Source organism: Equus asinus, chromosome 11, assembly GCF_041296235.1.
Source record: "Equus asinus isolate D_3611 breed Donkey chromosome 11, EquAss-T2T_v2, whole genome shotgun sequence".
Taxonomy (NCBI): Eukaryota; Metazoa; Chordata; class Mammalia; order Perissodactyla; family Equidae; genus Equus; species Equus asinus.
Window position 1 is genome coordinate 34,459,173 of NC_091800.1, and position 72,089 is coordinate 34,531,261.

Genomic DNA, 72,089 nt, shown 5'->3' on the forward strand with positions numbered 1-72,089 from the left:
ACAGTTCATTGCAAAGTGTGAAGTTCATCACTATGATCTCAGGATCATCTAAGAAAAGAAGTCAAAAACAGACCAAATTATTTAGTTCTGAGTCACTATGCACCCCTTCCTAAACTTAATGATTCTTCTTTAATTTGTTTTATATATTGGCTTCTGCGTAAGATGTGGGTTGCTTTTTTGGAAAATAGTGTTCTGCTGCTAGTAACATACAAAAACTACTATTAACACTTCTTTCTCATTTAATTGTTCTGCAAAGAGACCACCTAAGATTATATACAGGTAACCAGAGATGTCAAAGATGGGAAACAGAGGCTGTAGTTTGATTCTAGTGTTTTCATCCGGACCACCTAGTCTTTAATTAGAGAACACTCCTAGAGGTGAGAACTGTCAACTTCAAAAGCAAATTCACCTATTTTATTCTCAAAACGAGTTTATTCAGGAATAAGCCAAAAGAAGTGTAAGTCACGATGTACATGCTATGGCGAACCATAGGCAAATCTGGAGAGACAGAGGAAGGGGCTTTATTTTATAAAGAAAAAGGGGGAGTAGGGAGGGGCTGTTCTAAACAGAAGTCCATTGTGGGTAAGTAACAGTTCGGGGCGGCAAAGTCTTCTCATTGACTGATTGAGGCATTTCTCATTGTCTGGGCTGTTGCCAGGTGAGAGAGAAATCTTCCTTCAGTAGTAAAGTAGTTTTACTTCCTGTCGAAGATGCAAACATATGTCTTTTCCTGTTGAGAGTATTTGATGGTGTATGATAAAGCATGAGAACTCCCCCTATAGGCTCTCCTGACTCTGATTTAGTTAAGGTTTCTTTTATTAATTTCCACAGAACTCAGCATATATACAGCATTCATTAGTTTGGCAGATCTAAACTACTACTACCACCAGACCAAGGTCATTTTATGGTGTGATTCAATTTAACTTGGAGACATCTTAATAAATCCATTGCACTATAGATATCCTACAAAACTTACTTGTCTACAATCTGTCTGTAAGGAAGTAAGCGTGTAAACTCGGAGTCCTTGGCTCCTGGGATCTTCGGCAGCAGAGCATAGGAAGAGGCAGCATAATAAACTGCTGGTGTGTGTGAAGGCTGGCCATGGAGTGGGATTCCCAGATCTGTTACCATCACTTCTTGCTAGGTGACCTTGGATGAGTTACTTAACCTCTTTTTGCTTCAATTTCTTTGTCCATAAGATGGATATGAGAAATAGATCAGTTAATGTCTGCAAAGTACTTAGAATAATTCCTGGCACTAATAAACACTATAAAAGTCTTTGTAAAATAAGTAAGATTACTCCTTTAATGAAACAACGCTGCTCTTAAGAATGGAAGTACAAGAAACAACAACACAAAAAACACGACTACATAGCAATTTTATTTGGTGTTTCCGAGGCTACTAAGGAAAGATTCTTAATGGATCTATCTGAGCTTTTGTGCATAACAGTGAATTACTCTGCCTCTACAGTCAATAAAGTTCAATAGTATATCTTCCTTCGCAACTAAGCATCACACTACAGTTAGCCTGTCTTTGACACTTCCTGCACTGGGCTCCTGTGAGGTAATCTATTTGGGGCCTTCCCAGAAGATTCATTAAGTTGTTTTGAATGTGTCGGCTTTCCTCATGGGAAAGGCAAGGAATACCAAACACACAACACCTGTGCTCTCAGGTTAGCGCCAGTTCCGTTTCTTTAGCCAACTCAAGGTTTAGTTTATTATTTATAACATTCTGAATGTGTTGGGACCTAATTATTTCTGAAAGTTACTGCATCCTCCACTCCATGGCATGTCAGTTGCAGCTGGCTGGAATCTTATCTATTCTTAGGTTCGAATTTGAAGCAGGATATTCTCTGTGGAGAGCCCGTGCCTCCTGAATATTCTCCCCTTCAGTAATCTATCAAAGTGCTAATATGAGCATTTAGGTCATGATTTATGATGCCCTCGATCTTCTCAAAATTTGATTAATTTTGGTCATCTTTTTCTAGGACGGAAAACAATAACGTATTTAATACCACTTAATATGGTTAAATTGCAAAAAGGTTGAGTTAATATATGCACAGTAATCATTTATTTTGAAGCAAATGGTATAATAGTAAAATAATAATCAGAGTAGTGTTTATAAGTCAAAAAAGAATATACCTACTCAGATATGTTTCTATCCAGTTGAAATATATCATCAAGATTTTCTCAGCACCTGCTATCTAAGGCAATGTTTTAAAAAATATGTTGAAAGGACAATCCAACAACAGAAACATCCATCAGCCTTTTAGGAATGCATAACCTGGCCCAGTGCAGACCCATTGACTCAGAATCTCTAGAGGTGAGGGCTAGAAATGAGAATTTTAACAAATAACATAGGTGACTGTAATGTTTGAGAATCTCTAATTCTCAAGCTTGAAATTGTTCATTTTTCCAGCGTCTCTAGTTCTTCAGCTATTTCAGGCAACTGCTGGCCAGGCAGGGTGTCACTGGCAGATAGAACAGAACTGCTTCAATCCACATGAGTGCATTAATTTATCAAACCTACTACCTACCAGTCACACTGTTAGCTTCTTTGCTGGGATCTAAGAATGCCATAGGGAGCAAAGGTGCAGATTTTGCCTAGGGCTTGACTCGAAACACCCAAACGGCTGCCAGAGGAACCAATAATGCAAGGACTGTTTCTTGGCAGCTTAGCACAGCATATCCCAGAGAGTACTGATGGCCTGGATTCAATCTTAGAACTAAGAAGAAGATCTCTTCATATTTATCTTGCTCCCTTACTTTCCTTGGATGAATGGGTCTAGTTTGTCACACCTATGCCTTGGGAAACTCTGGTGACCTGAACTACTGACCTTCCACCCGTTCCACTGTCTAACTGATTGAGAAGCAATGCTGTCTCTCTGACTCCTCTTCCTTTGTGTTCTCTGCTGGTTTAATTTTCTTTTCCCATCCTCTCTGTGCACTACTTCTTGAGGTGTTGTTCTCAACTCCCCTCTCCCTCTACAGCCTCTGTCAAGGAGACTCAATCTCTTTCTGTAGCTCCAACCAACAACTCCATGTTGGTGATGCTCAAATGTTTATCTTATCTCTAATCACTTTAGAAAACCTAGACCCACTTTTCATTACTATTAACGTTTTCACTTTCACGTCCAATTGTAGACTCAAATGCTGCAAATCTGCAGAGGAATACATATCCTTACTCTCAGAAAAAGAAAATCTGCTCACAAATTTGGCTTCTTCATCAATGGTGTCTCCACCCTCCTATTTCCACAGTTTAGAAGTATTAATCAACTTTGACTTCTTTATTCCCAAATTAATCACTGAATTGATTTACTACTACTTATAACAATTTTTTATAGAAATCGCAAGAACCTCAGAATCTTTTAGAGAAAGTGCTTAACTGTAAAGGAGATAATACATTGTAGTGATTATAAGGAAGACTTTGAAACAAGAGAAACTTTGGTGTCAGTTCTGCAACACTTTATGCTGCAAAAATATAGGTATATCACTTAACCTTTCTAAACCTCTGTTTTTCTTAACAATATTAATTTACTTATTCTTTCAACAAGTATTGTTGCAAACCTTGTAATTTGCATTACTGTAGTAGAATCTTGGTTTACTATGTTGGACATGGGGAATATAGATGAGTGTGATGAAAAACAAGGTAATATATTTAAAACACTTGGCATAAAGTAAATGTTCTGAAAATATTAATTACTTCTGTTTTCCCTAGAGTCTGTTTTCTGGCCCTTGACTAACATCTCATGTTTCAATGAGGCACTGTGGGTTTTTTTCTTTCCTCATTAATGCTGCCATATGTAACTCACTCACTCATTGGTTTCCCTCCACCCAGATGGACTATAGCGTAGGGTAGAGTTGTGCCATGCTCTGATTCTTGCTTTTTTCAGGGAAGAGCTGTCAACCTCTTCATTTTATTTTTTTCCTTAATATACATTAAAAAATCTTATTTAGTGGAGTAATGTGGTCAAATTTACAAGAAGATTTTTGTGATCATTATTTTTTCAATGAGTGGTGAGAGAAGCAGGCTACTAGGTTTCCTTCGTGGCTGACTGGTCTAATATTGGTGACAGCAACCGAGATTGAAATAGGAGGAAGAGATGGAAAAGGAGACATGACTATACATTTATTTGGAAATGCTAACTGAGGTTCTTGTGGAACTTTTAGGTGAAGAGTTTAGCAGAAGTTCAGATAAACAAATATGAAGCTTGGGAGAGAAGCCTGGGGTGGAAATAAAGTTTTGGGATATATCAACTTGAAGTTGATATGCAAAATTATGGTAGTAGATTAGTTAATTTGTTTTAAAATATTATATATTATGAATTTATTGTGACTAGGCATTTGTGCTTTGAGCTAAGGATAACAGATTGAATAAAACTCATATTGTCCCTGCTATAAGGGAGCTAACATTCTATCAAAGACTAAAAATCAAGTAAATAAATATAAATTGGGAAATGTGATAAATCATGTGTGTGTTGTAATGAAAAGAAATGCTTGATTCCCTTTAAATTGGATAAACTGACTCAAATCTAGTATAGTAGAGTGGGAGAGGGTGGGGCCAGATCACACAGAGCCTTGTAGATCACCAGAGAAATTTGGATCTCAGGCAAAACACTATGAGAATCAGTGAATAGTTTTTGTCTTAAGACATAATGACACATTAAAGAGTAACATGTTACTCATGTTATTATATGGAAAAGGGATAGGCGAAGAGCAAGAATGTTGCCTCAACCTCATTCCTGAGCTCGAGAACCACTTTTCCTGCAGATGGCTTACGGTGAACTCACTAACCATGGGGTAGATGTATTGTATAGAAAGAAATTGAGCTCAAATAATTTAAATTACTTAACAGGCCAATGACTGAGCTGGCATAATAATCCAGGACTTCTGATCTTTATTTCGGTGTTTTTAACGCAGTATGGATTACCTTCTCTTCTCTGAAAAATGTCCTGATTGCTGCACATTTCAATATTTTGTCTATTTTTCAACACCAACAAAACTTTTCTTCACCAGAATACTATGGTTCAGTTTTCCAACACAATGAGCAGCTGCCAAGGGATGTTCTTTCTGAGCTCAGATCCTGTGTAACAAAAGTTATTGACAAAGATAAGATTTGAACTTCAGCAGCAAAGTCAGAGCCTTTTAGCAAGAAGATTTCAAAATATGATTTTCAAAATTCACAATCATGAGTATTAATGACCCAGAGGTTGCAAGTGTGATTAGTTATATGAACATTGATGGATATTGACCATTAACTGGAGCACATCATTTCAGGATACAATAAACTGAGGTACAAAATCATGAGCAATTTAAGTCAAAAGCATTTATAGCAACATAAACAATAACAATAATATCTTCAAAGAAATGTAATATTTGTAGCAAATATAAATGGAATCTTTATTATGCTCTAGCACTTTAAACACTTTATATGGGTCTCTCTCAAATAGGTATTATTATCATCTCCATTTTATACATTAAAAAAAAAACCTGCAACACAGATGATCAAGTAATTTGCTAAAATGTCACATCGCTTGAAAGCTGCAGGTCTAGGATTCAAGCCATAATTGCCTGTGTTCCCTCTATCTTTGTGTATTTAAAACAATACTGTGAAGTAGAACACTACAAATGTTGTTTGTCTTTATATTGATGTTTTAATTATCATGTTATTAAAATTCAGAACCACAGGATTTAAATAACTTGAGCTTAAATTTTTCAGTTTAACCATCAGAACAAATTGTTTTATCTTTATGTGTGCAAAGATTTATAAGACATAAAGTGCGATTGTTGGCTGAGAACATAGGACACTATTTTTTATCTTCAAATACAGTTACAGCTGTTGTTCAGTTTTAAGTACTAAATAATCCCTTATCTTAGAAAACCGCTCTGGGTGTTCAAGGACACAAAATTATGATGTCCATATTGTCTACAACTTTTGATTGATTTCCTGCCATTATATTGTTGGCTTAGTTTATAATTGGTTGCGTGAGTTAGTAAGTATGCCAGCTTGATTTGGTCAAGGGGGAAACAGAATTCTGATAAAACTAGTAAGAAAAAAATCAAATAAATAGTATAATAAAGTTTTCCCATCGAAAGGATATAAGAATCCTAAAGTACTATAATAACTTAAATAGATACATTACCCATGCACTGGAAATACTTTTATTTATAACTTTATTTAAATAAGTAAAGCAGATTATCAAAAAGCTGTAGTAAGACCCCAAAGGGAAAATATTCCGTGCACTGCCATGTTACTAAATCTGTGTGAATTCTCTAAAATGTGAGATAATATGCTTTAAATGTTGGTTTGTACACATATTTTAAACATGCTTCATTATATTAATAAATATTTTTTAAGGTGGAAGGTTTTTCTTTTACAGTGTCTAAAAGGAAAAAAGGAACTTTTTTATAATTTATTTTTTATTTAACTACAGCTAAGTCTATCAATTCCATTTCATTTGAGAAGGTAATTTCTGACATTTAAGGAATGTTTCTTCTAGGTCATTGGTTTACATATATTAACTCATTTAATGCCCACAATACCTTTATGAAATAGGTGTTATTAATAATTCATTATATAATGAGGAAACTGAGAAATGAAGAACCAAGGCAAATTTTCCAACTTTATACATTTAGCAAGTAGATGACTTCAAATTTGAATCTATCTATCTATCTATCTATATATCTGTATATATATGTATATATATCCATCCATCCTCAAGAGCTAATGGAAACTTCCTTTCATGAGGCTAATACTTAAATTATACAGGGAGAATCCTATTTAAATGATAAGCACATATTTGTATGTAACAATGCTTTTTTTACAGTCTAGAATATGTACCACAAAGTATTTTCTTTTCCAACTTTGAAAGAATTCCAGTAAATTGAAAATTCTGCAAGATAGATACATTCTTCAGTTCTTATCTCCCCAGAGGCTGATTTTGTTAATAAAGCTCAATACACACCAATCTGTTTGTCACAGTTATCTCTAGGGAGTAGGATTGTACTGGGTGACAAAAGTGAGGGAGAGCTTTACATTAATGTTTTTATTTGTACCATTAACTTATTTATAACAAAGCATTTTGAGTTTTGTAATTAAAACAAAAGAAAGATAAAAAATTCTAGGCAGAGTCTATGAAGAGTGCCACAGGTGGCAGTTTTATTTTATAGATGAGAAAATGGATACTCAGAGAGGGTTGGTAAAATAATCAGGATCATCTAACTCCAAAGTCCATGCTCTTCCCATTAAACTCAAAGAATTAAACCCAGAAAACCAAGCAAGCAAGCTCTATAGACTTAGAAATTCAGCCTTCGGCTCCATCACGTGCATAACTTGCGTCAGAACCCACGATCCCACCAGAATTCCTAGCAAAAGTTTTTATAAGGCAGGTACTCTGTCATACTTTTTTCTATCCTAACACAATGTCTGGCCCATAGTTAGAATTCATTAGTTACTGAATTTGAATGAATTAAGCAGAATATTTTTATTTATCTTCAAGGCAACGATTCTTTTCCATGGACCTGTGTTTACAGATCTCTTGATTCCATCTCGCATTCTTAGATTGAGAATTAGACTTTTCCTTAACGAGGAATAGGACCATCAGTAACCTGGTATGCCAAATTTAGTTGAATTAGGTACATGTTTGTAGTGATGGACTGTAATTAGCTTTTGGGTGGTGAACATAATGTAAGCTATACAGAATTCAAAATAGATTAAGACGTACACCTGAAATTTATATAATGTTATAAAACAATGTTATGGCAATGAAAATAAATAAATAAAAATAAAATAAAAACCAACGTTTAAATTGAAAAAAAAAACCCGCAGTTGAACAAGTAATTTTAATAAACATTCAGACCACTTTTGAAATTGGTGAGAATGAGCCCTCCTATTCTCCTGTGGCATCTGGGATTCTTCTTATGAATTTCCACAGAAGTCAAATGTCTCAGAGTATTATTTTCTTCTGCCTATTTTTCTCTCTTCCCACCTCTCCTTTAGCTACCCACTTATCTCCATTGCTCAGCTATAAGGCTCAATATAAGAATAAAATTTTTAATAAAGGAATGAGGATTACCACAAGGCATAAAATATTCTAATTTCCTGTCTCTGTACTCATAATCTGGGCATTGACAGTAACTGCATGTATCTCGGGCTTAAGGTATATGGCATATTAATTCTCTCAATGTGACTCAGCATCAGAACAATGTTTCATTTTTAAATAACTGTATATGGAAGGGAAGAAAATGTAATTTAAATAAACAGGAAAACCCACAATCTGTTAATAATGATCTTTAAGAAATACTTTAGCAGCCATGGCAATTCCTACTCTAAAACTAAGTCTAAAACCTAGCAGTTTCATACATTGTGTAAGAAAGTTTAAGTTATACTATTTTTAAAGCTACCTAAGCATTCTAGTTTTCCTATAATTATCTTCCTCTTTCAATATCCATTATCTTTGTATGCCTAGGGTTTATGCTTAAAGAATCAAGCTATAGCCATAAAAATAGAAATGCATTTTTAGTAACTATTGCCATTATACTAAAAATACATTTGGATCGATAAGATTTCACAATTTCAGGACTCTTTCCCAATACCAATGTCTTGAATTTCCTACAATTGAGCAAGAGAATAGTTTTGCATTGCTTTTCTAATTAAAGTGCAGAAAGTTTATAGCTGTGGACATCTCTGCAAAGTGAGTAAATGTGTACCCCTGTCTTGACATTTCCTCCAACATTGATTTGAAAACACTAAATGTATTTTATTTTGTAGAGCCAGAGCACAAAAATCTACCTAGTAATTGTTTTCCATTGATATTCCCTTGGTGAGTTTGCATTTGTAGGATAAGAATTGGCATTTATAATTCAGAGTGAGTCAAATTATAGAATTTGTAAACTGAAGCTCTTTATTTTTATTAGTATAACCTTGCAAAGTGATTGGATGGTTTCGGACAGCCTATTCATTTATCTCATTTCAAAATTGATTAATGAAATAACGGCTTTGCCTATAGACTAGAAACGGAGAAATTTCTTGAGCAATTTCATTTAAAATACATTTCTTAGAAAAGTTATTTTGACATTTAGAAACAAGTCACCACTAGGAAATCAACTTTACATTAAATATTTTAACAGAGGACAGTCTAAATGCAAGGGTTAAGATTCGGTCAGCAGGAGAGCCCCTCAGATTTGTGGTGAACTTAGGAACTTCTGATTTCACATAGGTGTTGAAAACATGAATAATGCCCTTACTATTGATTATATGCCAGGAGGAAAAAAGTCAGGGTAGTGCTTCTGTGGGAATGAGATGAAGCAGTGGCATAGGTCAAACTGTGGATAAATGAAATATCAGTTCAGCAGTTATAGGCTCTTCCTTCCCAAGGTTTGGAGTACAGACCAACCCTGAGGGATACTGAAAACAGGGAAATTCACACTGCATCCTGCTGTCACCTCTTTCTATAAATTATAGTTGATAGATAAAATGAGGCCAAAAGGAACGTGAAGGTCACTCATCTTTAAAGAAACGAGAAGTTATAAAAGGCCAAGCCAAAATGGTGTATGGAAGTTTGGCAAAGGATAATCGCACAAACTTTGCTTTGATGTCCTGGTTGTTGATGGTGTGTGGTGGTTGGGATTCTCACTCCCTTTTTTTCCCCCCATTCTATGATAGTCAAATAGGGGGGGCCCCAAAAGATGGGATTGGAATAATTACTCCATTTAAGAAATAAACACAAAATGTACAGAGCACAAGATTCTGCGGTGGGAACTGGTAGACTTCTCTCCCAGGAAGTTTTATGCACTCCACTGACTGTAATAACATCTACATATAGTTGGTGACTCTCACCCTTAATCTTCAGCCTTGACATTTAAGATTAGACAAAACGCTCTGAACATACTCTGAAGAAACTGCATTACTTACCATCTTCTCTTTCCCTTTTCTGTGTGTCTCTGATATTGACATCACCATCTATTTGTTTGTGTAAGTGAGGAGAATCGATTGTTCTTCACTTTGTGCTATTATCTCCCTATCGTCTTCTACAACCATTGGAACAAAGGCCTATTTATGATAAATCTCTAACTTTTCTTCCTTTTCTTTTTGACCACTATTGTTAAACTCTATGTTCTCACTGTCTCCATCACAAAGCATTGCAGTCACCTCCAAACCCATGTAGGAAGTAAGAGCCAGCAAAAAGGATGATGAGATTATGTCTCGCATAAAGATAATTCTTTAGAATGATAACCCTTTGTTCAGAGTGAAGAGAAGAGGAGACTTGAGGCAAGGAAATGAAGCAATAACTACTTTCACCTGTGAGAGAATCCCCTTCGCAACTTGAAATTCCTTTAGGTCAATCAATGGAAGTGTTTTTCATTTATTTGTTTAGTTTGATGAGTTACTAAGAATGATTTTATGTCTTGTAACTTCAACTTAAGGTTATTTAAAATAGAGGATATTTCAGAATCTGATCACTGTTTACACCAGGGTCTCTTCGAGGGCATATAGATATCTTTCCTGGCTTCACTGGACTGAAAGCTGATAAGGACATCCCCCAGCCCATAATAATATAATAACAATGATTATAAGAGCTACTTACTTAGAGTATTCTCTGTATATCACCCCCTCTGCTAAGGAGCTCTACAGAGACTGTCACAATCAATCTTCACAGTAATCCTATGAGGCAGCGACTATTACTATCCTCATTGTATAGATGAGTAAACTGATTTTCAGAGAAGAGCATTGGACCATCTACCACTAGTACATTTTAGAGTCCATATTTGAATGCAGGCTTATTGCAAAGATAACTTCTATAGTAGACACAAACTCTGGAACCACCTACCTGAGTTCTATTCCCTCAGAATCTGTAGGACTTGGGCTAATTTTATTAAGCTTTTTGTGCATCAATTTTCTCATCTGTAACATGAAGATAATAATAATATCTCCCTTATAGGATTGATATGAGGTTTAGATGAGTCAGTAGATGTTTAGCATTAAGAATAAGGCCTAGCACGTAGTGAAAGCTATGTACATGTTAAGTTTTTTCTCTTTACTCCCTCTGCTCATCCATCCTATATTAATACGACATTGGGTAGAATTAAATACATTTAGCTTTTAGAAACTCTGTCTACTATTTGCCTGAATCAGGGGAGCAGGCAGAGTAAAGGAGTAAAGGAATAGGCCCTATCATTTCCCAGGTTAGATGAACTTGGGCCAAAATCACAAGATTTTCAAAGTAATTCTTTGTAGTTCACTGATTTAAAGACCCCCCCTTGAATGGTCTAAAGGATCCTCAGGGCAGGAATGGGAGCCCAAGATTAGAAAAACTGCCTTTGTAGGTCTGACACCAATAAGTATTACCAGAGTATCTCCAGCTGATCACACCTGGCTCTCCGAGCACACATAGGTAGAATGGAGGTTCTGACCTCTTGAGACCAATGCTTTTTGCGTGTAATTACGTGTTTTGAAGCAAAATGAAAGTGCCATCCAAAAGCTACAGCAAAGGAAAATTGACAAATTCATTAATTGAAGCCTTCTCTGGTATAATAGACAATATGCTCATTGAAGCACAATCTTCATATTGTTTCTGGTTTGAGCACATGAATATTTTTACTCTCTGTGTCCAAATTCAGATTTTATTTGTTTATAAAAAAAGAAATATTACACATAATATGCACTATTATTTCAAATGCAAATAAAGGTAAATCTTAGTTAAAACCAACAAATGATTTAACTAGTTAAAGGGAGTAAAAACTGGCCCTAATTAAGGAATTTTTTTCATTATCCTTTCCCATGGTCTTTAGCTATGACAGTTACAGAAGAACCAATAAAGCAGTGGAAGATAATCCAATTATCTCTGCACATTTAATTTTTTTTAAGTATTTGATACATCTGTAAACCTGAGTATACAAAAAGCATTTCATTTGTAGTATTGGAAAATTTTAAAGGGATAATGAAAACACTTGACAGTGAAAAGAATTTCCACCTGGGAGCCAGGAGACCTGAATTTTCTTCTTCTAGTAACTAGTCTCGAAGGCCACAAAGCCTTTCCAGACCTCATTTTCCTCACCAGGAAATGGAGACTCTGCCTGGACAGCCCTTCCTCTGGTTTACTACTAGTTCATCAAGTTTTAGTTTATCACTTTCCTAGTTTAAATCCTATTGTTAAATTTCTAATTTCACCTGTAATTTCCTTTGAGGTAATTCACATCACTTCGTTTAATTACGTAACTTTTTATTTACTGTCTATTCCACTAACAGACTGTAAGCTCCATATGAAGGTAAGAACTATGTCTCTCTTCTATACCATTGTTTCACATAGTAGGTTCTCAATTAATATAAGGGTCATAATCAAGGGTAGCAAACCCAAATGCCTTCAGGCAGAATGTAAGACAGCATAGAGTTTAGGAACTAGGTAAACTGGGGGCAGTCTGCCCCATATAAAGTTATTAAAATTTTAAAAACACTATTCATGCCAAACAAAACCCTTGTAAGGCCATGATTTTGTGACTTCGAGCTTCTAAGAGTAGGTCATTCAAACACCCAAGTGGCATTAAAACAAAAGAAAACAAAACAAACAAGAGAAGCTTATGAGATGTGTTCCATCAGGCAAATTAGTAAAATTTTTCTGTAATGTGTTTCTTATTGCTCTTTGTTGCATAATCAGCTCTTTTTTTCAGTAATCTCAATGGCTTCTCAATGGCTCCTCCATGGAACCATTCTTGAAGAATTTGACCTTATACTACTATCTCAAATTATTCTTATATCCCCTTTAGTAATTGTACATAAATGATCCCTAAATTAGATAAGGTTAATAAGTTAAAAAAAATGCATTGTGAAAATAATTATTAAAAATTATCACCTCCTTACAAAATAACCTATTCTGGGAATAGATATCTCTGGGAATCTCTTTTAATAATGAACACTTCTTATGTACATATTTAAATATGCAGTTATGTTGACAACTTGTTTTGCATGGAACTTTTAAGATGTCTATCTCCTTTCAAAGTGCGATGCAGCTGTATAGATAAAAATTGTGCTTCTCAAAGCGATGGAACTGTGCTTTTTATGTCTTAAGTTTCATATTACAGACAAATGTACTCACTGTACACCGTGGACACTCAATAAATATTATTGGACAAAATTGCAATACTTTTAACCTCACTCTCAAATCCCCTTCAATAAGAAAATTTAAATAACATGAAATGTAAATTAAAGCTATGAGCAGAAAACTAAAACTGGAAAATATTTATCAAAAGGAAAAGAAAGCTAGACAAAAAGAAATTAGTCATTCAATGCCCTTGACTGTGTAAATCCTTCATTTCTCATTACAAAACTGGAGACAGCATACAAAAATATAAGTAAAAGTCTGAACCTGTACATATTCGTCTCGACGCTAAAGATATTCTTTAACCCAATATTATATTCGTTAGATATAATGTTCATTTCTACCATGCATAATTAAGATGATTATGAAAATAGAAATACATTGACCTAGAAAAAATGGTTTTTTTCCACAATCTTGATTCGATCGTGGAGAACTAAATACATCATTAGTACCTGTTCCCCAGATCTATTAGAAAAAGTATGCAACCAGTACTAATCTTGTCACTGAACAAATGTAATATAGCTTAATCTTATGCTGAATTTAGGTTTTTTTCATAATTTATGTTACCTAGTTTTCATTAAAAAAAATCCCATCACTTGCAAAAAAGACATAAAGAAATTCTGCCAATCATCATCCAAAGTAAAGAAAATACTTTTTGTGAGAGAGAATATCCTTAAAGATCAGAATTAAATATAAAATAGAATATCTAATTAAGACAAACAACTAGTTTCAAAATGTATGTTAAAAAATGAGGCCAAAATAACTGTGTAAGCAATTTCTTAGATTATTTCTAATACTGAAGGATAACTCTGAGACATAACAGAAATTTCAAGACTACCTAAACATATAAGTATTTAAGTTTTTCTAAAAATAGTCTTATCTTAATGTAGATTTAAGTTTTACCTAATCTACATTTATTAGGTAAAAATACCATGAAGAAAGTAATGCCACAAATATGAATTCTTTGTCCCTGTCTTGTACATTCAATAACAATGGCAATTGTTTACATTATAAACTTCCTAATTTTTCCAGGAATAGATTTTTAGCTAGTACTTTTCAAGGATACTGATCTTAATCTATTGAATAGTTAAGTACTAAAGAAAATTCTTTTGAAAAAGAACTTTGAAAAATTATTTTTTAAAGAAGAATTATGAACTTAAAACAGCTCTAAAATATAGTCTAATTAAAAAAAAATCTATACAATGAACTGTTCCATAGTGTATTAAGGAAATATTTTTATTTCTAGATTAGATACATACCTTTAATCATTATTCAGTGATTTTCGATAGGAGCTATACATTTAAAGATTTCCTAAATCATCCTACCGTAACTAGATGATAACAATGAAGGAGACAAAGATACAAATCGAGACAAAGAAGAAGGAGAAGATGATAGTGATAAGACACCAAAGAGGAAAGAAACAGTGGAGAAGAAATAGTGGAAGAAAGAGAAGGAGTAGGAAAGAAAGTAGACAATAACTACAAGAAGCAAGACTTTATTATTATGTAGTGAAATATTATTAAGAAAAACAGGTTCTTCCTCTTCTTTCATTTATTTACATCCTCAGTCATGTATTCACTACACCCTTTTCTTTACTGCGCAATGAGAATAGTACCACCAATTATCTCATAGAAATGTTTCTGTTTATCTATCAATCATCAATCTATGTATGTTTCTTTCTAGCATTGTGTTTCCCAGAGAAGAAATTATCTAAAATCAATCCCTATGTCATTCTTGAGTAAATTCTAACAATAAATCTTATTTATAACTTTGTTGGCATAACCTGGGCTAGTGAGACCGTAACTATAAAAGGAGGAAAAGTTTCTCTGTGACGTCTCAGCTCCTCGTTTTCCATATCTTTCTACCCTAAGCTGTTCCCAGTGAACTCAATGTGTAAGATCTCCCAGGCAGTGCTGTAGTTTAATTGCGTTTCTCCTCATTAAAAAACAAGCTTTCATTTCAGTTGACTGTAATTAAATAATCCCAAAATAATTCAATTAAGGGGCAAAAAGCTATCACTGTTAATCTGCTGCTCTTCTAGATGATTTTGCATTTTAAAAGAGACTTTGTTTTAACTACAATAATTTTTATGAAAATTTGTAATATGGGCATTGTATAAGATTTATGCTTACAGAGTGCAGCCCTTCTGGAAATTTACAAATCATCTAACATATCCGAGCTAATCTACTGACAAATAAGTTCAGGCCTATGGGCCAAATATTACTTTTCCTTTAATGGCTAGAAAAAATTGCTTTTTACTCCTGCTTGCTTGCTTATTCTCACCATTAGAGCTAGAATGTTCATTCACCTCTCTTCAACTCATTTTTTTTTTTTTTGCTTTTGTGGTTTTTTTTTTTTTTTGAGGAAGATTAGCCCTGAGCTAACATCTGCTGCCAATCCTCCTCTTTTTGCTGAGGAAGACTGGCCCTGAGCTCACATCTGTGCCCATCTTCCTCTACTTTATACATGGGGCGCCTACCACAGCATGGCTTGCCAAGCAGTGCCATGTCCACATCCTGGGTCTGAAGCAGCAAACCACGGGCCACTGAAGCAGAACGTGCGCACTTAACCACTGTGCCAATGGGCCAGTCCTTCAACTCATTTCTCGTATCAAGTTTATGTTTGTTTATTTTTCATTTCTAAGTGATTTATGCCTTTTCTGGAAGACGCCATATCTGTTTGCTCACTGCTGAATCTAATACAATAGCTGAAAGACACTAGGCACTCAGTAAATGCCTCATGAATGAGTGGACAGTGTGTGGATAGACCTGAGTGTTGAAGGAATGCCAGAGCTAAGCCAGCTTTGTGGATAATATCCTTCCTTTCGTCAATACAATTACGCTTTGGTGTGGGCAGAAGAATGACGCAATTTGAGGGTTTGCATAGTGAACCAAACAAAATTAGTCAATTGATATTCACGTCCTATGAGATTAACAGAAGAAATGTGTCTAAAAATGCATAAATAACCAATATAAAAAGAAATGTAAAACATATGGATTGATTCTCTACATTTTAGTGACTAAGTTAATATTTGCTGCTTTGATGCAAATAAAAATTAGTCTTTGGGAACTCTGGAGATAAGCACTACAATGACATGTTAATAGTTTATCATTTTCATTCAGAAGTGGCATGTACCAGCCTTTGACATCCCATGATAGAACGCTTTTATTTTTTCCAGTGACTTGATTTTCTCCTTCAGGTATTTTTTTCCCCCTCATGTCATTGCCGACTCATCTATTTCCATACACAAAGTAACTAGCCAATGTGTGCTACTACATTTCCAATCTCACAGAATCCTAGGCAGTATTATTGCAATTCCTTTCTCTACCTCAGACATTGTGAAAGGCATTAGTTGTAAAGTATTGTTGAGTTGACAGGTCTGGAGTTGCTGCTGACACTGTAGAAAAAGACTTCCCAAAAGGTTAAAACCTACATTTTATCAAAGAAAACAGCAATGAAAGATTTGAACTATTGTGTCTTGAATTATGGCTGGCTGAGATACTCTACTGAATCACTTAATCCTTTTAATACCCACCTATTTTAGCTTTTATATAAGCATCTGCTCATACAAAGCCTGCATCAAACCCCAAATCCACGAGCTATTAGAACTGCTTGTAAGACTGATGGACTGTGCTGTGAGCTGTGAAAAGATTCAGAAAATGAGGGAATCAGTACCACTGGAGCCCAGGAGGTGTAAGCACTTAGTTACCCAGGCTCTGAGCCTTCTTGCTTCTACCTTATTGGATTTCGTCTAATACCAGACTGTTTCTAACACCTAAGAACAAAATGGTGTCAAGAAAGCAGATATGTTGATGTAATTATTTTTCTTAAGCTGCTAGACCTATTGATTGAGACTATCATAGGAAAAATACTATAGTGGCTGTTGTGCCACATGACTTTGAAATCAATTACAGTTGAGTTCATGTCTCATGTGACAAATGTAATGGAAAAAGATTGATCTGTTTAGTGCAAGGTAAGTACTTACTATGAAGATTTGATTTTGTTGTGCTCTGAGTAGGATAAATGAGGAAGAATAGAGGCAAGTCATTCTGGTATTGCTTTCCCTCTCAAGCCCTGGGCAGCAATGAAAATTTTCCACAACTCCCTCCCACTCCCATTCTCATTACAGGGATGAAAAACTGAAAGGAGTGAAGAGGATTGAGTCACTGAAACAAGAAACTTTCTTCCTACTGAATAGAAGGAGAAAAAATAATCTAAAGGGCAATGCAAAAATAGCCATTAAAGCAAATTCAATATTTTTTATTTATTAAAAAACTATGCAGCTCAAATTTGGACATTTGGTTCAACCACACACACACATGCACATACACAAATTAAACAAAAATCCCATCACTAATGTATCTTGCTAAAATTCAAAGGATATTATAGGGAATGAATTAGGTTGAGAAGAGATGATTAAATACCCAGTACTTCATGCTTCCCTGTGTATAGGTTTTCACAAATTTAAATTTGGGAATATGAAAACAAACAGTGGCAGGTGAAGTCAGCAACTCAGGTCTATGTAAATAAATTCTGCAGATAATCCATTTTAGAAGTAAAGGACTGAGTCTCAGTATAACAATGTACCTCTGATGTTGTATAATTTACACCTCTGCCATCTAAAGTGTTAGTACTTAATCAGTGAATGTCACCTAAAATTTAGAAATAGGGGCCAGCCCCATGGTCAAATGGTTAAGAGTTCTGCATGCTCTGCTTTGCCAGCACCCTGAGTTCATGGGTTCACGTCCTGGCACAGATCTACTCCACTCATCATCCATGCTGTGGTGGCATCCCACATACAAAACAAGGGGAGATTGGCACGGATGTTAGCTCAGGGCAAATCTTCCTCACAAAATAAATAAATAAAACAATTCATTAATTGAAAATAAAATTTAGAAATAATACCATATCCTGTATGAGACTGTGACCTAAATATTTTATTTTCCTTTCTTGTTATCTTTTAACGATTGACCATGGTGAGCTTTACCTTGTTGTGTTCCTGTTAATGCTTCTCATGGTACTCCACTGCTTAAATCTTCAGAACATTTCAAGAGAACATGAGTGATCCTTTTGTCCTTTTTGCTTGTCCCTATGTTTCACTCTAACAAGTTTTATGTAAGCGGGAATTCCCACACTATATTACCTTGTCTAGAGAACAGTTTGTCTCTGCTAAAACTCTCAAACTTGTATTTGTAGAGAACCATGTTCAGATAACGTTGTATAAGCAAGATAAAAATGTGCAGAACAGACATGTGAGCAGTGTGCTGGCCACCATATTTTCTTCTAACTCATAGAGTGGTAAAAACCCTTGATTAAAAGAAGCTGAATAAAAACATCAAGTCTAAATGCCTGTGGGCACCTCAGCACTCACTCCTTCATGAATAAGCCAAGGAGACATTCCCTACCGATATATGAGACAGGGCATCAAGCTTCACGTGTAAAATGAAAATCTTGCCACTTGGAAAGCATTGTATACTGGATAATGCAAATACAATTTGGATAATCATTAGGAATCCATGAGCCGTAAAAAGTCAAATAGCCACAAATGATTCATTCTGAAATAAAAGTAGACATTGCTCTATAAGAAAAAATATAGACCCATTAGGTGAAAGTGAGTAGTGGTAACCAGTTAACCTAAGATGAATACAGGTTTCCCTGAAAATGAGATGTGACAATGTCTGAGCTTTCCTCTGGTGCTCCAGAAAAGATAAAAATGAAATAATCTTCCTTCACCTTAAGTGCTGCATACTCACAGTAGACAGGATAATAGAAGTGCCATTGAGACTTATTGTTCTCAATAAAGATAATGGGAGACTGGACGGCCATTTAAGCATGAAAGTGATAGATAAAAAAGAATTTTTTTTAAGTGCAAAAGGTTTTTTTCTAAATTTAAAATCCTTTTATGAAAATTATTTTAAATAGAAAAGTACTCCATGTTCTAATGACAGCACAAAAAATAAATACAACTGGGAAAGGTTTGTGAGTGAGCTCCCGGAAGGATGCAGTAGTAGGTGCTGGTTTCATATTTCGAAGTGTGTTGACTGGTCATGCGCTGCGGTCCTTTATTTTGACTCCCCAAGCTCACAGAAAGAACAAAGATACACTGCTTTCTCCTCCCTTCTAGTTGTTTACATTTCCAAATTATCCCCCTAAATCTGCAATTTATAAGTACTGATTGAACTGATCCATTAAAACCAAATATCTTTTTACCGGGTGACACATTTTTAGTGTGAACAATACTACATTAGTTGAAAGATTTATCCTATCTACAGTGAAAGAAATTTAATAATTAAAGACAACATGTGTGTGTGTGCCTGTGTGAGAGAGAGACAGAGAAAATGTGTCTTTATATATTCTGGGGAAATTTCTGCAAAGGTTTCGTGTTAGCATGAGAGCATTCCCAATGCTGGCAGCTTTCTGAGCTAGTGGTCCAGACTGATGTATAGATGATTAAAGTCAGCTCAGGTTTCCAGTGAAAACAGATATTATCAAATGCTAAGACAGACCTTCCTCTCTTTGTGTTTTTATAGCTTTTGCGATCAAACAGAAGACAGTTTTTTCTTACATTTGAATTTTTAAAATCTCTAAAAATCATGATTCTCTTATATAAAGATATCACAAATTCCTCTAAAAATTGTCCAAGTGGATCTGTAACACATCAAGGGGATGATGCCGTGGGTAAGACATCTGGAAGGATGCTTAGTTGCTAGAAGAGGGGCTTTCTTGGGTTTGTTATGGTAGTTCATCCCATGAGGATCTTAAAGCAGGATAGGTAATTTCCATCTGGACTAGTTGGGATGTCGTTTCTTTCAAGTACGAGAAGCAGCCCATAATTCAAGCTCCAGACCCAGAGGGCTATTAACCCAGCACTGCTTGATAATAATGATGATGATATCTTATACAGTATGGTGTTTACAGTTTTCAGAATGCTTTCGGAAAAAAAGCGTTCATATCTGATCTCTGCAAAATCCCTTTGTTCACAACTTTTTTCTACAGCATCCTAATCCACTCAGCCACTCAAATAAGTATCCCTGTGTCCTTGTTGATGCTTCCCTTTTTTCAATTCCCCACATTTTTCGAAATGTCTCTGGAATCTTTTACTTTCTTTCCATTTCCACTATCATTACCTTTGTTCGGCTCTGATCTCCCTCACAGAGAATTTTATGAAACTGTGACTGCTCTTGCGGACCCAAATCTCTACCTCTGTGTGTCGGCACTGCAGCCACTAGTGTTAACATTCTAAATGTAATTCTCATCACAACTGTGTCTGAGGAAGTCATGGGAGAGGACCCCTGACAGCTGGTAGGGAAGTCCACACTCTTTACTAACATAATCCAAGCCTCTCACAGTCTGGACTCAGCCTTTCTGGCCTCCTTTATCCCTTCATCTCTACCCTCCAGTCACACAGAGGCATTGCTGACTGATCTCCATCATACTATGTTTCTGCTGCTTTGCCAGTGTTCTTCCTTCTGTCTAGAACAACCGTCTCTGTTCTGGTCCTGATGAAAACGGCCTTTGGTCTGGGACGGTTTGGATAGGACTGGAGAGAGTGGCAGGGTTCAGTCCTAAAGAGGCTCTTAAAGCATGTTAGGAAAATCGGACTGCATGTTAAGGGAATCGGGAAGCTGGAAGGATTTTAGGGAGGTACGTGATATGTTTTCATTTTAGATGAGGATCACGCTGCAGAGAAAACGGTCAGGAGAGGAGCAAGGCGTGGCATCAAAAATGCTTGCATTAGGAGAGGGGGTGAGCTGAGGCCTGCAGTGGGGCAGCAGGAATGGAGAGAAGTGTGGGTGAATTGGAGGTTTTAAGGAAGTAGATTTGGCAAGATTTGGAAATTGACTTGACTGGGGGAGTCAGAAGGGAGCAATCTAGTTAGATAGCAGGGTTTCTATTCTTCTCCTGGCATGGTGAGTTTCTTGAAGGCAGGTATTATCTATCTTTGAATCTGGAAATCTGATTTTTAGAAGTGACTTGTAAGTAGAAGTTTCTATTTTTATTCAAGTTTAAGGGAGTAACTTAAGGTCAGAGTTACTGCTTGACTTATTCAAGATCACACAGCTAATATGTCAGAGCTGGGGCCATGCCATCCCAAATAGTCTGACAGCTATTTTAAGCTATTTTCAGCAGAGAAAACAGGGATTTTTTTTTAAAGCTTTAAGTGGGCTCTTTCTACAGCTAGAATTTTACCCCCAAAAAAGGAGATGGAGTGGGATCATGTGTGAAATGACTGTAGCTGGCTGGGCCTGTCCACGGGCCACACAGTTCTCATCAGGCTCTTGATGACCATGGATGCAGTTCACCACGTGGTGGCACAGCCTGGGAGGCCAGCACTCTCCTCTTCCCGTGGCCTCGGTCTCCCTATCTGGGAGTCGAAGGTGGTGGTCCTCACTCAGGCAGGCTCGCTGAGCTGTGGGGAGGCTGAGGACTGTCCTCCCCACTGGCCAAAGGCATGGGTCAGCTCAATGCACAAGGGTACTCCCGGGGCCAAGTAGATCCAGAGACCTGAGATTTCCTGTGAAAAAACAGGTGGGAGAGTGTTTTTGCCTGAGACCATAAAGAGGTAATTCAAATAAAAGATCAAAAATGCAAACAGGACAGAGAAGTCTACAATGAAAAACGCTGGAGATGCGTGGAGAACCAGAGTTCTGCCCTCACGGACCTGACCTGCAGCAACCAAGGAAATGACTAAATAAGATAATTCAGAGTACAAGAATAATATGAAAGACCAGACAGCTTGAGGAAGATGAAGTTTGGCTGCGTCTCCTTTCTCCCTCTGGCAGCCTTAGGCTTGTTTTGTCAGAAACCAAGTCAAGATGATTGAGTCACACTGGGGTCCTCAGTTAGCCAGTAACTGGGGATCCTGTAGCTTCTCCATCCACATGGCTCACAAGGCCTGGGGAGATGCTGCTGGTGTAGGGGATCGGGTTCAGATTCAGGCGTTGCTTCAGGAAGGAGAGATGTTTGGTCAGGGAATGTTTGCTGACTTGACACTGGGAAGAATTCACAGTGTTCTGAAAAGTTAGCTATTGAGGAGGTCATGGAGCTAGAAAATAAAGCTGTACCGACCAATGTGAAGCAAAGGTGCCTGACCGCTGTTTTAAATCCAAGGTGGTTACCAGAACCAATACCCCTGGAAGGAGGAAAAGGTTGTATTCTAAGTAGATATCCCAGAGGAAATAATCCCTTTGGGACAGGAGACGATAAGTATGGGCTCCTGAGAGTAAGACGGCAGAGAAAGACAGTAAGTGTCTTTCCCAATCATACTAGATATATAAATCATATATTACTAAACTGCCACTGTATTTCATAATACCATCCACTAAGTATTTAAAATTTAAAACATTTTTCCCCATTCAGATTAAGGAAACGAGAGTGGGGATAAGACTGTCTTTATTAGATGTGCCTCTAGGCTCATGAAAATGTTTCAAGTATTTTGACCTTTACCAAAAAAGGAAAAGCCACCACTTTTTTTAAAAAAAAGAAGAGAGAGAGAAGGAAGGAACAAACGAATGAATCAACGGACGGACAAGCGAATGAACGAACAGACGAGTGAATAGGATAATCGTGGGGCAAGAGGCTGCTGAGTAACAGAGTGCCATAACGTATGTAAATTTTTAACTCATTCTTTAAACTATTATTCCTCCAAAAATATGTATGAATCAGTTGACTTCCCTGATTTATATAGTCTAAATCTGTCTTTTTCATAAAACTTTGGGATATTTATTAGCCATTTATAAATGAGAAGTATCCTTCAGCTTTCTTTCTCATCCCACATCATGTTTTACTAAGAAATTTTATATACCCTCAACTCTTAAATTTCCTCATTTAAAGACATTTTCTTACTTGTTCTCCTTTTTAATATCGTGATGATAATAATTATAAGATTGTCTTCTGACTGACTGATGAGAGAATACTAAAAATGCTGGAATGTTTTTGTCTAAATGCTTTTTATTTTTCCATGTGCCAATGGTAACACATAATTAAATGCCCAATGATGTTCACTTAGTATAATTAGAAGTGAATATAACCTGAGTTTCTGCTTAACATGAGATTCCTGACATGCACCTCTTTCCTTAGATAGATGAGTCTTGAATCATGCATTATCTCAGAGAAATGTGGATTGTGTGAGACAGTGAGCTCAGCATCACTGAGGCAGTGGGACAGTCCAAATCAAGAGGAGCAGGGGGAAGACATTCAGACATGTGGTGAGAGTTAAGCTATTCATATCAGATTAACTCAGCAGAAGAGAGGCAGCTTGACTTGGCAGTGGGGTGGAACAGAGGCAGGGAGTTGGCAAAGAGGCACAACATAGATATGGGCAAGAAGGGAGCAGATAATAGCTCAGACTTAGGGTTCAGGGCTAGAATCAGTGCTGCTGGATTATTCAATAGACAGATGAAGCCCAAGTTTAGGTGGGAAAAAAGGGCACATACTCTGAATTTTATTGGACTTCCTTACACTTCCTTTGCTGTTGAGTGTTGTTTTTATTTTGAATTATATATGCAGAGGGCACCAAGATCTTTTCACTACTCACGTTCTCTAACAGTTTTAACCTGTCTGTAGTTAGAACTTCAGCACGTTTCCAGAGCAGGCTGTTGGAAGGTCAATAATGCAGAGTTACTGAAAAAGAGCTAATTAAATTACCCCAGCAAAGGTCAGGAGTTAGCTTATTTGAGCTGAAGACAGAGATTAGACATTCCGGTTATGGAAATTCGAGGACTAGGGGGCAAATATAACCTTGCAAGACTTAAAGAAGACTATACACATCAACGTCAAGAACTATGAAGGGTCTGAGAATTTACTGTACTTGCAGTCTAACTATTGAGCCTACCGCAGGTTCGTGGATGCTGGCAAAGACGAGAAGACTCCCAAGTCAGAGACAAAGGATTTCATTACTCACAGTAATAGCAACAGTGAACTCATGCCAGTTCACTGAGCCCCATAAAACAGCACTAAGAGGGCCAGGTGATACCTGTTCCCACAGTAAATTGGGCTATAGGAGGGAAACCATGAATTTAGGGAACCCAAAAACCGTTTAATGTGCAGTAAGCATGCCAACTGTTCTTCTGGAGGGAAACACTCTGTCTTCCGAGGCTGTTCACCACACAAATAATCAGAAACACAGTCTGGAGCATAGGTTCTCAATGCCTTTGCTCACAAGATATGAAGAAATGTTGGAGACCCATCCCATGGAGAATTGATTCATAGCCATCAACTAATTCAAGCCTTTTTTTTTTTTCACTGTTTAGGAAACTGAGGCTCTGAAAAGTTGTGATACTTCAGGGAAACACAATCAATTAACATAAGATTTTAGATTGTATCTAGATGCTCAGGTCTCCAATCAAGTTAATAGCAAACCCCACTATATAATGTTAAAGTTTCTCCCACAGAATTCCTGTGTCAGGTGCGTAATATACATATTTTAAACTAATTGAAAAGTAGTGATGATTGGGACTCACTGGTTCCTTCTGGTTCCAGGCTTACAGTATCAGTAATGCCATTGTCTAGAGTATTTTGTGAAAGATTATTCAGATTGGACCACTTCTTCCCTAATAGCTTCAGAGACTTATACAGATTTCTCCTCCGTAGAAGCACATAGTTATTTATACAGTGACTGTAATTTGTGTTGTAACATTAGGAACATTACTTGGTGATACTACACCACCCAAGAGGATGCCTTAGAGAAAGAGCTTCTGACGTCAACAACACTGAATCTGTCAGGAATTCAAAGGTGAGCGACCTTTTGAATCATACAAAGAATTTAAGGATGTTTTGGTAACTTAAATCTCAAAGTCAAACATTTTACCTATAAAAGTAGGATACCCATATCTCCCTCAAAGTGTTATTGTGAGAATTAAATACAATGGATATGACAGTGCTCTATTTACAAAAATTCACCAGAGATTGTGCTCTACTGAAAATTGTGAGCAGTTGTAACCTCATAAAAGCCATCCTTAATGACAATCTTGAGAACAGTAAGCCAATCAATGTGACAAAGTTGACATGTTTTTCATAAGATAGAACTTCTGATTGTATGAATTGCAAAGAAAAATTCTCAACTCAACCAACAGATGCAAAAAAAACAAAACCAAGGTCATAGGAAGCCAATTTTTTAAAAGTTGTGTTGTTCACACCCATACTAATTTTTAAGGAAAACAAGTGGCTTCCAAAATAAATAAGCTTTTATTTTTGTAAAATATAAGTCATATTTTATTAACTTGTCACAAATTTGCATTTTTCTCAAAAATGTTGAATTTATAATGACTAAAGGTGTTTTCTTCCTTTCGCTAAAATTGCTATTTTTTAATTTCTACCATTGATATAATATTTTCCAACTCTGTTATTGTTCAGTCAGTCACTGTACAAATGGAGTGTATTTAGAAAACCATTATATTTGTATGAACCATGTTAAATGTCTTCAAAGGTCATGACTTGTATTTAATTGATAAATCAGCATAAAATTGGAAAACTTTACTAGAATTTAGAGTCAGATTGTGTCTATGACATTGCAAGAATGTTTTATTATCCTTTCTAAAGCCCATATTTCTCCTATTATTTTTAATGATCCTTTTATTCTTCCAATTAGCCAGATTTTTGGCCTCATCTGTGACTGTTCATCCCACTCTCTCTTCTCCCCTCATGTTACAGGGGTCACAACCTTTCCAGCATTCAGCCAACATCATTTACTAAGGTGGAAACTGAGGCCCTGGGATTTATGACCCATTAGGGTTACAGAAAGAGATGCTATCATATTTGAGGCCCCTTACTTCCCACCAAAGTGTTCTGGTATCCATGTCTCTAAACCAGGCTGCCCATCTCCTTTTTCTGTCATCTCTGGTCTGTTATATGTGTCGCTACTCCATCCTAAAGCACCTATATGGTCATGGTCAAACATCATGAAAGAATTCCTGCTATTTACAAAATAAATCCAAATATGTTGGCATAGAATTCAAATTCTCCTATGCCCTGGTCTCAGTACACCTTTGCAATTCTTATTCCCTCTTTTCTGTAATATATCTCCATGCTTTCATGCAACCTGACAACTTGACATTACTTGTACTTTCCAACTCTGAGATGCTATTCCTTTCACATGAAATGCCCCTCTACTTCATATCAAGCTGTCAAAATTCTACCGATGCTTTAGAATCAGCTCAGAGTTTTATTTGAATCTTCAATTATGTTCTCTTATTTCCTTGAAGCTTCCCATAACATTTTTGTATCTCTCATTGTAATGAATAACTTCCGCCTTTAATTGTATTACATGTGTTCTTGTTATATTCTATCATCCAGTGATGCAAAAAAAAGCAAAATTAGAGTCCTGCTTATTTTAATTTTCCATTGATTCATACTTTGTATGATATCTAGAAGAAGTTTCTTCATTAAGTCTTCAGCAGCGTTTCTCTGCCCTGAAATTAGTCCTCCCAGGTCATCTGTTAGATTGCTCCTTTTCTTCACCTTTCTTTGTGTCTATTGCACATTGAAGCAGGAATAAGAACAGCTCAGGAACCATTCTATAAGAAATGCTGCTTATCCACCCTGAATGTCTGAAGAATGCATCCTTACAAAGAAAGCATAAATAATAAAATAACAGAATCAATTGTGGGACATAGAGTCAAAACTAAAAAGATCAAAACTGTAAATGAGATATAGGTCAAGCACAGCGTCAGTATCAGAAGTTGATACATACGCTCTAAGACTCCACTAAGGAAATTCAGAAAAACTCAGCCTTGAGTGCTCTAGTTAGAGCACTCTAACTAGAAAGCCCAGGTAAGTGCTGGGTGACAGAAAGATCACGGTCTGTGTCTTGAGGGAACTTGACAGAGATCCCTAAACACCCCAGTCTTATCCTGTCTGCTCAGAGTTTATCATCTGCATGCACAGAATCATCTTAAAATCAATCTGAGTATCTGAAATATTAACTTAAGTATAAGTATGTACATTGATTACAAATAATTTACTGCTTTTGCCAAGTGTAGATTTGATGGTATTTTCCAATCTCTTCTTCCAAGGATGTTGGGAAAAGTGACAACGTGTAACAGGGTAATCGCTGATCTAGTTCTCACCAAGGTTTTTTCTGTCCTTCGATATGCGTGATATGCTGATCCTAGTCTATGCCTCACATCGGTCTACAGTTCACACTAATTCATACCAAATCTGGTGTGAGAGCAGAGGATTCACACATTTTGTAGCATCTAATGTAAGTCAGTTTTGAATGAAGCTTTTCATTAATCTATGTTCTGTAAAGGTTGCTTCTACTTCTGTTTGCTTGTGCAAAAATCTATGAAAATACAAGAAACGATTCCATTGAGCTAACAAGTAATGTGTGTATGTATGTAGAAATTTTGTGTTTTGAGTAGTTTTGTATATTGCCCAGAACTGTTGTCAGAAAACAACTTATGTTCTGGATGCTACCTGGGAAAGTATTCCTCACTTGACAAGAGCCCTTTATCCCATGGTTACATCATGTGACTCATGAGTCAATATAACCCCCTGGGATGCAGCTGTGGATTACATTGCTTGTATGTTGCCTCTTGTTCTTTTGTTGTCTGTTCCATCATTATAATTTGAGAGCATGTACAACTAACTGTTCTGTGTGTAATACCAGCCCCTCAAATATCCATGTCTATATAAGAATGATCTTTTCTTTTGTAACAGCTAAATTCAACTTTCTCTCAAATGGGGGCAATAAATTTGGACAGCAAAGGTTAAAAGAATTCACTGAATAATGTTTTCCATCACTTTGAAAAATGTCACCCATGTTCAGAATGCAGGAAGGAACAATGAAGAATGGAGACGTGGTCAGCAATGAGAAACTGAGTCATAGCTTCATGTCTTTCGCTTTATTATTTCCTACAGTATTTTACACCCTCCTGCTCTGAATTGTCTCAGTTTTTCAAATCCTCTTTGTCAATGGCACGTCTCTTAGGTAAGTCTTTGCCCTTTTCTTTATTTGTTTGACCTACTACATTTCCCATATTAAGCTCCTGACAAATAGGCTACAGAATATGAATCAAGAAAATGAAGGATTTCTACCAACCTAGTTAATTATTGATGTTATTTAACCATGTGCTTCCTTAAGTCTGTTTGTAGGAGTCATAAACAGAACCTCTGTATTAAATATATTTTCACATTTCAAATGATTCTTGGCATTTATGTCATTCATGTTGTTTTTCTAAACGTTTATGCCATTTAATCAGTCAGAGAAGAAGTGGTAGGTGGTTAATGACTTATTTACAGGAAAAGTGAGACAAATAAGAAGTAATGAAAGGCACTTAACTGACATTACTAAAGAGAACCTGACAAAACTTAACTAACTACTCAAATAGTTTTAATAATCATCAACTTCATACAATGTTACAATTTATTATTCGATAAATATGATTAATTTTGTACTCTACCATGTTTTAAAACTTTCTAGTGGAAACTTTTACCAAGGAATTTGAAGGTTTATTTCATCTCTCTCCAGTATTTTTTCAAATATATTTTGTGCAATAAATCTGACATCCTTGGTAGCAGTTGGCTAGGATGGCCATATAATTTATCATCCAAACCAGGACACTCTTGAGAGTGTGAGGGGATGCCATCAATATTATTCTGGGATTACTAGTGTAGAACCAAACCGCCCTGGGAAAATCACAATTTTGGGACCTCCTAAGGTGTGCCAACTAATTAGAGGTAGAAAAAGATCAAATTTCTCTGACCTTTGAGGTCTTATGGAAGAAAGCAACAGAAAGGAAGAGAATAGAGTCTGGTGACCAGTAATTTGATTAAAATGTTAACTCTTCTGAATAGTAGCTGGGTGACATTGGTCAAGTTAGCTCTATTTCCATTCCCATTTTGAACTATGGTATCTTGTGCATGTTGCATTGTATTGGAATCATTTAATACACTAGATTGCAATCCCCAGAGCACCGCTGTCCAATATGTTAGCTACTAGCTACGTGTGGGTTTTGTTCACATGTGACTTTCAAAATGTAAATTTGAAATCATTAATATTAAATAAGATTCAGTTCCTCAGTCTCACTAGCTGCATTTAAGTGTTTAATAGCCACATGTAGCTCATGGCTACGACATCAGAGAGTGTAGATTAAAGATTTCTGTCATTGCAAAAAGTTCTATTGCCAACACAGTGAGGGGCAGAATCATTGTTATTTCTTGCCTAGACTTTTTCAAATCTTCCTAAATCATCAATGTGCATTCACTTCGGCATTCTTGGATTCATTCTCCATTCAGCAGCCAGAAGATTCTCTCAAAAGGCAAATCTTGTCAGTTCACTCACTTGTTAACATCATTTAATGGTGTCCTTTTGTCTCTACCACTCCCAGTGAGGTCTACCTCCACCATTCCTCACAAGTCTTATTGAACCAGGCTCCTTTCTCCTTCCTGTTTTCAGCCCCTGTGACTTGTTCTGTCCTTTGCATTTGTCATGCTTCCTCCCTCCATGCGTCCTTTGCCTATGTTGTTTTCACTGTCTTGAATGCTCTCTCTGGTATTCACCACATACATCTTCCTACACATCAGCTCAAATGTCACCTCCTAGGTGAGTCTCCTAAACCTCTCTGATAGATTAAATCTCCTCTGATAACTTTTAAATATCAAATAATAATAATCCATGAGTGAGTGTTTATTCATCTTTATATTTGAATTCCCTCTACAGTGACTTCCATAGAGTAGGCACCTTTGGAGCAAAGGAATGACCTGAGGCCTCGAGTAGGCTCTACCAGTGTTACTATAAAAAGCTGCAGCACTTGATTTAGAAAGACAAAATCAATCAGATTACTGAGATTGATCTCCAGTGGTCATCAATTTTCCTCTACTGCCTCATGTTGTTTCTGTTTTATTTGAACTAGAATTCATTAATAGGAGAATTATTTATGTAAATGTGAACTAGAAATTTGAGTTCCTACTTCAAGAATTTTAATAATTAATATAACAACTAGTTTTGAATTCACACTACTTGCTGTAGGGAAGTCGTTGTGAAATGTCCATCTTCTGAGAGTTTAAATACAGTTCTGGTCCCAGGAGACCAAGTCTTTTCAGGTTATTTGATCTGCTACCAAAAGAGAACATTTCTCTGTTCCCTCCTCAGGGCTTCTGTCAGGCCAGCAATTAAATATGTTGACATTTTGACTTTAGAGTTAATGTTTAAAAGAAATTATAAATTAAATTTAAATGATTAATGGTGTTCAGCTTCGTAATTATATATTTTATTGACTGGTGAGTTTTAAAATATTTTTCAACAGGATTTTGATGATCAGCTTAATGACTCATCAATGTGTTTTTTATATCAAATAGTACTGGCCATCAAGTTGGAATCTTCAAAGAGTAAAAATCGAATAAAGAATGAAAATAATGTGGCAAATACTTTGTTAGAAATATGTATCCATACCTTCTTTAGAATGAAGACATATTAAACTGTAAAAATTGAGGTTAATCTAGCTAAAACAACTGACTACTGCTTAGATATAATTGAACCACTAAAAGTTTCCATTGGGCATTGCGTTTTGCCTCCTAAATGCTTATTAACATTTCAATAATAAAACCTTCCATTCTGAAATAACTATGCAGAATCCCTAAATACATGTACATGGTAATGAGACTTCTTTATTATAAATACGTTGCCGTCTGTCTTTCATTTTCTCTTTTGCGGCCCTCCTACCTCCTTATTAATACTTTTAAGTTTGATGTGCATAAGTAAGGAAAAGCTCTCTTTTGTTTCTCTCTTTAGTGTCATTGGCAGCTAGTGTCGCCTTAAGAGTTCTTCTGGGCCTTCCAAGATGCATAATAATGATAATGATAATGGCTTCCATTTACTGAGAACTTACTAAGCACTTTTTTATACACTTTCACAAAAACATGAGGCATATATCATTGTCTGTCGCTTAGAGGAGGCAACTGAGCCTTATAGAGACGAAGCAGTCTAGAATGGTCACATTTATGGCAAGGGGCAAAGGCAAGATTGGGATCTAGGTAATCTTTTTTTTTTTTTTTTTTTAAGATTTTATTTGTATCCCTTTTTCTCCCCAAAGCTCCCCGGTACATAGTTGTATATTCTTTGTTGTGGGTCCTTCTAGTTGTGGCATGTGGGACGCTGCCTCAGCGTGGCTTGATGAGCAGTGCCATGTCCGCACCCAGGACTCGAACCAACGAAACACTGGGCCGCCTGCAGTGGAGCGCGCGAACTTAACCACTCGCCACGGGGCCGGCCCCGGGATCTAGGTAATCTTGATTCTGGTTTCACACTCTCAAATATTAAGCTATACTGCCTGATTGCCTATACTATCTAGTCTCACCCTATTCTGGTGAGAGAAATTCAACTTCTACATTGTGTTTGTTTTTATTTATGCTTAAGATATTTTATTATACAACCGTTATTAAAATTTGGTAGAGCTATACTCCTGTGAGGTGCTAAGTGATGGGGAAAGTTCTCTGCTTTATGATCTCTATGATATGGCAATGAACCTCGCTTCAGTATAGAGGATGGTTAACAGCACAGTGGGGTCAGATGCCCTAGGTTTGAATCTTAGGTCTACTTCTTGCTGCCAAAACCCTGGGGAGAATGTTCTGCCTTGATTCTTCCATTTATTAAATGGGGATAATAATTGTACTTTCTTTATAGGATTGTAGTGAAGATTAAATGTACAGTTCTTTGAAGAGTGCCTGGCACATGCTTATCTCCATAAATGCCACCAGCCATTAGTATTACTATTAGTGGTTTCATAAAAATTTGATAGCTGTTCCTCAGAAAGAAAACAAGAACTAGACTGATATCCAAACTATGTGAATAGTTTGGAAATAAGAATAAGAATGACAACATAGAATTTTTCTTGGACCCATACTAAATGACAAGCAATATGTTGGCATTTAAATATGAGAAAACCAAGACTTAGAATAAGTAATTTTTAGTAACTGACTATGAAGCCAGTCTGTTTCCTGGACTCTTAAGGGTTTGAGGACAGTGAACTCCATGGGAGAGATGAGGAGTACCATCAAATATTTTAAATACACAGCTTCCCAATTCCTCCCAACTCCACAGTTTGAGTCAGTTGTTTCAGGGTAAGGCCTGGCTATCCATATTTTAACAAACTCCTTACATGATTTTAATTGTATCCAAGCTTGGGAGCCCTTAGGCCTATGAAATACTTCAAGGGAGATCAGTTAACAGAGGGAATGAGGTTGCAGGAAGAGTGAGACAAGCAGAATCCTGGAGCCATAATGACCTCATAAAGAGACAAACTGGGAAAATCAGAAACACAAAGCTTGGAAAGTAGATCAGACATCTCTGGGGCTAAGATAAAAGATCTACCTCCCACGAGAGGGGGCAAGGAGTAAGCTGGTAAGGCTCTGGTAGGTCTTCAGAGCAGGAGTGCTGCCCATGGAGTGCTGCTAGCCATGGAGTCTTCTAGACATGGAGTTGTAAGGGATCAGAATAGGCCACTCCAAAGTGTGTCTTTTGGGCAGGAGGATTACTTTGGGCTAGTTACTTTTAAAAACTACAGACACAGGAGAAGCTCTGAAAAGAATTTACGCTTTGTAAGAGACATTTACATTTGTAAGGGAACTCTCCATCTGTAAAGGTGTCTGCCTCTCTGTACCAGGAAGAAGGGGGGATGACCTTATCTCTAGAAACTCTTATCAGTGTGGAAGGCAAGGACTGAAATCTGCATACTAACCTTACTCTTGTTTATTGTGCTTTTCTGGTAATCTCCCGTAACTGATTCATCCACCCCCAATATCCTCCTTTGTCTTTAGCCAAAGATGGTATTTAAGATGAGAGCCTCTGCCATTTTGACCAGTTGCTCAGTTTTCCTGAGTGTCTCCCATGTATACATGTTATAAAGCTTTGTTTGATTTTCTCCTGTTATTCTGTCTCATATCAATTTAATTCATAGCCCAGCCAGAAGGACATAGAGGGTAGAGGATTTGTCTTCCTCCCCTAGAGAGTCAAAACTCTCATATTGGAAAATGTCATTTCCCCAATCAGCATGGTTACTTCAGAAAGAAAAAATATATATAAGGGCCCCCCAACTTAAGTAATTTGCTTGGCAACCTCCTTAAACCAGTTTAAGCTATGTATAGCGGCAAGAGACAGAACACCAATTTTGTACTCACCAAGAGCATTCCAAGAAAAGCTGACTTAGGAGATCCATGGCAAATTGTTAAGAACAAATAAATGGCAATGAAAAATACCCCCACCCCCAAAATAAAACAGGCCTATGAAAGCTTCTCACATTTTCCTCTGATCAACAACCTCTCAAAATTTCCTCTTTGTCTTGTTAGATTGATAGAATTCTGGAGTTAATAGAATCTCACAAATAAGTAATAGAATCTCACTTATAAGTAACTCTATTTTCTTTTTATTTTTGAGGAAGATTAGCCCTGAGCTAACTACTGCCAATCCCCTCTTTTTGCTGAGGAAGACTGACCCTGAGCTAACATCCATGCCCATCTTCCTCTACTTTTTATACATGGGACGCTTGCCACAGCATGGCTTTGCTAAGAGGTGCCATGTCCACACCTGGGATCCAAACCTGGGAACCCCGGGCCGTCAAAGCAGAATGTGCGAACTTAAGGGCTGTGCCACTGGGCCAGCCCCAGTAACAGTAATTTCTAAAGTAAGGATGGTGGCCCAACAGTATGAAGTATCTTTGATCCTATAACTATATCTATGAATGTTTAGTTAAAACAAAGGTGTTCTTCCTGAGGCTCACAGCCCATATTTCTGTCTTCTTTGTCTGTATTTTTCTTCAGGAAGAAGACAAAGAGCAACCGTCAAACCCTTCTTCTTTATAGTCCATGAAGCCGATTATCTTTCACTAATTCATCTTTGTGTTTAGATGCATCCTTGAGTATTTGTCTTTCCACAGGTGCCCAAGGAAATAGTTCTTACCTCTTAACTTGTGACCCTAAATCAACAATGTTTTCTGTGTTTCCAACAGCCTCTCACCTCTGTGCCTGATTTGTGCTTTGAGAAGAGCTCCTTTGTTTTAGACAAAGTGCTGCTTCCTCTTTTTCTGCTCAGCCTTTGTTAATGTCTGCATCTGACATAAAAATGCCTGTCTTTGCCGAATGCATTAAACATGATATTTTTCCCTTTGACCCACTTTGTTCTTTCACCACTCCTTGAAACCATCTCCACACATCCAATCTGATGCTTAAGGGCTCTCAAGATTCATAACGACATCTTGTGCTTGGGCGCCCTACTTATTTACAGCATACTTTCAGGACTTCCATACAAAGTAGGCAAATAGCTCACTCCAGAACCACTTCTCATAACTTAGCTTCACCTTTATGTACCCCTGTCTATACTCAGTAGAAATCTATCTTTTTCCCATTTGGCCTTTCTCCTGGCTGTGGGTCTCCAAGCAAAATATGTAGCTTGGCTCAGCCACCACCATTTGAGTTGTAAAAATTCATACATGTGCTAGTTAGTCTCTCTCTGTTGGCCTTTGCCAAAGAAGTACTTTGTAGAAAGTACATTTTCTAATAGATAGGTGCCAAGTGTTTTTTACTTAAAGTTAAAAAAATTGTCTTCTGATTGCATTTCCTCAGCAAATCATATGCTGCTCTATTTCTAAAGTTTTCTGAAAGATAAGTGAAAGAGTCATTTTTAACGTATAAGGCACTTTATGAAAGTTAGTAATCAAGAAGAATCTATAAATTATTTCAGTTGATTATGATTTAAGTCATTTTGAGGTAAGCAGAGATTCTTGTGACAGAGGATATAGGGAAATTATATTAAGGAGGCGATTAAGTAGTTTGTCCATAACCACATAATTAGCAATTTGTGGAGCAAAAATTAGTAGCCAGGTGTTCTGACTCCTGACCAAAAAGACCAGTCACATAGCAAGGGGAAAAGGTGCCCAGGCGCAATGTAATATGCTGGTATCATTTCTTCCACATTCTGCTAATATTGGGAAAGATGAGCATCTTTGAGGTATACCCGCTGTACCCACACCCAAATCTCACCATGCCCTTGCACTTGCCCCTAATGTAGGTGATGACAGGATAAAAACTAATATTTAAGCTGGGCTTTGAAGCATAAATAAGAGTTCACTAGATATTAACAGAAAGAAGGAAAGAATATTCCAGGCAGAAGTAACAAGAACTACCGAAGCACCCCTAGGGAAGACATTATGAAGCATTATTCTGATATTTCCAAATCCAAAATCCATACATAGAGTAGGATTCTGCATTAAAGTGGAAACAATTGCTAACTTCTGAAAATTCACATGGCATAATATTGTAGCAGTGGAGGAATCCATCTGTGATCCTCTTATGAATTATTGGGAATGTGAATACCTGGAACTGTGGATAACTAATTTTTAAGTACTGACTTTAGCCTTTTGTCTGGGAAATATCAAAGTCAGTCATTCATTTTAGAATATACTAAAGCTCCCAATTTTAGAGGGCTTTATAAATTTTGAAGAAGTGGACATAAATAAAGTCACTGGATTCTTACCATAATCCTATCAGCGATATTACTATTATTATTTACTTTGAGGGTTGGACGGGAAGGATTTGAAAATTTGAGATATCAAGTGATTTGCTTAAGATCACATAAGTTATTTATCTCAGGGCCAGGCCTAGAAAATAGGTATTTAGACTCCTTGTCCAGTGTTCTGAACTATAAGCCAGCTTGTGACATTTCTTGGATGTAAAAATTTTGGTGGTAAATGATAAACAAAAGATAATCAGAAAAAGAAACCAGCTCTGGCAGAATTGTTGAAAGGTCACTGTTTGTTTATATTTGCCCAAGATTGTTTATTTTCAGGCATACTAACAGTTATGGGCAGTCTTCCATTGCTGTTTCTGTTGGTATCTCTCTGCTTCACCTTCTGGATTCCTAATCACACCACACCTGTCTTTCAGAGCCTTGGACCTCCTGCTATTTTCCTCAACCTGCTTTCCTCCCCACTGAATGCTGTGTGATGACACAGACCACACAGCACATTTATTTCTGCCTCACTGAAATGCACATCCTCATTTCTCTTCTTGGACCATGATTCTGTGTATTCTCTGAGGACTCACCTTGACAGGGTGACCATACATCCTGATTTGTTTGAGAAAATCAGGAATAATTCCTGTTGTCTTAGCATAGTTAGAAGTGGTGCCCCCTTTCACTTTCAAATGTGTTGCAGTTTCCCAAAATGCATGCGGTCACCCTATCCCAGATAATCGGATAAATTAATTTGTGCTCTTGAGATAGACTAGGGACAGTATCAAACCATTTTCTAGTCAAGGCTCTTTCAATAGCCCACAGGTAAGTGTGTTGGCTATATTTTAAAACTGAAACTGAAAAAAACTAAATTTCTGTATGTTTCAACACAGGATTTTAACGTATCCTAAAACAGATATTGATAATGTCTTTCCTACTTATATCTAGATAAGAATATCCTTTAAAAGCTAGAAACTCCCACACTTTCAAATAAAAAAGTCCATTTTCAGTTGAATCGCTTTCTTTACTTGGCTTCTGAGAAGAAGTACTTGTTTTCCATTTACTTTACCTACTGAACATTCTCAGTTTTCTTTGCTGGATATTCCTCTTATTTCTATTAAACTATTGGATTGGGTGCCCTTCACAGCAGTCCTTGGAGTTTTTTCTCTGTCTACATGGACTTCTAACATGATCTCATTCTGTCCTGTGGTTTTATGGCAACTCTATGCAAATAACTTCTGAATTTCACATTTTTAGACCCCATTGCCTACAACATCTGAATTTTCATTCATACATTTATTTATTTTTTTCTCTCATGCAGCAAACATTTTTTTCAGCTGCTAATAATTGCAAGACACTGCTCTGTGTGCTATTCCAGTGAGGAAGACAGAGTCCTTGTGCTCACGGAGCTAGGGAAATAATGGGGGTCTCAAGTATGTGCAAAATAAGAACCCTTGATTCCCCAAACACACACCCACATATGCATGTATGCATGTGCACACATGTGCCCAAACACGAACCCACATCTCCCCAAGAGTCCCCTGTTTCAAGATACAGCGCCACAATACACCCAGTTGCTCAAACCAAAAACACTGGAATCATTGCTGACTCCTCTCCTTTTCTTATACTCCAAATCCTGTCAGCTGTACACTTAAATTATATTCTGAATCTCAACACTTCTCATAACATTCATCTTTGCCACTCAAGACCAAGACCCTACCATCAATGACTTGGAATTTTGCAGTAGCCTCCTTATTGCTCTCCTTGCCTCCATGGACACTTTTTATAATTTATTCTGCTCATAGAAACCATAATTATTTTATTAAACATGAGCCAGAGCTTTTCACCGCTCAAATCCCTCCAATGGTTTTCCATAAAACATAGAATAAATGTTACTCCTTTCCATGCCTATAGCACCCATAGCCATGACCTCTATAATCTTTGCTACCATGCATGCCCTTTCTGACTTCTCTCCAGCTGCACTGCCCTCCTGACTTTCCTTGAATATATCAAACCCACTCCCACCTTGCAGCCAATACACTTGTTCCTTCTTGGCCTGACACGCTCATCCCCCAGTATTTGCAAGGCTCATGGCTCTCTTAATTCAGATCACTGCAGAAATCAGCTTTGCAGAGGGGCCTTTGCTGATTACCTGGCCTAAAACAGCTTCTCAGTCCCCTACCGCCTCTCTGTCTACTCCCATATCCTGTTTAACCTTTGTTCCTAAACTATCATAAATATTATATGTCTATATTTTTTGTATTGATTTCCAACACTCCACTAGAATGTTGCCACCACAATGGAAGAAACTATAGACTCACTGCTTTATCCCAAGCCCTGGAAGAGTGTAGGCCATGCAGCAAGAGTATCAACTAAGATCTGATGAATGCATTAATTCAAGCGATCTTAATAATCTCTGCCTTACAGAACTTTACATAGCAGTGGCTCTGACATGAAATAAAACCCCAAGTTTGATGATAGACAAACATGCAGAAATAATTTCAGTGGCTTTCTGTGCTTTCTTTCTTGTCTTATTAAATGATAGAGAAGGCCAGTTTTGTGATGTGGAAGCTATATAAGATTACATGATGATTTCAAATATTGTGACCTGAAGACATTATTTGACCTGTCTCTATCTTAATTTCCTCAAAATTTTTACCTCCCTCGCAGAGCCACTCTGAGAATTACTGACAAAATACACACGAAATGCTTAGAACAGTCTTGGCACATTGTAAATATACGCTTCATTTCTTTCTTTCATTCTTTCATTGTTTTATTCATTCCTTGTGGTATTTAGCAAGTGACATTCCAGAGTCTGCGATATTCTCCTGCCCCCTCTACTGATCTTGAGCGACACTTCCTAGGTGCGGCAGAATGTTTCGACAGTAGATAACATCACCAACTCAAACACCATGCAGTTGTTTGGTGTGGGGAAATAACACATGGGCACTGCTGTAATCTTGTGGAATTGGGCAGAGTAGGGCTTTAATCCTGGATGGTCCACAATCCTCTTGCTCCCAGTGGAAATGAGACAGTGCTAAGTGCTAGGTTTACTGTGAAGTGCTCAGTGAATCCCTGATGAACCAAATTAGATTAGTCACAGTCTTTTTATGCCTCCAGATACACAAACAGATGCAGACAGGCTCCCTGGATGAGATTTTGACTTTATTCTCTTATTAATCTCTTTCTCTCCTCTTTGTCATTTTTTCTCCTCACTTCTGAGCGTTGCAGCCCTGAAATTGCCCATTCAGCTGCTTTGGAGCAGGTGGGTTAGCGGTGGTTTTCTGGAACATGTGGGTAATGGGGTTTTTAGTGGGGGGATGTTTAGATTTGTCTGAAAGAGAGATTGCTGCTGCTTTTACTACAGCTGCTCCTCTTCTGCCTTTAACTTCAGACACCTCAGGAAGAAGCAGGAGGGAGTAATAACAAATTACTTTATTCTTTTCGTCTCAAATCGCAAGATTTTATAACAAACTAACTGAGCTCCACCTTCTCCCACCCCATCTGGAAAAAACAAAAAGAAACTTGATAAAATCTGATGAGTATGTTAATCACATAGGAGATATAATTTTTAGTCAGAATTTCCACAACCTATCAACCTCATTTGGAATTCAGCCATAGTTTGTTTCTGTCACTAATATAGCAATAATAGTGTTGGTAACAGTAAAAAATAAAGAGAACCCACAGAGCAAATAGAGACTGCAAATACCAGTGCTGGTGCTGAGGCCAAAAGTGGGTGGAGCTCTGTTGAATCTTCCTACCCATCTCCTCCCACCTACTATGTGGAGAAGAGTCAACATAAGGAGCACAGCTTGTCTTTCATTCTACTTCTTTCCCACCAGAAGGCTAGAGGACAATGACAATTCCAGGAAGGACCACTTTAGAGAAAGTGATAGAGATTCTTATGGCTTAATTTTTACCCCACAAGATGTCAAGATCCCAAAGCATTTTCCTCTCATTAATAGGGAGCTAAAACATTGCAATGATGGACTGAAATGGGTCAGTCTAGCTAGATTTGGTTCATCAGCCCAAGAGCTCCTCATGGAACAAGATTACGTCGTTTCTTTCTGTACCTTCAACAACTAGGATGTCATCAATAAAGGTTTCCTGAATGAATGAATGAATGAATGAATGAATGTTTTGGTCTCAGCCCTGGTTCTAACTCCTGTGTGATCTTGAAATCTGTTAAGTCTTCTCTAAGTCCACTGCCATGATCCTTGTTCAGGCTGCCACCATCTCTCACCTGGTTAACTCCCCCAGCTTGGTAACTGGGAACTAACACTTCAGTTTTGACCCCACCCCCCTACCTGAATCCATGTTCCTTTTTCTGTACTGCAAACAAAATTACATTTTCTAAAGTGAAAATTTCATCAGGACAGTTCCCCACTTAGGACTGTCCAATGGCTTTTTCTCTCTCTTGGTTTTAAAGTCCAGGTTTTAGTTTGTACATTTGGCTAGTGATGCCCAAGGTAATGCAGCCCTGCTAAATCAACAACATTGTCTCTCCCCACCACCATTTTTCTATTATGGGAGCCACCCATACTGAACAGCCTTAATGCATAGATTTTAAGACATATATTTTTTCACAGTTTAGCATCTCCAACCTGAGGAATCTCAGTCAGTTATGTAATTGCATATATAATTGCAGTGTTTTTCCTTTCATATTGGTATGCAAAATTATGATTTATTTTATATTTGGTATCGACCTAGATTTAATAGACAAGATAGTATTTTAATCCTTGACTTTAAATTCCAGCCCTTGACATGTATAGGCAAATTCCTGGACTATCTACCTGTTAACATTCTTCTGGAGGAATTTCCCTTAGTTTTTATTGTCTCAACTTCATTGAACATATAATAGCTCTTAATACAATGTTTTTCAGCCAATGTTTATACAAGACAAAAAATATTTATATTTATGTCCCCAAAGTTCAATGAAACAATTTTTAACAAAATGACCTGCAGGAAAATTCTTCAGTTACACTCCAAATACAACTGCTAGAATGCCAGAGTCACTTTTATACAAACTGAAAAGTGTGCCAAATGTCACAAAGGGTATGTGCTCCTTGGAGACTCCTGCCAGTAAGAGGTGTAACACAGTGTCTTCTCAGTATGAACAATTCTGTCATTGTATGACTGTCCTGACTGTGTTTCCACAGTGGTTTTCATATTTACCCTTTATTCCTGCTTAGATTTTGTGATAACGTTGAAGAATGTCGTGGAGAAGTAAAAGACATTGAGAAAGATGATAAAAATAGAAGATGTTATTGCATTTACAAAACATGATAATAACCATATTAAAACCATGTTAGTTGGTGATGAGAAAACTTTCAGTATTTTACGGTGTAAAATCATTTCATGATGTAGTCATATCACTGTGTTTTAGTTATATTTTAGAAAATTGCTTGAGGATTTGGGGTTGAGATGTGCAGTCGACTTTTCAGTATCCTGTTGAAGTAGCATAGAGCCATATCCTTACCAGGATCTCATTGTGTATGGACATGGACAGGTGACTTGTTTTGGCCAATGAGACCATAGTGAATACATAGCAAGCAGAGGCTTAAAATGTGCTTGTGTATTTGTGTTTATATATTTTTTATTTTCTGTATATTGTCATGTTTTGACATCTTAAAAAATAACTTTCTGGCTGGAGAGAGACTGCCCCTCCCTGGGCTAACCAATTCTTAGAGATAGCAAAGAGCTCAGCTTGGAGCATGTAGTTGATATGCAAATTAACCAAGTCAAGCCTACCTCCCCTATCTGGCTGTTACACCCCAGGAGTCATATTTCCTCTGCCTTAATCAACCAGGACTAAGTGCTAGGCAACTAGGGATTGATTACCTTTATGACATTGAGCTCCCTAAAATTATTCAAACTAGCCAACCCTAAACAACCCTGCTCTGCCCTTTCTGAGGAAACCCCAATAAAGATTTTAGCTTCTGCTTTCCTCTTGCTCCTGCTTTTTGCCTCCTGACTACCCTCAGGCTTCCCCATGTGGCCTTGCAAGGCATGCTGTGCTCCCCATTTCTAGGACCTGTGATAGACTTTTCTTCTCTTGAGCCTCTCCTATGTCCCGTCTTGTGGTAGCACCTTACTGACCATCAAATAAGAGAATGCAGAACAGCTCATGTAGTTGGCTGTGGTCTTTGCCCCACTACCTTTCTTCATGTGATTGCGCCTCTAGTAGAGCTGATGCTCTAAGAACAGTGAGAGACCATGGAGCAGGCTGGGACTCAACCCACAGCTTGAAGCAACCCCTGTCCATCCCAGCTCAGATTAGCCAAACTGCTGTCTACACATAAATGTGGGTGAGCAAGAAATAAACGCTTATTTTTGTAAGCTGAGTTTGGAGATGGAGAGTTATGCAGAATTGCTGTGGACTAACAGTTAACTACTACCATGTAGAACATCATTTAATAATGGAAAAGAGGCTGTTCACTAGAGATTTTGTTCAGAGCATCTGAGTTTTGGAAAGAATCGCTGATGTCAAGCAGGAGCTAGATGAAACCATCTCGTATCCTTGCTATCAGCATGTGTTACTCTAACTTATCCTTTATTGTACACTTATCTTCTAATCACTTGACCTGGGAAGATCCTTTGCCTATTCTTCCATGGCACCCTGTCTTCTCCTATATTATAGCACATATCAAATGTCTATCTAGCTGTTTATCTAAACTATTCTCTAGAATCTCACATACCGGAGGATAGGAAGAATTTCCATTCCCAGCGCTTAGCATGATGCCTGGCACATAACAGACTGTTAAAAATTATTTGATGAATCAAATGAATTATCTCATCTCAACTCTGTCTCTAAATGGTATGTGACTTTGAACAAGATACTTTATTTTTACGGTTTCAGAATCCTTCTTTGCAAATGAGAGGGTTACTCTAAATTGTCTCAGATTCTGATTCTATAATACATGTTCATGTGCTAAATTAAAAATTAATCATTTATTTAATTGTGAAGTTTATATAAATTCATGTAAACTTTCATCAGAAAGTGATAAAACAAAATAAAAATAGCATTATCACAAATAAGGCTAATATCTCTTACATTTAGCTGTATTTTCTTCCTTTAATCATTTTATATATATATGCTTTTCTTATATTCATTCTTATGAATAAGCATAAATTTTTATATCATTAAGATCTCATTCTACACATGTTTGTGTCTTACATTTTATTTAAGATTATATCATGTTCTAATATTTAAGTAGCAGGCTTAGTTCACTGACTTTCGATTAAAAAATAATTACATCTTTTAAAATTATGGATTTTTCCACTAATTATAGTTTTGGGTTATTCATCTGTTCACTTATTAATTTAACAGATTAAGCACTCATGCTATGCTAGTGTGGTCAGGACTGTTTAAAGCACTGGAATTTCAGTTAGGTATGAGAGAGATAAAAGTCTCGTCTTAAAATGACACAATTTCTAGTATCTGTATGCTAGATAATGAATGATAGCTTGAACAAGAAAACCAGGCCTCACTTGCCTATGCATAAATAATCCTTTCAACTTTCTTTTACATTCTCAAACAAAGTTTACTTGAGCTCCCATCTACTGGGTTGAAGAGCTGTGTTCTTAGGTTCCTATAGCACAGGTTCTAATGAATAGGTATTAAATTTTTTTCTCAGGGACCTCCATTTACTGCTGTGGACAGCTGGCCTCTCAAAGCAATTGACGTTATCAAACCAGAACACTTAACGTTAGAGTTTAAGAAAATGGTCACTTAGTGTTTTATCCAAGAACAATGGATAGATACTTTCCTTTCTTTACGTCTGTGTAATGGAGAACTCTCTCAAATTGCTTTCACAAAAGTAAATTTAAGTCACAATTTGAAGAATAACTGCCTGCAACTTTAAAATGGCAGTTTTCTTCAAACTTTTCCTATATTTCAAAAAAATCTTAAAGAGACAGAAGCTAGGCAAGGCACTACATTATGATGGTTTCAGTTTCTTTTTTGAACCACAGCTACTTTGAAATTTAGGGTTTTTTGGAAATTATTTGTTTTGTTTTTTAAATATATTTCATTATGGAAAGCAAAGTCTGATATGTGGATAATTATTGTTAGTGTTCTATCGATGCTTGAAAATTTGAAGGTCAAGTAAGGTAATCAATATGCAACTGTGAATTCATGTGTGAGGTAGACACTATGGACTGGAAATCTACATCATCAATTTCCCAGGCCTCCTTGTGGTCAGAGGTGGCCACGTGACCCTCTGGTCTGCTAAGAGCTGTATGATAAAGGCTTTGCTTTGACAAATACAGCTGTAGTAGCCTTTACTCTTTGCTGTTCTCTCTGCCTAGAACTGAAATATGACTGAAGTACAGCTGCCATCGTGTGAGACAATTAATAAGAGACACAAGAAGCCTAGAATAGGTGAGAAGAAGGAAAAACCAGATTCCTTAGAGTCATAATTGAGCTACCAGACCAATGTTAAAGTGACAACTTCTAGACTTCCTTTATGTGAGGAAAAGTAATTACTATTTGTTTAAATCACTCTTTCTGTTACCATGCCAGGTTCATTTTTACCCACTGCCTGGAAAGCCACACACTGAGACAATGAGATTGCAGCAGAGACAAGGTTTCAATCACAAGGTGGCCATGTGAGGAAGCAAGAGCATGAACCTCAAATTCCGCTTCCCCTAAAATAGGGGCTCAGGGATATTTATGGGAAAGGGGGTCAAGGAGATCTGAAATGTGGAGATAGATGATTGGAGGTGAGGAGGGGTGAGGTAATTGATGATCTGCCCAAGTGTAGTCAGACTCCATGCCTCTTCGTAGGACGCATACTTACAAAATGGCAGTGTTAGCATGATGTGAGGGTGGAGTTTTTAGCCTCTTGACATCAAACGGTTGCCTATCATGCATCTGTGCAGTCCCAGTTGATGAATTTGGTGGTCTCAATGGCCTGGAGTGGACAAATGGGTTCTAACTCCTGAAGAACAGCTCATACACCATTACCATGGTGACCCAGGCTCCAGGGAGATATTATCTATAGGAACCCAGTGGGAGTCAGATAGCATCTTTCCTAAACAGCACAGTTAACAATGGGTGGGCTAAACTGCTAAAAGCTATAATCAGTAATTGCAAAAAGGAAAAACACCTTTAGTTCCTAGCTACTTAATCATCAATGGCTGTTTGCCGGTTTCATTTCAAAGCAGCAAAATTAATTCTATTATCCAAATTTTCTCTTAGCTTATAAGTTTTCTATATCTGATCTTGCAGCGACTGAGAGATTTTGTAAGATTCTGTAAATGCCTCTTTATAATTTTAATAGTATCTTGATTTATATATTTTGATCCGTGATGTTTAGAACATGTTTATCATTTTTATATCTATATTGTGGATTATGCCCTGTATCAACATAAAATGACCTCCTTCACTTATTAGTTCATTTTGTCTTAAAATTATGTTATCTTATTTATTCATTTGTTTATACGTTCATCAAAAAATATGGTTTAGGTGCTGCAGTAAACAAGGTTTATTTTGAATCTCTATTACATATTCATCACAGAAGTACCAGAATGAGATTTTACAAGCATGTTTTATTTCAATTTGCTGTCTAATTAGAATTGTCAATATTTTCCCATCATATATAGAATAATATCCAACATCCTGACAATTGCCTTTTAGGACCTTTGTAATCTAATCCTTGTCGAACCATGTAACTTTCTCTTCTATCATTCTCCCCAAGTCCACTATCCTCTCTTTTCTATTTTTCATTGATAATGCCATCTTTTTTACTATTCAGTGATTTTTGCACTCGCTGATCCTCTTGAATGGACTTCTCTTCCTCTGGTTCTTCCTGTATCTATCTCTATATCATGCTGCATGTTCACATCAGTAATTTTGCTGACAAAAAATCCAACTCAAATGGCTTAAATTTATTAAATTATAATTCAAGAAGTCCAGAGGTAGATCAGGATTCAGGTCTGGTTTAATTCGGACACTCATACTTCTGACATGCTCTGAGATTTAATAGCCTCAGTGTATCTCAGGCTGGTGGTGAAATAGCTAAAATAGTTACAGTTCTCAATTCTGTAACATGTCAAAGAGTTAAAGAAAAATGAGCTGTTTACATAGGTTCTTCTTAATGACCCAGAAAAAAACTCTGCCAGAATATCCCTAGCATTTCATTGGCCTCCTGATGTCCTCACTGGGATGGGACTACCTTAGACCAACTAGACACTTTCCTGCAACTGGGGTGGCTCAATTTGTTTTGTATGAGCAAGGGGGGAAACCTGAACAAATCTTTGGTTTTAAGAGGACGAATAGGAGGGGAGGGTGGATCATGGAGCGGCCATGTACAATTCTACTTCTAGATTTCAGTATGAATATCACTACCATCGTCCAAAAAAACACCCCCGTCTCTCTAGCATTTCATTATTTCTTTCATTATCTGTAAAAGCTTGGGGTGTTTTTGTTTGTGTAGTTATGTATTGTCTTTCTCTCCTTTCCAGAATGGAAACTCCTTAAGGACAAGGGACTTTTCTGTTTTATTCACTATCATAATTCCAGATGCTAGAATAATGTCAACAATAACAAAAACAAATAGAAAGATATAAATAAAAATTACTTCCATGAATGACTGTGTGAATCAACCAATCATTTATTAAGTTCTCTCAGCCAAGCTTTTATTGAATTTGTATTGCAAAAAATTTAGGGTTGTACTCTTTAATTCAAATTATTATAAACCAAGGTATGTGATCCATTCCATAATAATGATGCATATGAAATGTATGGAACTTCAGAGGAAAATGTTTCTTAGAGCTGGGGACATCACTAAAGATTGTATGGAAGAAGTCCTTCAACATCTTTAGTCATTAGGGAAATGCAAATTAAAGCCAAAATGAGATACCACTGGACATCCACTACAACGGCAAAAAAATTTTCATAAAAATACCACCGCCAAATGTGGTCATGGATTTATAGTAATTGGATCTCTCATACATTGTTGGTAGGTATATAAAATTGTATTCTCACTTTGATAATCAGCCTGGCAATTTCTTGTAAAACTATGCATACACCTATCCTACGAGCCAGCAATTCAGCTCGTAGGTATTTATCCAAGGGAAGTGAAAATTTATACAAGGGTATTCATAGTAGCTTTATTTATGATAGGTCAAAACTGGAAACAAACCAGATGTCATCAATAAGAGATAAGCAAACTGGGATGTATTCATACATTGCAATACTCCTTAGCAATAAAAAGAACTAGACTTCAGAAATATTCAACAAAATAAATGCATCTCCAAAATAGTATAATGCATGAAAAAAGCCTTACACAAAAGAATGCATATGGTGTGATTCCATTTATAGGCTATTCTTGAGGTGGAAGACTGACTGGAAAAAACCAAGAGGAGACTTTCTAGAGCTGCATTCCCAAACTTTTTCTGTAAAGGGCATATAGTAAATGTTTTAGGCTTTGTGGGCCAGATGGTCTCTGTTGCAACTACTTAGCTCTGCCATTGTAGTGCAAAAGCAGCTATAGACGTTATGTAAACAAGTGTGTGTGGCTGTGTTCCAAGAAGTTTATTTACATAACATGTTGGAGGGCCAGGTTTGACCCACCGGCCATAGATTGCTACCCTGCTCTAGAGTGATGATATGTTCTGTACCTTGGCAGGGATTATACACAGGTGTATACATTTATCAACACTCAGTGAATATACACTTAAGATTTGTGCATTTCATAACAGGTAACAAATGTTGAACTCTAGTTAATGACGTGTGTGCCGAAGTATTTGGAGGAAGTACAGTGATGTCTGTAGTTTGGTTTAAGATGTACTTTAAAATCAGGTTGAATAATAGATTAACAGAGGGATAATAGATGGGTAGATATGTGATAGAGCAACAGAGCAAGATGTTAATGGAAGCATCAAGGTTGAGGGTGTATGAATATTCACTTTCAAATTTACTTTGAAATTCTTTCAGTTTTGCAGTGTATCTGAATTTTTAATAAAAAAGAATGTTGAAAAGACAGTTTGGGGAAGCTGGTCTGGTAGCAAGTGCAGGCAGTGGTAGTGAATTGGTGTATCATCCCTTGAACGGGAGGCCAGGAATCCTACCTTTTGTTCCAGTTTGGCCCTTGGGTGAGTCATCTTGGTTCTCTATGTCTTAGTTTCTACATCTATATTTAACGCTAGCTACTCAATGAATATTTGTTGAATTAATATTTAACATATTAATCTAAAAATTTAAAGAAATGGAGTGGGTGATCTCTATGGTCTCTTCTAGGTTTTCACTCATATGACAAATATTTACTGTGTGTCTATCAGGTCACAAATTTCTATCATGATTTAAAATGTTTTAGCAATTTATATATGGTGTAGAATTATGTAAATTCTTTAAATGGTATATAATTTTAATTGGCGAGCTAAAATTTGTATTTACACATGAATGATAGCTCTCAGAAGTAGACTCCTGGAAAAGGCACATAAGTATATGTCAGCTTGGTAAGAAAGTCAGTGTCAAATATAGCAAGAGTTACACTATGCTTTTTCCCAAATTTAAAATGTGTAAATAAATGTGCATATGCTTCCTAAAGTTTAGAGTTTGGATCTAATAGTAGCTACTTTGAAAAACTCTGTTCCATTCAGTCTAACACATTTTTGTGCTGGACTATAAGCATCCTTATTACTAGCTAAAGCAGAAGTTGTCAGAATACCCCTCATAATTTATCTGGTTTGAGTGTCAATGAAATAGTGGTGGATAATGAATAAATATCAGTCACCTCCTTTGTTAACAGATGTGTCCTTACTGAGTTTCCGGCTGGGTAGAAGAAAAACAGACAATTGTGACATGACACCCACAAGTACTTATTACATTATACTTGGTATTGAACTAATGATAACCAAAAGATTCCATTTTTATCAGGCACCCAGCATGCACAATAAAACATCCATCTACCTTACACTGCATATAAAGCTGTTTCTTTCAACACTTTGTTTCTTATATATGATTGCTGTAATGTGGTTCCCAGTACATTAAGCCCTGATGTAATTATTATCCTCCTTGTATACAGCCATCTAAATTAAATACTATTAAATGGAATGCTCTCATAAATACTGTGCATCTTTTAGAACTATTATGTACAGTTTCTCAAAGTATTGTGCTCAATTGGTCCGCTAGACTAGCGTTTTGTTCTCACAGCAACATGGACGGGCCTAAGGCTTCCTCCAGGAGGAAGAGAGTCTTATGATTCTGAATTTATTGGAACACAGGATTTCTTCAGGACCACCATATCAGAACCATGCCTCCTATACCCAGGTCACTTTTCTTTATGCATCTTTTTTAAATAGTCATCTCTGTGAACCCCTTTTGGCCATGATCCTTTAGGACAGCTGGACTCTTAAAAGTACCTTTGTGCACCTAGCATTTTCTCTGAGATATAGGCACTTATCAAGATTGCCAATGCCCGGGAAATATCTATAAAGGAACCATGAGGTTGAACTAACAGAGTAGTTCTCAAATTTGTCTGTGCATTAGAATTCTCTGGGAATCTTTTAAAATGTTCCAAATCTGGGACCAGCCTTTGGCTGAGTGATTGAGTTCCCCGTGCTCCACTTCGGTGGCACAGGGTTTTGCCAGTTCAGATCCTGGGCACAGACATGGCACCGCTCATCAGGCCACACTGAGGCGGTGTCTCACATGCCACAGCTAGAAGGACCCACAACAAAAATATACAACTATGTACTAAGGGAATTTGGGGAGAAAAAGCAATTAAAAAAAATTTCCAAATTTAGGACATACCCCAAATGAATTAAATCTCAATATCTGGAGATGAACCAAAATCATTAGTATTTTTAAAGGTCCCCAAGTAATTCCAATATGCAGACAAGTTTGGAACGATCAGGCTACCTGTAGTGATTCAAAATCTAAAGACAAAATATTATGCATTCCCCTGTTGACAGACACTTTGGTTGTTTTCATACCTTGACAAATGAATGGATAAACAAAATGTGATAAAGAAAAAGGATAAAGAAAATGCCATATGTATTATATATATGTGTGTGTATATATATATTATTATATATATTATATATATATTATATGTATAAATATTATACAACCTTTAAAAAAAAGGAAATCCTGCCATTTATGACAACATGGATGAACCCAGAGGATATTATGCTAAGTGAGATAGAGAAAGACAAATACTGCATACATACCGCATGGTATCACTTATATGTGGAATCTTAAAAAAAAAGTCAAGCTTACAGAAACAGGTAGTAGAAAGTGGTTGTCAGGGGCTGGGCAGTGGGAGAAATAGGGACAGTTTGGTAAAAAGATACAAGCTTTCTGTTAAAAGATGAGTAAGGTCTGAGGTCTAATGTATAACATAGTGACTATAGTTGACACCACTCTATTGTATAATCAGATTTTGCTAAGAGAATAGAACTTAAATGTTCTCACCAAAAAAAAGAGAAAAGGTAAATATGTGAGGTGGTGGATGTGTTAATTAATTTGACCGGGGAATTGTTTCACAATGTCTACGTATATCAAATCATTACATTGTATACTTTAAATATCTTACAATTTTATTTGTCTATTATACTTCAATAAAGCTGAAAAGAAAGAAGGATGAAAGGAAAGAAGGAAGGAAGAAAAAAATGAAAAGATGAAAAGAAGGAAAAAATGCTATAGACATCAAATAGCCCAAAGTTGAATTATTTTGATTTCAGGAGGAGAAATCTGGGAATAATATGACATAACTGTTAAATCAATTTTTTTCCTGTGGATAAAAGATTAAATTTAAGTATGTTTAAAGACACTATCTTCCATAAAAGTTTAATTGTTTAGTAATAGCCATCAAAATATACGTTAAGTAACCATTTGGGCCTTAATTCTGAAACTAACAAGCTGTAAGAAATGAATAATGGCTTATTGGGTATTTTGTAAAGATCATAATGGGAAACTTTATATGTATGTGTGTATAAAGTCATATTTAGGCTTGTCCTAAAACAAAGGAAATTAATCATAAGAATTTAACAGTAGGTTATATATTTTAATCAAAGATGGAAAGAAGGCATAAATTTTGTTTTGTTACATGAATCTTCATGATTCAGTAAGGTAGGAACAGATAACAGACAAAGAGACATACATTGCACACGAATTTTGGATTTTAGAAAACGCTATACTGTCTTTTGGAATTCACTCATATTTTCCCTGTATCATTAAATTACTATGCAGAGCAAAGTCTTCTGGAAAAGACATTGTATGGTTTATATTCAAAAGATTTTCTAATTATATTCATGATATTGGACACATTTCTAGATAATTTGATTCAGGTTCAAATCTGAAATAGTAGGTTAAGCACATTATAACCCTATCTACTGATGTCACCACTGCTAAGAATCAGTTGTAGTCATCATCTTTGCCATCACATTTCCCCTTTTTTTGCTTTATTATAGCCTGATAACATTAAGTTCTATCAGAAAAAAAAAATTTAGTGGGTGGAATTTTCTAAAGAAAAATGTAAAGTACATAGTTATTGTTTTGAATATTATCAGAGAGAAGCATCCAGAATATGTTTAGTGCTATGACATAGAAAAACACCCAACTTTAATAACTAAATTCTAAAAGAATTTAGGAATCCTAGAAGTTTTTAAATGAACAGAAATTTACACGGACAAACAAGATGACAGTATTGTGAAATTAATCAGAATATAGTGAAATGCTCATCAATTTTTAATATAGGCATTTGACTATGTTGTAGGTTCAAAGGAAATACTGGGCATATAAAAGCTTTATGTGTTTACTTGAGGGAAGAGAAAATAAAAGTTATATCTTGACTGTGAATATTCTTGAACTAAATTGAGTTTAGATCATGTAGTTTTGTAAACTTTGTTGGCTTAGTCTTGGCATATATTCTCAAAAAGTACCAATGTTCTTTTTTATTTAATAACTCACAGAATTATAGAAATTAGGTCTTTGAAACGTGGCAGGGACCTTAAGGAGTAAAATAACAGAGTTCATATCCTGATTTCTGGTTTATTGTGAAAAAACCACTGATCCATTACCTCTGGGTCTTCTTTGCCACCTGGCAGTGTTTGGTGCGAGCTGACCAGCTGCTTCCCACCATGGGTGAGCACGTGTGGCATAGTGTCCTCATCTCACTCAGCTACATGACCTGTCTTGCTCCTAAAGACACTTGAGTATTTAGTACCCAGAATCTGTACTAAAAATACTATACAAGTAAATAAGATATGGATCAAAAATGATGGTGACTTCAGACACCCAGAATTGGAAGTTACAGACTCCTTTTTGGCCACTTGCTGCAGAGTCGGTGATGGTCTAGCATCTGGCCTTTGGAATGCAGGTAAGAACTAACATACTTCAGATAGAAATACTTCAGGTAGGTAGAAAACACATGTAAATCAGTAACTCTAATGCCCCCAGTGCTGCTTTTGTTTGATTGAATTATTTGAAAACTATCACACAAGATAACTATTCCCAAACTCACTGGTCTGTCCAAGTTTGTGATGCACCTGCATCTCCAACTGCTAGTTAGCTAGCAAGAAGGAAGTCTTAGCAAAATCGCTATTGGCTGGATGAATATTGCCAGGGAAATTCTAGAATTGGCTGCTGCATCAAAATGTGCAATGGCATCTGTACTTGACCACCCCTTGGGCTACCTTTGATTTCAGATGCTACTGTGATGGATAGTTCCATCTGAATTCAGACACACCTTGTGTAGATGGCAACTTACCTCAAGCAGGACAGTGAACCTGTTCATTTTCTTCCCCCTACATTTTTGAACTCTGATCCCCCTGGCCCATGCAAAAATACAGCTGAAAGAGGAGTTAATGACATTGAGGGCACCAATGACATTGCTTCCACCAATGGGGCGTGTCTACCGTTGGACAGATGCTCTAATCTGTCCTTCAGAAGACAAGAGGACAAAGGCTAGATTACATTTTCTTTCCTTTTTCCTAGTACTATAGCTTGAAAGTTCCACAAAACAGTGAAAAACACGTACAAAAGGAAAGATTATATCCATATATCTGCAGTCAGGTAGCAAGGGCATTTTATTCACCTGAAAATTAGTAGTATGCTATATATTACCAAGTAGAATGGTGCCAAGAGATAAAGTTGATGGATATCATCTCCTTATTCAGTTTAGTGCACAGCAGGCAAAGTGGTATCTTTTTTTTTTCTTTTTTTTTTATTTAAGGGAGACAGAAATAGAAAACTTCGGGCAGGAGAGAGACAAGCATATGGAAGGAAAGGCCAAAGAAAGGATACGGCAAAGAGCGAAGAGACACAAACTGTACTTGACAATTACATCTGGAGTGACATAGAAACATGTATGATAATTTAGGCAAAAATAACTTCTGATTAGCTCAACATTTTAGAACTTCAATAGCATTTATTTGGAAGTAGCATTTCTCCACTTTTTCGCCCTTTAAGGGGGAGCTGTGACACTGTTTTACTTTTGTATGTTGCATATATCCTCAGCTCCAACAGCATGCCTGGCATGTTGCATCAGTTCTTCAATAAACTTACGCTGAACAATGAATGAATGATGTTCAGAGACCACGAGTGAGATGCTCTGTTAATTGGTTAGTTCTTCAGAGTATTTGGCCAAAATGTTTTCCCAGATCTGTTTATTAATTACTTTCTATCCCGAGTGAATGACGTTACACTGATTTTGCTTTAGCCTTATCTCCCTGACAACTGAATATAAATGAGAAATTATTGCTTCAGGGGCCAGGGAATAATACATTTCTAATAAATTTGCCACAATTATTCATTAAATGAAGAAAACACTTGCATTTTTGAATATACGTCTCAATCTAAGTAGTTGTTTAATATTAGATTAAACAGAACCAACCTACTGATCCCATATAGTTAAAGATCCAACTATGAAATTTGGCCTGGCTTCAAAATTGTGAGGCTTGGTTAAAGTTTGAATAAATAATAGAAGTGAACCTCATTTAATTGGTGTTATTATCCTTCACGTTCCTTATTATTTGATTTTATTAAATTAAGTGCTCATTATATTTTATTGATAGGTTAGTGTGGTTGAGTTGGGGATATAAGGACAAGTAAGACAAAATCTCTGCCACAGTGTGGTGGGCATTGTCATTCCTTATGGCTTTGCAATATCCGAATTTCCTTATGTGTCTGGGAATATTTCACCATTAGGATCTTGTTGGGAGTGAGAGAAAATTCCTGATGATAGAAGCTCAATATGCCAGCTTCCTGCTTTCTCAGACTTCCTTGTAACAGAGACTCAGGCACGTGATCAAGATTCTGCCAATCAATGACATTTGACTTTGACCCAGAAGCTAATCACATCAGAAAAAGGGACCATGGATCTCTCTCCCAGATGACAAAAAGCGGTAGTGAATTCTTCAGAATCAAGTTTCCCATGCAAGTAGTGGCCGCAGAGAAAGCCATAACCCCTGGTGATTGGTAAGCCAAGGTGGCAGTGGTTTCCTTACTAGACGAATTCTGCACATAGTTTTGTAAGTTGAGCCTGATTCCATAGATTTCATTGAACTGATTCCATAGATTTCCTGTTGCTTCATCTAGCTATATGCTATCTTTTTAATAAACTCCTTTTCTTTTTCTATCATCCAGAATTAAATTGTTGATTACAGCTAAGAAGCCTGACTGATACACACACACACACATATCTTCCTTTCACTGTAGTACCAGAAGATAGACACATGCCTATTATGATTTTGCTTATGTTGATACATTCTCGATAATATTAATAGTTCTTGAGATGACTAGTCCACCCAAAAAGATAAGGAAACAAACAGTTATTGAACACCTGCCATGTGCTTGACATCACGCTTGTTAATTTTTTGTCTCCTTTTTTTAGTGCATGGAGTTGATTCCGACTCTTAGCAACCCTGTGTAGAGCAGAGCAGAACCCTGCCGGGCCTTTTTGCACCATCCTCTCATCTTCTGGAGCTATATCAGACAATGCTCCATTGCTAGTCATAGAGTTTTCACAGCTGATTTTATTTGGATGTGTGTGGCAGGTCCTTCTTCTTAGTCTGTCTTAGTCTGGGAGTTCTGCTGAAAACTGTCCACCATGGGTCACCATGGTGGTATTTGAAATACCGGTGGCATTGCTTTCAGTACCACAGCAACGTGCAGCCACCACAGTATGACAACAAACAGTCAATGTGGTTCCTTGGCTGAGAAACAAACCTGGGCTGAGGAGGGGAGAGTGCGGAATCTTAATCACTACGTCACCTTTGTTTCATTTACTTAGCTATGAATTGGATAGCTGCAAAAAATTCTAATTTGTCTTTTGCTACTAAGGAACATCATAAAATTAGAACAAGAACATGCGTGTAGTGTGCACAACATAATTTCTGACACAGTGGATGTTCAACAAATGCTGGTTCTTTATATTTACATATATTAGTATATTTTCAAAGCAGTTTTCATGTTGGTTTTACAGGGAGGGTGATGATAACAGAAATGGGGCTGGGCAAAAATGAAGCTAACTTTCCATTTGAAAAATGGTGAGGTTAATTTTGCATTGAAAAATATGTATGGAGGGGCCAGCCCAACGGTTCAGCAGTTAAGTTTGCACATTTTGCTTCGGTGGCCCAGGGTTTGCCGGTTCTGATCCCAGGTGCGGACCTACGCACTGCTCGTCAAGCTATGCTGTGGCAGGGATCCCACATATAAAGTAGAGGAAGATGGGCGCAGATGGTAGCTCAGGGCCAGTCTTCTTCGGCAAAAAGAGGAGGATGGACAGCAGATATTAGCTCAGGGCTAATCTTCCTCAAAAAAAAAAAAAAAAAAACAATGTACAGGGGGCCAGCCCCGTGGATGAGTAACTAAGTTTGCACGCTCCACTATGGCAGCCCAGGGTTTCGCTGGTTCAGATCCTGGGTGTGGACTTGGCACCATTCATCAAGCTGTGCTGAGGTGGCACAGAGGGACCTACAACTAGAATATACAACTATGTAATGGGGGGCTACGGGGGGGAAAAGAAGAAAAATATGTACAGGTATAGGTCATTTTGTAATTAACCATCAGAATTTTGTGTGTCTTATTTTACTATAATTTTATTGTATATAAATGTTTCATTCCAACAGTGTCAAGCCCAGGCCTTGCCCATGAACTTAGACTCATACATATAAGCGCCTGTAACTCATTTTACTTGGTGAATGTAGGCCCTTAGATTAGTTTCTTAAGACTGCGGTTACAAAGTCCCAAACTGGCTGACTTAAACAACAGAAACTTGTTGTCTCACGGTTCTGGATAACTGTCTGAGATCAAGGTGTTGGCAGGGTTGGTTTCTTCTGAGGGCTGTGAGGGAGAATCTGTTCCATGCCTCTCTCCTAGGTTCATGTGGTTTTCTGTCAATTGTGGGTGTTCCTTTACCTGTAGATGCATCACACTAGCCCCTGCTTCCATCTTTACATGACGTTCTCCCTATGTGTGTGCAAATTTCCCTTTTCTTAATAAGGACGTGGTTCCTTTGGATTAGGGACCACCATAGTGACTTCATCTCAACTTGATCATTTGCAAAGACCCTATTTCCAAATAAGTTCACGTTCACAAGTACCAGGGGTTAGGATTTCAACATCTCCTGGGGAGACACAATTCAAGTTATAACAGTCCCTCAACCCTAACATATCCAAATGTGAACCCTCCCTTTCTTCTCTCCCTCGTGCATGTCCTACCCCTCACTAGTCTGCTTCTCTTGCACTTTTCCCCATCTTGGGAAAATGGTATCCCCATTCTTCTATATTCTCAGGCCAATAGCCCAGAGAGCCAATATAGGGGACGAGTGAAAACATGGACTTTGGAGTCCAACGTCCTCAATTTGAGTCCTTGCTCTCTCAGTTACAAGCTATGCAACCTTGGCAGTTTACTTAACAACTGTCTGCCTCAGTTTCCTAATCTATTAACTGGTGGTAGTAATAATACCAACCCACAGGTTAGGAATCAAAGATATATGCCAATGACTAACTTGCACGTGTATAGAGTCAATTATTTTGCTTTCAAATGCAGAATTTCCTCTTGTAGGCAAGTCACTACTTCATACAAATTCATTAATTAAACCCCACTTATTATGTATGTGTGTGTACACATATATTTTCAAGACAGAAAAATAATGAAATTGTGTTCTACCTTAAATTTTCATGATTAGAAATCTCTACATAGAAAATAAGGTAAAACTACGTAATATTTATCAGGGGAAAATGTACGATGCCCAATAATCTAAACACTCTAGGGTTGTTAAAAAAAAAAAACTTCTTTCAAATAGCTTATTTACATATAAATTAAACACATTCTATTAATTGAGAGCTGAAAGAAAAATAAGCCTAAAATTGGAGGAAAGTCATTTCAGAGAAACATATACTCTGAATCAGTATTCTAAGTTTCTTCTCTAAGAAGTGATAATTTTATTTTTCACATATATGCCTTTCTCTATTCAAAACGTGTGAAAAGTCAGCAGGATTTTGCAGTCTTAAAAGAGTAAATAGACTGAGAATTGTGATATCATATGTAGAGAATGAATCACTTCTTGCTTAATAGTGGGAATGTCAACCCAACATCTGGACCACACCACAGTGACAAGGTTTTGAAATAAAATGCAAGCTCACAATTATAATTTTTAAATATAAGAAGAGAAATTATACATTCATTATTTTATATAGACCTGTTTTCTTTCTTAAAGGCTTCTAGGATTTATTAAAAATCTGAATTCATATTCTTATCCCTTCTGAGGAGTCACGGGAAGAGGTGATGATTCTAATTTACATCTAGGAAGACTGATGCAGACAAAAGGAGCAGCACGGTCCAAACTCGGGTGGAGTCATTACCTGAAGCTTGAATAGAAAGCCTGGGGTTTCTTATTGGCGAGCACTGATTTCTAGGCCCACCCTTAGTCACAACATTTCATTTAATGAAGCCATTATATAGTGAATATAAAAGCTCTGTTAATATATGCAAATTAAAGCAGAATTGCAATTATGTCAATAAACCTGGTTAATTCAGGTGAAAGTGTTTAATATGACTTTTGTTACTTCAAATATTACAACTTACTATTTATAGGTACAGTAACAGCTGATGACAATTTTAGTTGTGTTTTTTTATTTTCTCCCACTCCCCAGTAAATGGTTCTCATCCTATATCTACATATTTATGAACATTTGGTAGAAGATTTCTATCAGGTTAGGGAAGTGTATTTTTCACCAAAAGGACTAGTTTTACCCTCCTTATATAAAATAGCTCCCAGGCTCTCCTTTTCAATTCTGCCTTTAAAAAAATAAAGCCTGGGGTGCTGGCCTGGTGGTGTAGCAGTTAAGTTTGCACACTCCACTTTGGTGGCCTGGGGTTCGCCGGTTCGGATCACAGGCACAGACCTACACACCGCTCATCAAGCCACACTGTGGTAGGCATCCCACATGTAAAATAGAAGAAGATGGGCATAGATGTTAGCTCAGGTCCAGTCTTCCTCAAAATAAATAAATAAATAAATAAAATCTGAATACTTTTATGTTAAACATACCCACATCTGTGAGCCTAAAGTAATTCACTTTAATGAATCTACTGTGATGTTGCAGGCTATGGGAAATGTCTTTCCAGGATTCTGAAAACCAGCCCACTACATGAACCATTTGGGTGGCCGGCAGGGACATCCCTTCTGGGCTCTTTTCAGGAATTTACATAAAAGAAGAATGAGCTTTCCCCTGTTACAGAAACTGAGTGTTGTTGACAGAATAGCAAGGACCCACCATATGATCCACAAGCTTGATGCAGTCATGGCATAACACACCAGAATTTGCTTGTCTTTGTTCTGGTCTGAGTTGATCTGGAATCACAAAACCTAGGTCTCTCTCCCAGGGAGATGAAGGCTACCAAGGTGTGCAAAAGTTACCATTTGCTTCTGAGGAGGAGTTATATATTATTTTAGTGGGAACTGATAACTCTAAAAATCACCTATTTTTTTGAAAAAAAATAGAGAGATGGGGTTTTGCATCACTATCAGACCTTAATTAATTTGTAAAATTGCATACTATAATTGAATCTTCTGTGCAATTTGTGTTCAAGATAAATTTATGTTAGAACATGCTGGGTAGCTAAATTTTATCAAAGAATGTCTATAAATGGGCATATTTATAAAAATGCTTCCTTTGCCTTCAATGACACTTGTATTTTCAGACAGATTGTTTACATTATGGCTTGTTGTTAACAATAAAAAACACATTGTGCTGTAAAAGGAAACATTGCGACACATAGTTGTATTCATTCCCATAATCCTCCTACGACAATTTAATTGCTGTTTAGTTAATAAGCCTAAGTACCAGTGATGAATGTAAGTTTATGTATGGCATATTGATGATAATATCTGAGTAGAATAAGCTGCCAAATGAGAGGCAACGAAAAAGAAATATTGCAGTCCAAATTGCGTTCCAAATAACTATTTTTCTCTCTGTGCAATCAAAATCGTATAGTGTACAGTTATTTCCATAAACACCCATTGGTGCTGGAGAATGAAAATCATAACTTCATGTGATTCACAGCAGATGCTGGTAACATAAACCTACACACCTGTGGTGAATAGGATTTAGTAATTTCTCCATGATTAAGGAAATGTATGCTTACTGTTCTGCAATTGCAATAGGTTGTTTATCTTTTCTATTAGACTCGTAATTAATCATCAAGGCAGGAACTGCTCCATGCCAGGTAGATTTAGCATTCTGGGATGTAAGTTAGGTTTGGAGACAGAAAGTGTTGCACCATAAATGAAACACATAAAGTGCTCTCCAATATTTCTTTGTTTGCCAGCAACATATAGGGTAAATGAGATGTAGCAAAAGGGAGAGTTTAAATCAGTGATGAAAAGTGGGCCTTTCTTACTTGAAACTAAGTGATAGATCTTCCTTTCTCACACTTGTAAAGTTTTAATAGATCTATTTTGCTATTGTTAGTAGAAGGAGGAAATGGGTTTCTGCTAATGTAAGTGGGCCAAGCACACTTTAAGGGATAACAAGATAATAAAGTAAAGAAAACATTGTCACAGTCTGCACGAGGAGAGGATCAAGCTGCAGTAATTCAGGTTTCCACTAAGCAAGCTAAAGCTCTTAGCTAACTAGTAAAAGGTGCTAAACAGACTCTTTATGCAGCTGAAGATGCACAGAAAGGACCCTCCACCTCCTCGTAATATCAAGAGAGGAGAAGAGAGGTAAGCAGAAACATTAAAGTTGACAGATTGTTGGTAGCGTCCTGCTGTGAATAAGAATGAAGACACACCTTAAAACTGTGTGTCAAGGATGAAGCTTTCTTTCTCCAACACTGTTCTTCGTAGGTTATTTTGTAAATTAACTCAGTATTATACCTTCACCATGTAGCATGTGTATTTCAGTATCTTGTTCTGTTTGCATGAGTATTTAATAATTTACATGGGTAAGTTCTCTTCAGGAAGGTTTTAAAGATTAAGACCGGGCGCAGGCCCTTAGAACTTTGTATTGAGCTGCTTATTGACCAAGGAAATCACTGGAAGGGAAAAGAAGATGGACCTGTTCTATCAGCTAGCAGTAAGTAATTTAGAAATCTAAAACAGTAGTTTAAAAAAATCATGCAAAACAAGTCAGAAATAAAAAATCCCATTTTTACATCCATTTTCTATGAGTATATTAAGCTATCAATTCAGTCAAAAAATTGGATTTGTTGACAATGTGGTAAGAGAATTGTTATGATAGTCTAAAAATATCTGAAATAAAGCAGTTGTTTTTATCAAAAGTTATTCAAGTTTCTTGCTTTTCCAAGGAATGACTGAATTTTAATCATTCTGTTTTAAAACTATGGCACATCGTGGTGCACAGGCTAAATGCAGCCACTGCCTGTTCTTGTAAATAAAGTTTTATTGTAACAGAGCCAAGCCCATTGGTTTATTTAATGTCTATGGCTGCTTGTGAGTTACAGTAATGGCAGAGTTCAGTAGCTGAGACAGTTGTCCCACAAAGGCAAAAAATATTTACTCTCTGGTCTTTTATGGAAAAAAAAAGTTTACCAACTCCTAGATAAATCATTTGAATTTTACTTTTTAGTGGTCACTTCAATTGCGGGAAATGGCTACAGATCCAAATACATGTTACTGCCCCACTGAGCAAAGCAATTTCTGTAAACTTTGGTCAATTGTTGATTTAGGACTTCTTCAAGGACTAGAATAGCCTTTATAAAATTAAAGAAAGTATTTTTTTAATCATTACCCTTATTTGAATGACATTAGTTCAGAGCTTAACATTCTCTTTCTAATCCACACAAAGTCCAATGGAAAGTGTTGATTAAAAAATGAACTGGGAAACCTTGTTATAAAATATATCCTCAGCCAGTTCCTTTTCATAGTCTAAGTTGTTGAGTTGCAATTTTTAGGCAGTTTTTCCATAGCGCAGACTTCTTTACAATTGACTAGCCCTAGGATAGTACTAAATTATTCCAACAATGCACACCTTTGGGGCTAGTAAAAAACCTTCTAGGGAAAAAAACAAGCAAGGGCATATAAAATAGCTTTTTCTCCTAGAAGGTTCTTCAAGTTTTTAAGCCACGTAGACATAGGTAAAAGAGAATCAATAGAAAAATAATAGATAATGATAGTTAGGAGACGGAAATACATATAAATAATAATCACGCCCAGACTTTTTTACAAATATATCTCTACTCTACATTGACACCAAATGTCATAAACATCTGAAAAGGAAAGTCAATCAAAGATGTTTACCTGGCAACCACAGTGCATGCTGGCTTGTGTATTCATTTTGTTACACGTTTAGAAATAAACAAGCGTGTTTTGGAGAATTTGTGATAAATGAAATGTTCTCTAAAAAATTCTGGGCTACTTACCTTTCAATTTGACAGACAATGAAAAGACGAGGTTAAAATGACTTTCTGAACAAACAGCCCACCATGCATATTTAACATCCTTAAATGCCTTATCAGCTGCTTCAAACTCGGAGATCTTGGAGGTGAGTGTAACTGCTTCTCATTTAATAAATTGTCATTATTTTAAAAAAAAGAATCTAAAGTTAAATTTGTTCTTGCCTTCCCCCTGCCTCCTCAGTTCCATGTGGCCCTGCCATGTACAGCACCCACTTTCTGCCCTCCCACTCTCCAATTATCTGCCTGACTTTGAAATTATATCAGAGACAATACAGAAAAAAAAGTTGCAATTCAACACTAAATAATGAGGCAGTTTACTCAATAGGGATATTCAGGATGCTGTTGTTTTCCCCTCTGTATAACGTTTGTAATCTCTCCCCGCTCATGTTGGCGTAGAGTTTTCTATATTCTTTCCTGGTTCAATATTTGAGGATTCTGAAAATGTATTGCATTTTCTTGTCACAAATAAGCATTTTTAAAGGTCTGTGGCTTCTGCTCCAAGTCTGTAGATATATAAAGTCGCAGATGGAATTTTCATTCTGATAACTGTGAAGAGCTGCTCTGCACACATAAAAATAACAGTGCAGATGAGATGGCCCGTCCCAGATCTGCTTCAGCCATGGCTCGAGTATGATAACCACAACTCTCTCTCCTTAACATCCCCAGTTTTTAGAAGTTCTAACCAATGGGCCATGTAAAATTCAGGAAGTAGATGTTCTGTTGTATTAGTGTGGAAGTATGTGAATGAGAGATTACATCCTCTGGATCATTCATTATTCATGTGTGCAGTCATTAAAGTTAAAAAAAAATTTAACAGTGCGTTCTTCCCTTTGTACCGGTGTTTCAATGACAAAGAATCCAGAGAAATGCAGTGAAGTTGGACTGAAAACAACATCTGTTTCTGGCAGCACTACCATGTGCTATTTCAAGGTGAATACTGAATTACATGTGAGGCACTTAGACGTGATTCCTCTTCTTTGGAAAGCCTGTTTTCGAGCTTGCTGGTGGTTAGGGACAGCAGTGTGGAAGAGTCATGAGAAGCATGGGCTATGGAGATAAAATGATTGCCGGGTTTAAATAAAATAATGTTTGTAAATACCCAGCACTGTGCCTGGCACAGTAAATGGTCAATCGAAAATGACCTGTTGTTGCCGTTGTTGTTGTTATTATTATTATTACTCCTCCTCCTCTTCCTCCTTCTGATTTTACTACAACAGTGTGATGAGTGTAGTTTTGGGGGAGCCTGTTACAACCAAAATATTTTTTTTCTCCAACTTTGCTGTGTTCGCACTTGGGAATTTTCCGTGCATCTGATTTATACGTGGTCCCAGCCAGTGCCTCATGACTCAGTGCACCAGCTGGTACCTTATATCGTGGCTTTTGAGGTTATAGACTATGTATATGTTTTTGAAGGATTAGTAGGATTAAGGCATCATATTTCAGGAAATATGGGGAAGTGAGTATAGAGGGTAACATTAATTTAAATGATTATTTTTCTACTCATACATAAATGACCTCTGTAGGCAAAAATATTAGGTCCACTACCTGTAGTCACCCCTCAAGAAAGGGGGCTCCAGTTATGCCCACTGGGTTAGCTGTCCAGTGTAGATTAGTGAACAGGCATGACTCTCAGTCCATAAAGTAAAATATTGAAATAATACGACTTTGCAGTTTCACTTCTATTTTAAAGCCCTAAAACGTGAGGATAATGATTAAATCCCATTCTATTGGAGTTCCCTGTTTTCAAGGGGTCTCGTCTAATTTCCAGGTGGTTACATAGGGCCAAGTCATTGTTGGGGGGGAGGGGGCACTTGAATCATCTGTGCACTCAAGCATTGACCCGCGCCGTCATGATCCATTATATTCTATTACCTCAAAAATTACAGATCTCTTTCAAAGTGTTCCCTGTTCCTCTCAGCATGGCTTCTCAGGAATTGCAGCACTCTCCAATAATTCTAGGCAATGTTCTAGGACTACCAACGGATTTTCTTTTTGTTTTTTTTGGTGTGTGTGTGAGGAAGATTGGCCCTGACCTAACATCTGTTGTCAATCTTCCTCTTTTTCCTTGAGGAAAATGGTCCCTGAGCTAACATCCATGCCAGTGTTTCTCTACTTTGTATCTGGGACACTGCCACAGCATGGTTTGATGAGGGGTATGTAGGTCTGCACCTGGGATCTGAACCTGCGAACCCTGGGCTGTCAAAGCAGAGCTTGCGAACTTAACCACTACACCACAGAGCCACCCTAGGATGTGCATTTTTGACATATAAAAATAGACTCATAGGGGCTGGCCCAGTGGCAGAGTGATTAAGTTCATGCATTTCATTTGGGCAGCCCAGGGTTCACAGGTTCGGATCCTGGACATGGACCTACATACCTCTCATTGAGCCATGCTGTGACAGTGTCCATGTACAGAAAAACAGAGGAGGATTGGCACAGATGTTAGCTCAGTGACAATCTTCCACAAGCAAAAAGAGGAAGATTGGCAACAGGTGTTAGCTCAGGGCCAATCTTCTTCACCCAAAAACAGAAAAAAAAAAAAAGCTAGACTCATAGTGTTCATGTTTTGGTTTTCAACCTATTGCATACCTCCATTTTGGAGGAATCTGACACCTAATGGATTTTTTTTTTCAAGTAGAAGGGAAGAAAAAATACCAGATGGTGACAAAATTTAATATTTCAAACATTGTCCTTACACAGGAATTAGTGCACAATAACCCCTACCCCACTTTCCCAGACCCTCCCCTTATCTGTCTAAGGAGTTGGCAGTTTGAAGATCCAAACCATGACTACGGTAATAGCCGGAGGGGTTGCCTTTATGAGGAGAAGAGCCCTCTGTAATCTCTAGACTATAACCATGGGCCTATGAGCATGATCTCTCTGTAGTACACAAGGTCTCTTCTTAAGCACAAGCTCTAAATGGAGAAGAGAAGCATGCAAAAAGGGACCCAGATGTCCACGATTCAGAGGTAGCATTTACATTGGCAGAGCTTGTGCACTGAATATTTTGCAAAGGATTTTTATTTGTTTGTGCTTGTTTGAGTTTAGCAAACAAGAGTTGAGAATAGGAAAAACAGGTCCCTTTTATTGCTTGGTACCGTGTTTGCCTAAAAATATGAAATCATTATATAGACAGACCATGGAAGGAAATTCAGCATGAAATGGAACCTTCTTGGACTACTCTTGAGTGAGCCAGTCTATAAGGTGGCCTCATGTTAAGCAAAATCTACGGCTGCATCTAAATCCTAATCACTTTAAATCCTCCTTAAATAATTATATTGAGTTTTGGGCTGAAATGCTCTTGACAAGCATTCTGATACTACCAGGTATCAGAAAAATCCTTAATGTAGGAAATTTGTAAGAGTGTGGGAAGGGAGTTAGAAGGCTATGGATCTTCTGTTTCCTCCTCCTCACCTTTAAGTTTGCTTTTTGGTAAGGCATAAGTCATTGGCTGACATGAGGGAAACACTGGGTCTAATGTTTTCCCACACTCCTGTATACATCTCTCAGATGAACCTGCAGACACCATAACCACTATTTCCCATAGTCAGACGTGATCCAAGAGATCATTCACTCCTGTCATATCTCAGGCTTCTAGCCCCTGTGCTCCTCCAACTTGAAGACATAACATTCAAATGCTGGTACCACTTTACCCATGTCCAAAACTCCTCATTGTCAGGGCAGAAGATTTCATTGGCTGACTTTCCATTAGCCAAGTTCCATTTCTCATTTTTATCCCACAACCTAGGTCACTCAGAGTACATTGGACAATTCAACAGACATTTGGTAGAAGTTCTAAGTAGAAGGTTTGAAATATTTATGTAGAATGTACTTTACTTTTTTTTTTTTTTTTGAGGAAGATTAGCCCTGAGCTAACATCTGCCACCAATCCTCCTCTTTTTGTGCTGAGGAAGACTGGGCCTGAGTTAACATCTGTGCCCATCTTCCTCTACTTTATATGTGGGATGCCTGCCATAGCATGGCTTGACAAGAGGTCTGTAGGTCCACACCCAGAATCTGAACCAGAGAACCCTGGGCTGCCAAAGTGGAACATGTGAACTTAACCACTGCACCACCAGGCTGGCCCCTATACTTTACCATTTTTGATCTTTAATCAAATAAAGGAAAAGGTACATTAATACCCGCACTGCTTTACTCTTACTCAACCCTTTCCCAATATTGACTTATTTTTCCTTTGTACCTTCCTTTTTTGTAATATTTCAGAAAAGGAAAATATAACAAAATATAAAGTGGAAACACTTAATAAAGCGCATCTATTCCCTAGGCCACGAAGCTTGCTCTTCCTAGGAGCGTTCAGCAGAGTTTGGTGTGGTTAGAATTGTTCTACGGGCTCTATCGCTAGAGCAGTGTGTTACAGGAGTTCTGTTTGTCTCCTACGAGAGCTTCACATGAAAAGGTAAAATGTGAACCAGGATTTCTAATTTCTTTCTTTTACCAACAACTCAGCCTGATTTAGACTCCTTCTTGAAAAAGTTAAGGAAGCTTATGGGAACTTTGTAGAGTGGTTTTCTTCTATTGAGAAGAATTCAGCAAAGTATAATTAATGCAAGAATCCCGTCCAAATGGAACGAGAGGTGACTCGTAGGTGGGTTTTGACAGCCTGGCCATCGTGGTAATGGAGCTGAAGCTGTTATGAAATCATGTTCTCTCCTGAGAATTAGATCAATATCAGGTCTGATTTTCCTTTGTTCCAACCACCGTATAGGAATTTCCAGTTACAACAAAAGATCACTCAAACACCGAGAAAGAAAAGAGTAAGACAAACAAAATTATTCATTTACCCATTTGTTCAATAATTATTTCTTATATTTGTAGACAGTTTCAAAGGCAAAAGTGTCTATGGGTATTCATATTTGTATGGACTTAAATGAAAGACATAAGCATGGAACTAGTATATGGTAAATAAGATGGTCATAAAAGGTTTAAATAAAAACTTTGAGTTTTATATAGCTGTCGTCTGCAAATAGTATATTTATTGTCCTCAAATAAGACAAACAATGTTTATTTCCACTTAAGATGTAGAAAGTCATACAGAAAGATCACTCCCACTCCAGAATATAAAAAGAAGCAGAATATATAAAAACCAGAATATATAGGGGCTGGCCCCGTGGCCTAGTGGTTAAGTTCACGTGCTCCACTGCAGGTGGCCCAGTGTTTCATTGGTTTGAATCCTGGGCGCCGACATGGCACTGCTCATCAAACCACGCTGAGGCGGCGTCCCACATGCCACAACTATAATGACCCACAATGAAGAATATACAACTATGTACTGGGGGGCTTTGGGGAGAAAAAGAAAATAAATAAAATCTTAAAAAAAAAAACGGACTATATAAAGAACTCTTAAAACTCAGTAATAAGACAACCCAATTTGAAAAATGGGCAAAATATTTGAGCAGACACCCACAAAGAGATATAAATGGCCAATGAGCACATAAAAGGATGCTCAACATTATTAGTCATTAGGAAAATACAAATTGCAAACACAATGAGATAATACCAGATAACTATTAGCGTGGCTGTGATCAAAAATAAACAAACAGAAACAGACAACATCAAATGCTGTCAGTGATTCAGAGTAACTGGAATTCTCATGCATCGCGGCTAGAAATGTAAATTGGTATAATGACTTTGGAAAACAGTTGTCTAGTTGCTTGAAAAGTTAAAGACATAAGACCCAGCATAAGACCCAGCAATCCGTCTCCTAGGTAAATACCCGAGTGAAGTGAACATAGGTCCTGATAAAACCCTATAGGCAAATCTTTATGGCAGCTTTATTCGTCATCACCAAAAACTGTAAACAACCTGGATGTCCCCCAACTGGGGAGCGGATAAAGAAATGTGGTTCATCCATATAACAAAATATTACTCAGCAATAAAAAGGAGCAAACTACCAGTACATGCGACAACATGGATGCCAATGAAAGATCCAGAAAAAAAAGACTATATTCTTTATGATTCCATTTATTTGATGTTCTGGAAAAAGCACAACTGTAGGGACAGAAACCAGAGCAGGATTTCCCAGAGACTGGGGAAAGGGGAAAAGGGGATTGAGCACAAAGGGCTATCAGAGAACTTTTCTGGTTGATGAAAATATTCTATATGTTGATTGTGATGGTATGTACAAAACTGTATAAGTTGTCAAAATTTATAGAACTGTACACCTTTTTAGGGTGAGTTTTGCTGTATTTAAATTATACCTCAGTAAACCAAAGATAAAAGAGGGATACGGGGGAGAAATAGTCCTTTTTCGTCTGTGCTAGGTAAGAATCTAACACTTAATAAACTGGATGATTTTGCTCGCAAATTGCTAGCGGTAAGTTATCTTGTCTAAAAACTCAGTGAATGCAAATTGGTACTTGAGTGCAGCTACTCAAGTCACTCTAGATTTATTTCTTGTTCTGTGAACTCCATAGAACTTTAATATTAATGATGTCAATGTTGGGGCTATGAGAAACATGAGGGAGTAAAAGATACTTTAATTTTTTTTTTTTTTTTTTTGAGGAAGATTAGCCCTGAGCTAACATCTGTGCCCATCTTCCTCTACTTTACATGTGGGACGCCAGCCCCAGCATGGCTTGCCAAGCAGTGCACAGGTCCGCACCTGGGATCTGAACCTGCAAATCCCGGGCTGCTGAAGCAGAATGTGCAAACTTAACCACTGAGCCACCAGCTGGCTCCCAAGATACTTTAATTTTTAGAGAACAGTTTGATCATGAACCCCCAGGGTTGCTTACTCTAGTCTTGTGGGAAGTGGTGTGGGAAGGATAGGATGTGGAACCACAAAGACAATAGGAAAATGAATCCTACTGTAATTCAATTTTGAGCATCAAATACTGGTGAAGTATTTAAATGCAAATCTAATTGAGAAATAGCTTGTATCTACTAAAATCAAGCTGAACATGACTTTTGTCTTAGAACACAATTACTCTGATGCATTTAGGTACACCATGGAGATGCTAACGAGTTGTTTTCCAGATTTTAACCAAATTGTAAGTTTTTGTGTTTTGAGGCTCAGAAGAATTGATTCAGTTAAGCCAACAGATTGACAGAAACAAACAGATCTCGTGTGACGAGATGACATGTATTAAAAAATTAAGAACAGCTACTTATTTTGTTTTTAAATTTTATTTTACTTTTGGTTTGAGCAATGAGCGAGTTCATAAAAATCCTGACAACACTGGCTTTATAAACATGTCTCCTAAAGGGGATTATTGACTCTCCAGTCTTGCATCTGTCACTCGGATAGAACGCGACAGGACTGTGTAGGTCTGGGGCAGCTTGTTAGACTGCTTTAAATGTTTATTTTCACCAATATCCAAATGTGTGAATATAAGAAAGTTAATGTTTTAGAAAACAGTTTGTCTTTGTTCTTTTATAGTATGCATGCATTTTTATATCAATCTGTTTCGGAATGAAGCATATTTTATCCAGAAATGGTATGCTTCAAAGACTACGGTGTTGGTCAACGCACATATTTCATTGTGTTATAGTAAGACCGTAACGTTAAGAAAAAGATCCGCAAAATACTTGTGTGTTAAATTATTTGCACTACTGGGTATTTATTCTTATTAAAATAAGAAAGAAAAATTCATCACATATTTTAAAATAAGAATCATTATATCTTTCCCTTTTAATGCAAATATACAGTAATGGAGAGTACATAATTGAAATCACTTCTATAACAATTGAAGTAATTATACTGTTGGTTCCACATGCAGGTATAATTATATTAAAGTCTATTCCTTCCTTTTGGCTTTTATTTGCTTGTAAAAATCACAGACACTTTACATAATATTCAGTTATTTTGGTTATTAAGTTCTACTGACTAAAAAGTGTTCATCAAAGCCCTATTAAATATAAAGAAGTTTCAAAAGTTAGCCCCGGAGATGTAGTAAATTTTCAGGCATTTCCTATTCAACATTCAAATAGAAAATCTGTTCACTTTTTAAATAAAAAATGAGAGAAAAAGTGGAATTCAGCTTCCAATGAGAGCCTGCTCTCTATGAAGAAGATGTATTGATTTTCTCATGGTCTTATGAACAGGTCAAGTTGTAATTAGGTATTTGCTGAACAACTTTCATAGGGTGATTTTGCAGGCCTTCCTAACAGTATTTAATACCTGCTCCTGAATCGGAAACAAACCAAACCCTGATGGACTGGAACATATAGATGAAATTCTATGTTCGTCTATAGTTTATTACTTACTAGTAGCATAAGATTTTCACATTTGATTTGCACCTTGCGTTGATTGCGTTAATTGATATGCTGGAGTAACCCCCGGTGACTGGTCCTCTAGAAAGTGGTTTTATAGCTTGCTTACTTCGTCAAATTCTGTCCTGTGTTCCCGCTCTCCTCTCATAGCAACCACACTCACGTAGGTCAGTCTCCACAGCTACTCACACAGCTTTTATTATTCATTTCACACATCTCTGGTTAGTATACATGTTATTTTTAAACCAATGTCCTCCATTTCCCAGAGAGGGTCATTTCCCTGCCATTGATAAAACAAAAATTCTTTACTTTGAGGGATTATTATGAGAATCCAATGAGAAAATTTTAGTAACAGTGTTCCACTGACTTTATAAAGGCCTAAAAAAATTCAAGGCGTTATACTCTTAGTCATTTTTCCAAATGGAAAGATATCTAGCCATGGCCTCTGAATAGATATGGACTTCCTCCAGTTCCCAGGGGAAATGGATTCAGAGTGTCCTCCAGGAGCATTGCTTTTTTTTGATCTATATTTCCAAATCCCCATGTAGATTATTTTCTTGGCCTTCTAGGCTGAACTAGCTTGAGCTTCAGGAAGACATGTTGCCCTTAGCTTAAGTCTGGACTATAAGCAGGCCTAAATTTATTGATCTTAGCCTTCTTTTCCCTGAACATCACTCTGTTCACACTTAGCCTATTAAAGGAAGTGGGAGGGACCCCTATGCCCTATTACCTAACTCCTGAGGAGAAAATATCCAGTGGGAGGGAGCCAGGAATGGGGAGGTGCTTTTAAACACTTTCTTCTTCCTGGTAAAAAATGTTATTATTACAAAACCAGAGATGGGAATATCAGATTCTCAAGAAGAAGGTTGGAAGGGTGTCAACTATAAAGATTTATAAATGCTTCTTAGGAGATTTTCGTCTCTCTCTCTATATCTCTCTTCCATTCCAATCTCCTTGAGGAACATAGATTGAGAAGGTAAGGTCATCTAAGAAAGAATCCATATCAAACTTCTTTGAAAACCCTACATTCTACAGCATAGCATTTTTTAAGATAAAAATGTACTAAATGAATGTTATGAAAATGAGATTGTTTTCTAATTTTGTTTTAAGAAAAGAAAATACTGACAAAAATCTGAACATTCTACCTAGTTTACAGTTGCCAAACATGTAGTACAACTGGTTAGTATGCAGACCCAAAAGGAGAAAGGCTTCAAAGAAATTAGATATCAAGGAAAATATAATTTATGATTTATGACAGCAGAGAGCCAGTGTTGTGCAATGTTTAAGACCTAAGGCTCCGGAATTCACATGCTTAGTTTTAAATTCCAGCTCAACCATTAGCCAGCTGTCTGATAAAGGACAACTTTATTAACTTCCCCAAATCTCAGTTTCCTCACCTGTCAAATGGAATATTAGTAGTTCTTACGCTCAAAGAAAAGGTAAGTGAGTGATGACAGTAAAGAACTTAGAACAAGCCTTGACTCAAAAAGATGTTAGTTTTATTTCAGTTAGTCCATGTGGAACTAGAACTATATTATAGCCTTTATTAACATGCATTTTTTCAAAAGTATATGTAATTTGTAAATTAATCTTAGACAGTATTTCTAGTATACATGTTGAATGTTCTAGGTGGTAACCCAGTGAATGGCATGAAATAAAGTTTTGTTGATAACCACACACTATGTGAATAGGAGAAAAGGAAAAGGTGTGCAACTATTTTGTTGTCATTAACTATTCTGATAGAAATTCTATCCTAAAAAGCTAGTGTGATACATATATGTTAGTTTTGAGTCAGTCAATGCTTGCTGAGTTCCTAAAAGATGCAGAACACTTTTCTAGATGAAATGAGAGATGATAAAATGTGTTAAAGGCACTAATTCTTGAAAAATAGTTTATTATCATTTGGGGAAGATAAGACAGTAATTTTTGATTTTCCAGGCTGACTACTCAACTCAGCTCAAACTCCTTTTGATGAGAATGAACGCATTACCTCTCAGACAGATGTAAACAGCTAGCAACATAGCAGAGTTATTAAGAGCAGGCTCCTGAAATAAAATGCCTGGATCTGAATCTTGGCTCTACAACTTACTGCCTTTGGAAATTCTGGCCTCTGTTTCCATATATGTTAAATGGGGGTGAAAAAATAATACTCATCTCATAGGGTTATTCAAAGGATCGAAGAGACCATCTTTGTTAAGGGATTAGCACAACATCTGGCATATGATAAATGCAAAAATATTAACTTAGCTGACTTGTCATCCTAAGGTTTCTATTTTCATGCTTCGGCTAAGCTTCATCGGAAATTGAAAGAGTTCTTCTAACTACAACTAGGCTAGATTAAATAAAGATCCAGGTTTTGTCAATACTGTGCTTAATTAAGCAGATCAGATAAGCGTATCAATAAGCACTTGAAAGAAGCTTTGATATGGATAAACTTAAGGAGAGTT

General features: G+C 37.0%; 1 long non-coding RNA gene across 1 annotated transcript; it reads left to right on the plus strand.

Moving 5' to 3' along the window:
- Positions 1-22,590: 22,590 nt before the first annotated feature.
- Positions 22,591-34,194, plus strand: LOC139046566 (uncharacterized). The gene is made up of 5 exons (XR_011506714.1): positions 22,591-22,698; positions 24,735-24,827; positions 27,953-28,022; positions 31,171-31,315; positions 33,848-34,194. It is a non-coding gene; the product is annotated as an uncharacterized lncRNA (long non-coding RNA).
- Positions 34,195-72,089: the final 37,895 nt, after the last annotated feature.